The 72,089-nt window shown below is 33.1% G+C and overlaps 1 protein-coding gene and 2 long non-coding RNA genes across 4 annotated transcripts; 1 reads left to right on the forward strand and 2 right to left on the reverse strand.

Annotated features, from left to right (window-relative positions):
• Positions 1–21,675: 21,675 nt before the first annotated feature.
• On the reverse strand, positions 21,676–22,980 carry LOC150038549 (uncharacterized). The gene is made up of 2 exons (XR_016531331.1): positions 22,131–22,980; positions 21,676–22,042 (listed from the first exon to the last, which is right to left on the reverse strand). It is a non-coding gene; the product is annotated as an uncharacterized LOC150038549 (long non-coding RNA).
• Positions 22,981–27,268: 4,288 nt separating this feature from the next.
• On the forward strand, positions 27,269–43,159 carry SCPL25 (serine carboxypeptidase-like 25). Its single transcript, XM_039045535.2, has 8 exons — positions 27,269–27,708; positions 32,945–33,148; positions 41,292–41,467; positions 41,692–41,976; positions 42,095–42,225; positions 42,362–42,457; positions 42,769–42,874; positions 43,016–43,159. Exons 1-8 carry the CDS (start codon positions 27,453–27,455, stop codon positions 43,157–43,159), a joined length of 1,398 nt encoding a protein of 465 aa, XP_038901463.1. The 5' UTR covers positions 27,269–27,452.
• LOC120088327 (uncharacterized) lies at positions 40,658–43,189 on the reverse strand. 2 transcript variants are annotated; one of them, XR_005484894.2, is made up of 4 exons: positions 43,051–43,189; positions 41,903–42,013; positions 41,746–41,798; positions 40,658–41,547 (listed from the first exon to the last, which is right to left on the reverse strand). It is a non-coding gene; the product is annotated as an uncharacterized LOC120088327 (long non-coding RNA). The 2 variants fall into 2 exon arrangements; XR_016527415.1 differs by having other exon boundaries at positions 41,746–42,013.
• Positions 43,190–72,089: the final 28,900 nt, after the last annotated feature.

The following is a 72,089-nucleotide window of genomic DNA, read 5'->3' on the forward strand; positions in this document are numbered from 1 at the left end:
CTGATCCTTACAGGATACACCGACTCTGGCTTTCAGACCGATCGAGATTCTCGCAAATCGACATCGGGGTTAGTGTTTACTCTGAATAGAGGGGTTGTTTGGAAAAACATCAAGCAAGGATGAATCACGAACTCCACTATGGAAGCTGAATACATAGCGGCTTATGAAGTAACTAAGAAGGCTGTTTGGCTGAAGAAGTTCCTTTCTGATTTGGAAGTTGTTCCCATATGGATTTGCCGATCACACTGTATTGTGATAACAGTGGGGCTGTGAAAAATTCGAAGGAACCTCAGAGTCATCATCGAGGTAAGCACATAGAACGAAAATATCACCTAATCAGGGAGATTGCGCATCGCTGTGATGTGATAGTCACAAAGATCGCATCGGATCACAACGTTGTTGATCCCTTTACAAAGGCCCTCATGGTTAAAGTGTTTGAGGGTCACCAGAGAGTCTGAGTCTGCGGGGCATGCGGCATCTTGTCTAGGGCAAGTGGGAGATGATACTGGGGTATGCCCTAGTTTATTGTATATTGTACATTTTATATTGTATTGTACATTAGTCTCCTGATTCATTAGGACAAGTGGGAGATTGTTGGGATTGGTGTCCTAATTCTCCCGAAGTCTTATTTTTTTGTAAAGATACACATTGTTTAATGAATAAAATAAGTGTTATTTAATTCTGGCATTTACTCATATCCAATAAACAAAGCTCCTTGGTTATCTTATGTGAACTTAAGCATGTTTATATGATATACAAGTGGATCATGCCTTAAGTGATAATCTAAATAGGTCTGTAGTATAAGGATTAAGGTGGGATACTTGATTCTGGTGACACTACGGATACGGATCGCTTTGTAGAGGTTTCCAAGTGTTGTAAACTCCTACAGATGGTAGATTCTGACCATTCATTTGGAAACGTGTGAGCAGGAGTGTCCTATACAAAGAGTTCATATAAGACTTGGATCACGAGATGACTATACTCTGTATATAACGCCATTGATACTAGAGAATTACATCTCACCTAAACAACCATAGGTGACACGACATCAATCCCAAGTGTTTTGGGAGCTCCTACCTTTGAGGGCGGTCCTTTGATTAGTATGGGTGAGAGTGGCTAGATTGTCAACTCAACATGCCTACCTTTTTGGGGACTTGTCTAATCTGTGTGCTGGGAACTCAATCCACAAAATCGAATCGCTCCTTTCCCAAAGTAGAGATAAGTAGAGAGATTTATCTCTTAAGGGCTGATTCTGGGGCTTGAACATAATGGCCACAGCTTCTCTTTGGAATAGAGGACTTAGTCATATTAGGACTATGACTTATGTTCATTAGAGGGATCAGTGGTACTTAAGTAGTTGGATATAATTAAAGAGGCATAACAGTTATTGGCCCAACTGAACTTACGAGCGATCTGTGAAGGGTTGTTGCACTGCTCATCGGTTAAGATGGACATATAATATATCTTTGGTAAGGAGAGTTCAGCTGTCGGTCTTTAGTGGAGTGCCTGGCAGTTAACGGATGGTGGATCCCGTGAGTAAAGAGTTTTGTCAGTTATTCACGTACCGTTGGAGCTTCGAGCTACAGGTCCATGAGATCCCTTTGGTAGGTCAATTGATTCAGTTGAGGATCAGTTCTTGGTGTTGATTTGAAATATTCAAATTGACAAGAGGTATTTTTATTATATATTATATAATCGGTATGATGTATGAGATACATCTAATGGAGGATTGATGTAAATGAGATTTACATTAAATACCATGGAATAGAAAAAGAACTATGGTTTAAGATAAAATATTAATACTATAGGTTATAAATATAGTATGATAAGTTAATTATCATTTATATTTATAATAATATTAATTATTGGATAATTAATTCTTTTTATTTAATAACCAAGTGAGTGGGTGGTTATTGGATTCATGGTAACCGTAAGTTTAAAAGGAAAGTAGTTTTCCTATTTTAAAAAGGAGTTTTACAAAAGGTTGATAAAAGTTTTTGAGATTTCTCTCGGTGAAAAAGGGATCTCACGGTAGTCACCAAGTAAATACGAATTTACTAAACGACAGCTGGACGAGCTAAACGATCGTGTAATGGCGAGCTAAATGATCATGCAGTATTTACTAAACAATCGCATAGCTTTGCTAGACGATCGGTTGCCTAAAGTAAACGATTGTGTAGAGTCTATAGGCGACAGACCGAGCTAAATGATGAGCTAAACGATCGCATAGCTTTATCTAAACGATTGGGCATCGACCTATATGATAGGTCTCCGCCATCTCCTACTTGTCCAATCGTGTACGCGATCGGTGTTTCCTTCTTCGTCTGCCTCATACAAGTCCGAATAGAGCCCACCCTTTGGATTCTCACTCTAAAAATACCAAGGTAGCCTTGGTGGTGGTGTCAGACTCAACTCGACACCGTCGAGGTTTTCTAGAGGTCGTTCGTGGTGCTGTGGAGGCTGTTCGTGTTGCTGAGGAGTTCGCGGCCGAGGCGATCTTTGAGGACGAGTGCGAAGAGTTCATGCTGTGTTTCGGTCGTGTAGATCGAGTGTTCGGGGTTGCTGATTGTTTGAGCGATCACGCAACGGAGCGTGGAGACGCTTCTACCAATGTTTGTACAGTTTTTTGCTTGTTCATTTGTTGTTCATGCTGTAATTTCTGCATATGAATTGTATAACCATTTGTTTGAAGTCGACTGTAAATGTGATGTTCATTCATGATTGTGATTTGGAATTATCATTCTTCCACTGCTCATGGAAGTCGTGAATTGGATTTCCTTCAGATAGATCATGGGATTTCATCCTAAGTCTCGGCCCTAGGTACACCTCAACAAAATGGTGTATCTGAAAGGAGAAACAAAACCTTGTTGGACATGGTTCGGTCTATGATTAGTTATGCTCATCTTCCAGACTCGTTTTGGGGTTTTGCAGTGGAGACTGCATGTTATATCCTGAACAACGTTCCCTCAAAAAGTTTTTCTGAAACACGTTTTGAGTTATGGAGAGGGCATAAAGGTAGTTTACACCACTTCAGGATTTGGGGTTGTCCGGCACATGTGCTAGTGATGAACCCAAAGAAGTTGAAACCGCGTTTGAAGGTTTGCTTCTTTGGTTGCTACCCCAAGGAAATGAGAGGTGGATACTTCTATGATCCGAGTGAGAACAAAGTATCTGTTTCCACAAATGCTATCTTCTTGGAAGAAGACCACATAAGGGATCATAAGCCACAGAGTAAGCTCGTTTTACGTGAGATCTCTAGTGAGACTGAGACTGCTGAGGGTTCAACAAGAGTTGTTGAATAGGTCGATTGATCAACAAGCATTGTTGCGGTTAGTACATCTAGTCAACCAGTTCAAGAGTTGAGACTGCCTCGACGTAGTGGGAGGGTTATAAACCCACGGGATCGCTACATGGGTTTGACTGAAGCCCAAAACATCATTAAGAATGATGGGGTCGCAGATCCGTTGTCTTTTAAGAAAGCAATGGATGATGTTGACAAAGATGAATGGGTTAAGGCCATGAACCAGGAAATGGAGTCTCTGTACTTCAATAACGTCTGAGAGCTTGTTGATCTACCTGATGGGATAAGACCTATTGGGTGTAAGTGGATCTATAAGCGAAAGAGAGGTGTAGATGGAAAGGTGCAAACCGTCAATGGAAAGGTGCAAACCGTTAAGGCTAGAATCGTGGCAAAGAGTTATACCCAGGTTGAGGGAGTTAACTATGAGGAAACTTTCTCACCTGTTGTCATGCTCAAGTCTATCAGGATTCTCCTGTCCATAGCCACATTTTATGATTATGAATATGGCAAATGGACGTCAAGACTTCCTTTCTTACTGGTAATCTTGAGGAGGCCATCTATATGACTCAACCAGAGGGGTTCATAGTTTCAGATCAAGAACAAAGAGTTTGCAAGCTTAATAGGTCCATTTATGGGCTGAAACAAGCATCTAGATCATGGAACATTAGATTTAACATTGTTGTCAAGTCGTTTGGCTTTGATTAGAACGTTAATGAGCCTTGTGTTTAAAAGAAGATCATCAACAGCTCAGTAGTTTTCCTGGTACTGTATGTGGATGGTATCCTACTCATTGGGAATGATGTAAGGTATCTGACTGACATTAAGAATTGGCTAGTTGCCCAGTTCCAAATGATAGATTTGGTGAGGCACGGTATGTTCTCAAGATCCAGATCATTCGAGATCGTAAGAACAAATGGATAGTTCTATGTCAGGCATCGTACATTGGTCAAATGTTGTTCAGGTACAGGATGCAAGATTCCAAGAGGGGTTTATTACCCTTCAGGCATGGAAACGTTTTGTCTAAGGATCAATGTCCTAAGACACCTCAAGAGGTTGAGGAGATGAGACGGATTCTCTATGCTTCTGTTGTAGGAAGATTAATGTATGCAATGTTGTGTACTAGACCCGAAATTTGCTATGCAATAGGGATTGTCAGTCAGTATCAGTCTAATCCAGGATTTGATCACTGGATGACAGTCAAGACGATCCTCAAGTATCTTCAGAGAACGAAGGACTACATGCTCGTGTATGGAGATAAGAATCTGATCCTTACAGGATACACAGACTCTGACGTTCAGATCAATAGAGATTCTCGAAAATCGACATCGAGGTCAGTGTTTACTCTGAATGGAGGGGTTGTAGTCTGGTGAAGCTTCAAGCAAGGATGCATCGCAGACTCCACTATGGAAGCCGAATACATAGTCGCTTGTGAAGCAGCTAAGGAGGCTGTTTGGCCGAGGAAATTCCTTTCAGATTTGGAAGTTGTTCCAAATATGGATTTTCCTACTACTCTTCATTGTAATTACAGCGGGGCTGTGGCGAATTCGAAGGAGTTGTGGCCAATCCCAGTCCAATAATTATTTTATTAATTATGCATTTCATGTATGATTTTTATTTATATATATATATATATATATATATATATATATCATATTGTATGTCATATTGTATTGAACCACACCATAGGTTGTACATTTAATTTCATGCATCATTTATATTATAAATGTTATAATATATGGTTGCATGGATTTATTTTTATAGGTTGCATATAAATGATGCATCATATAATATAAGTGTTATAATATATGTTTGTATGCATTAATAACATTGTCATGCATCATTTATATTATAAATGTTATAATATATAGTTGCGAGTATGTATGGATGAATATTATTAATTATTTCATTACATTACTATATAATTATTATATATTGTTAGTAATGAAATGGAATTACATGAAGCGTGACATTACCTTAAGGTAATTTATAATTGTTATAATTTACTAAGTATATCAATGAATGTAATTGTTAGGTTAAAATCATCTTTTAAAATAGTTTTAAAATATAATTCACATAGACCTAAGATCACTTGTCTAATGAGATTAGAAATTAAGTTTAATCATTTAATCAGTTTAATAGGATCAAACTGATTCTTAATTAAAAGATTAACTTTGTAATAAATGTATCTATAAGGGACATTTTTTCTAAGGTTTGTTCTGTCTAGGCTGGGGTATTTAAGTTGATGGAAACATAACACCCTTACCTGGGAATTTACCTAGAAAGATGAATTCGATACGTTTGTTACAAGCATACAATGTTTGATTAAAGTTTATTAAAATGTTTAATAAACATTAATCAAAGTTGTTTAACTATCCAAAGTAAGTGTTATTTTTTGGCAAATTAAACAAAATACTTAGTTAAAAATTAGTAGCCAGATTTTTCTAAATTAAATAACAATATGTATAACACTCAGTGAGGGGGTATATGATACTTCATTTTACCTTTCCACATTCCTCCCAAAAAATTCACACTGTGAGATCTATACTCAGCCTCAAGACACCTTTGCTTGTATTCCCCCTACGGATGGTGATAAATTAATAACAAGGTGAATGGAGAGAGTGTTTATAGTAAGTGGGAGCAGGATGTGTGTCAACATAACCCACGGTCTCTCTCATTAGTTGGTAGTAAAGTTTCATGCTCGACATCGAGCCACCTTTGCTTGCATCCCCCTATGGATGCCATTTGCATGATTCCTTACCTCTAACTCCAATAATGGATACAATTACTTCAGTTTTTGTCCCAATCGATTTTTCCCTACGGTTGGCTCATTAGAGCGGAACTCTATAATCTAAAATGAGGATTACACTTAGAAGAAATGTTAAGTGAGTTTAATAATTTCTAGACTAAACGATGGTGACTGATAGTTACATTACCAAGGAGTTGTTTTATCTATTGGTTGAGATAGTCTCATTTCAGTGAAGGGGCACTTGATCACCCTATGGTGGCTTTTGTCTTGACTCACTGAAATATCATTGCAAAATAGATATCAATAAGGGTGCATTAGATTATTTTGTTAAATTTGTTTGGTTTTTTCAAAATGGGTTAACGCATATATTACTAATATAAATAATTTGTATGGTTTCAATGATTTATTAATTATGACCTCTACAATAGTTAATTTGCTCACTGCCGACAAACTAACGGGCAAAAATTATACAGCATGAAAAAACACACTCAACACGATTTTAATCATCGATTACCTCTGTTTTGTCCTTATGGTGAATTGTCCTCCTATTCCTACTCCAAATGTCAATCAAAATGTTCGAGAGTGTTGGAAGGTACCAATGTACAGCAGAAGAAACCAGGATTCATAAGCACTCTAGTTCATTAATTTTGGCAGAAAAGAAAACATGTTTCAACAGGAAAAAATGGGTTTCATGACATACCTTTGAAGAACTTCCTCTAAGCTCCGATTCAGCTGCAAATCTCCACAGGATCTTGTTGTAGACCACCCCAAGATCTTCCCTATTATCCTCTTGAAGCTCAAGATTAAGTAGTGAAACTCAAAATAAGCTGGAATTAAGGGAATTTGGAGAAGCTCACAGCAGCAACCATGTAGAAGAACACCCTTCCCTCAAATTCTTCTCAAAATTTTTGTTTAGTTGCTCTCCCTTCAAAACACTCCAAAATATTCTATATATTGCAGACATTCATGCAAAGAAGTTTGCTGCATGAGATGCACCTCATGCTTGGAGTTAATGAAGAGTTAAAGTGGGTTGTTGGTGAGTTAGTTCATGAAGTAAATGGAAAATCAATTTTTCCAACTTTTTGTTTTTCTTTTCTTTTCCAATTTTATCAAAATTGATTTCAAAAATCAATTTTATTTAATAAAACTGAAAATATTATTAATTTTACAAAATTAATTTCATAAATTAATTTTCTTTAATAAAATTAATAAATAAATATTTAAACAATTTAAATAATTCTAATTAATTTAATATCAAATATTAAATTAATTTTTAACAATAAACAATAAACATGCATACTATATATTATAACATTTTATAACATACTAAATATTGTCTAATGGCTTACAAAATTTTAGACACGCTAAAACATCCATGATAAACAATAAAGGCATTCAATATCTAATATAACTATTATATTAAATAAAAGAAACCCTAACATGCATACTATATATTATAACATTTTATAACATACTTTTAATGCATGTAGCATGCTTCCTATGGTGGGATTTTAAATCTACATGGCATACTGTATGCACATACAAGATTTATTTAATTATAACATGCATCACATGCATAAATAATTAAACACTAACTGATATGGCTTTAATTTTGGCAAAAAACAAGCAAACAAAACCTAATTATTACAAAAATAACTTCTGACGCTCCCAGACCGCTCGAATCGCTCCAAAAAAACTCAAGTAGCTTGAACCAGACCCGAACCATCTGAATCGAACCAGCCAAGAACCATTCGCAGCTGAACCGGCCAGACCACAAGAGAACCGGTCGAACCGACAACCTTCACTCATGTTCAACATCTCGCTAAGTCTCATCGTTTAGCAATGACGACCATCGTCTTGCACTTTGCCTGATCATTTAGTAAATGCTTGATCGTTTAGCAAAGCTACACGATCATGTAGTATTTTCCACCTATCACATAGTGTCATCGTCTAATGTCGAAGGAAGCTACACGATCGTTTAGTGTCTCATACTATTGCACAGCTTCATCGTTTAGCACGGACAATTTACTACACGATCGTTTAGCTCCATTGTCTAACACATGAAGCCGATCGTTTAGCACGCATAAAAGGTAAACAATTGCTAAATGTCATCGCATAGCATTCAATGCATCGCCCAGCTACTGCACATAGGTAAGCGATCGCATAGTGCTATCGCTTAACATCTTGACGCATCACTTAGCTGCCACATAGAGGTAGATGATCGCAGAATGCTATCGCTTAGCAACTCAACGCATCATTTAGCTCCCGATCAAAGGTAAACGATCGTGGTAAACGATTGCTCAGGGCTATTGTATAGCTCTTCATTGCATCGCTTAGCTCCTACCCGAAGCTACACAATCATGTAGTGCCATCGTATAGCAATACAACGCATCGCTTAGCTCCAGTAGGTACATGATCGTCTAGTGCATAATACCTCAACGATCAACGCCCAAAGCTACACAATCACTCAGCTTTTCTTCACATTATCTAATGCATGAAGCTAAACGATCGTTTATCTACTGAAGCTCAACGACGATAAGAACAGAGGCTGATTTTCTGGAACTGCATCTCGGCCTCTTCGCTTGTTTCTTTAACTTACAGCTTAATTTCAACTCTAATGATTCCAAATAAATTACAAACTCTTGAGAACACATTAAAGCTCATCAAGCAAGAGCCAATTACAAATTTAAATGGAAAATCAAAGCGAAATTAAAAGCCAAAACTGAAAGAACCATATCAGTACAACAGTTTCATAATTCTCATATAAAACACCCACAAAACCAAAATTAAATTGAATTGAATGCTTATTGATGCTCTGATACCAGTTGTTGGAAGGTACCAATGTGCAGCGGAAGAAACGAGGATCCATAAGCACTCTAATTCATTAATTTTGGTAGAAAAGAAAACATGCTTCAATAGGAAAAAAAAATGGGTTTCATGACATACCTTTAAAGAACTTCCTCTAAGCTTCGATTCAGCTGCAAATCTCCACAGGATCTTGTTGTAGACCACCCCAAGATCTTTCCTACTATCCTCTTAAAGCTCAAGATTGAGTAGTGGGACTCAAAATAAGCTGGAATTAAGGGAATTTGGAGAATCTCACAACAGCAAACATGTAGAAGAACACCCTTCTTCTCTCAAATTTTTCTCAAAATTTTTGTTCGGTTGTTCTCCCTTCAAAACACTCCAAAATCTTCTATATATTGCAGACATTCATGCAAAGAAGTTTGCTGCATGAGATGCACCTCATGCTTGGAGTTAATGAAGAGTTAAAGTGGGTTGTTGGTGAGCTAGTTCATGAAGTAAATGGAAAATCAATTTTTCCAACTTTGTGTTTTTCTTTTCTTTTTCAATTTTATCAAAATTGATTTCAAAAATAAATTTTATTTAATAAAACTGAAAATATTATTAATTTTACAAAATTAATTTCATAAATTAATTTTCTTTAATAAAATTAATAAATAATTATTTGAACAATTTAAATAATTCTAATTAATTTAATATCAAATATTAAATTAATTTTTAACACAATTCCATCTTCAAATATTTAAATCATATTTAAATATTATTTTTCCAAATTCATTTAATTCTAATTTGAACACGTCAAATTAACTTATCACGCTATTCTAGAGCTTATCCATTTACGAGCTAGTAGGGGACCTCGCGGACCTACAGATCATAGGCTCCAACGATCCGTGATTAATCGGCTAAACTCATTAGACCGATCTAACCCTCATTCGTTCACTAATGGGTGATTCCAATAAAGCCCATAGCTGAACTCCCCTCATTGTAGATATATTATGTCCACTCGATATAACCATGATTACTAAGTTAACCCTTCACAGGTTGCTCGTAATAATGGCTAGGTCAAATCTCTGTTTAACTCCCAAAATTACCTCTTGTTCCTTAAGTTCCACTGATCCCCTAATGAACAATTAATTTGTGTTCCAACCAACAAATTGAATCCCTCTCAGGCCAATGAGAGGGTGAGGCCTTTTGTTCAAGACCCAGAATCAGCACTTGAAGGGAACAACCTCTCTACTAACCCTAATCGGGTAGGAGTGAATTCTCTCTAGCACCCTATGTTCCCAGCTATTTATCTGGTCTTATCCCCAAAATGGTAAGTTTATTGAGCAGAGGAAATTGGTCTACTCTCATTGTTTGCAGATCAAAGGATAATTCCGAAAAACCAAGAGTTCATAGTTAGCTCAGGATTAAGGTTAAGTTACCTAGGTCATCGCTTTGAAATATTTAGTCTTAAATAGTAAACAGTGTTATAAAGTAAGAGCGACAAGTTTCGTGGATCGATCTTGCACAAAACTCGTTTGCACAAGACACTACCACTCCTCATGTCTCAACATGCACGAATTAGGATCACTTCGTATATAGCACTTTACAACTCTTTGTAACAACTACAGAGTAGGTCGCATCCAATAGTATTACCAGAATAAGGTACCCAACCTTATTCATATACTATAGATCATTTTGACTATTTACTCAAACCTGATCCACTTATATGTCTCCACATAAAGTTCAAGTACACATATAATAGTCCAGGGACTTAGGTTTATTGGATTTCTAAAAAAAATATTTTCAATAAAAAATTTATTCAATTCTTAGAATAAGTTCTAATGTTTACAAAACCACGAGTTTTAGGACATAAAATCCAACAAAGAGGCATACGAATGCTGGACACCGATAAATAAGAAGGCTCGAGCGTATATCTTGGCAAGCCTTTTAGAAGTCTTGGCCAAAATGCATGAGCCATGATCACTATCCATGAGATCATGGAGTCCCTGCGGGGGATTTTCAGACAATCGTCCACACACCTCAGGCACGACGCTCTTAAAAAAATCTTCGATGACCGTATGTAAGAAGGGACATCTGTTAGAGAACATTTTCTTAACATGATGGTCCACTTCAACGTGGCGGAGATGAATGGATCTGTGATTGATGAAGCCAGTCAGATTAGCTTCATTTTGGAATTTTTACCAGAAAGTTTCCTACAGTTCCGTAGCAATGTTGTTATGAATAGGATCGACTACAACCTAACCACTTTGCTCAATGAGCTTCTAACTTTTCAGTTCTTAATGAAAAGCAAGGAACAAAAGGGAGAGGCAAAAATTACCTCATCCTCAAAGAAGTTTTATAGAGGATCGTCATCTGGAACTAAGTCTGTGTCTTTTTCTTTCGGCACCAAAAAGTTGAAGAAGAAGAAAGGTGAAAAGGGGAAAGCTAACCCACCAGTTGCTACTTAGAAGGGCACAACGATAAGGCTGCAAAGAGAATCTGTTTCTATTGCAACCACAAGGGACATTGGAAGATGAACTATCCCAAATACTTGGCAGAAAAGAAGAAGGCCAAGCAAGGTAAATATAGTTTACTTGTATTAGAGACCTGTTTATTGGAGAGTGATGATTCTGCCTTGATAATTGATTCATGCATCACTAATCATGTTTGTTCTTCATTTCAGCGAACTAGTTCCTAGTGGTAATTGGAAGTTGGGGAGATGACGATGGGTGTTGGAACTGGGTACATCGTCTCAACTATGGCAATGGGAGGGCTCAGACTCTACTTACAGAAATCCTATATTTTATTAGATAATGTATATGTGGTTCCAGGTTTGAATAACCTGATTTCTGTAAAATGTCTTCATGAACAATAGTACTCTCTTAACTTTCAAGTGAATAAAGTATTTACAAGAATGGAGTTTTAATATTTTGTACTAATCTTGAAAAAAATTTATATGTTCTAAGGACGTTAGTAACTAAAGTCATCCTTAACACTAAAATTTTTAAAACTGCAGTAACTCAAAATAAAAGACTAAAAAATTCTCCTAAAGAAAATACCCATCTTTGGTACCTAAGATTTGGATACATCAATCTCAATAGCATTGAGAGATTGGTCAAGAATGGACTTCTAAACGAGTTAGAAGAAAGTTCTTACTTGTGTGTGAGTCATGCCTTGAAGGCAAAATGACTAAAAGATCTTTTACTGGAAAAGGTCATAGGGCCAAAGAATCCTTAGAACTTGTACATTCAGATATTTGCGATCCGATAAATGTTAAAGCAAGAGAAGGGTTTGAACATTTCATCACTTTTACTTATGATTATTCAAGATATGAGTATGTTTATTTAATGCAACAAAATTCTGAAGCTTTTGAAAAGTTCAAAGAGTTTAAGGCTGAAGTTAGAAATGCATTAAATAAAACAATTAAAACATTTCGATCTAATCGAGGTGAAGGATTTTTGGATCTTACATTCCATAACTATTTGATAGAACATAAAATTTTATCCCAACTCTCAGAACCTGGTACACCTCAGCAGAATGGTGTATCGAAAAAGAGAAGTCAAACCTTGTTAGACATGGTTTGGTTTATGATGAGTTATGCATCCCTACTGAACTCGTTTTGGGGTTATGTAGTACAGACTGCAACATGTATTTTGAACTGTGTTCCATTCAAAAGTGTTACTATAATATCTTTGAAATTATGGAATGGTCGTAAAGGCAGTTTACGCCATTTCAGGATCTAAGGTTGCCCAACATATGTGTTTGAGGCAAATCCTAAGAAATTAGAACATCATTCAAAATTGTGCCTATTTGTAGGCTACCCTAAAGGAATGAGAGGTGGTTATTTTTATGATCCTAAAGAAAATGAAGTGTTCGTGTCGACAAACACTACATCTCTAGAGGGGGACAACATTAGGGAGCATAAATCCCATAGTAAGATCATGTTGAATGAAATTTCCAAAGAAACTACTGACCCTTCAATATAAGTTGTTGAAGAACCCAACACCTCAACAAGAGTTGTTGAAGTTGGATCATCTAGTAGGTCAAATCCACCTCAAATGTTGAGGAAGCCTCGACGTAGTGGGAGGGTTGTGAACCTGCCCCTATCCGTTATACGGATTTAACAAAAATTCTAACTATGGTAGCTGACGAGATGTTGATGATGTATTATCTTACAAGAAGGCAATGGAGGATGTTGACAAAGATGAGTGGATCAAAGTTATGGATCTCGAAATGGAGTTTGTGCACTTCAATTCAGTCTGGGATCTTGTAGATCAACCTTAAGTGTAAAACCTATAGGTTGCAAATGGATCTATAAGAGTACTGATGGGAAGGTGTAAACCTTCTGTGGCAAAGGGTTATATCCAGGTTGAAAGAGTTGACTATGAGGAGACTTTCTCACATGTTGCCATGTTAAAGTCTATCCGAATTCTCCTATCAATTGCCTCATATTATGACTATGAGATCTGGCAAATGGATGTCAAGACTGCCTTTCTGAATGGGAATCTTGAGAAGACCATTTATATGCGGCAACCTGAGGGATTCATCATCAAGAGTAAAAGGTTTGCAGGCTTAATCGGTCCATCTATGGATTGAAGTAAGCTTCTCGATCTTGAGATATAAGATTTGATACTATGATCAAATCTTATGGCTTCGATCAGAATGTTGATGAGCTTTGTGTATACAAGAGGATCATCCACAGTTCAGTAGCTTTTCTAGTGTTGTATGTAGACGACCCAATTCCAAATGAAAATTTTGGGAGAGGCGCAATTTGTTATGGGCATTTAGATCTTTAGAGATCAAAAGAACAAAACGTTAGCCCTGTTTCAAGCATCGTATATTGACAAAATACTTGTCAAATTTTTTATGCATAATTCCAAAAGAGGTTTACTACCTTGCAGAACTCCAAGGTGGGACTATAAAGAATCTTCAATAATTGATAGCAAAAAGGACGTTTGTGCCCCTTGTTTGGATTGGTGTTCTAATTCTCTTGTACTCTCGTAGTTTGTAAACATTGTATAGATAAGTTGTTATTAATAAAATAATTGTTATTTTATGAGCATACACTCAATCCAATAAACTAAATATCCTAGGTTATTTTATGTAATTTAAACAAGTATGTAGAGACATACGAGTGGATTTTGTTTAAATAATAACCTAAACGGTCTGTAGTAAATGGATAAGGCTGGGTACTTTATCCTGGTGACACTACGGATACAACCCACTTTGTAGGTGTTACAAGTGTTGTAAAGTGCTACAAATGATTTGATCCTGGTCATTCATGTAGAGACATATAAGCGGGGTATCCTATACAAAGAGTTTGTGTAAGACCGGACACAAAATGATTAGTCTCATTATATAATGTCGTTAATAATAGAGACTTACATTTCACTAGGATGACCATAGGTGACATGACCTAAATCCTGAGTGAATTGTGAACTCCTACTCATGAAGGCGATCCTTTGATTTGTATGGGTGAGAGTGGCTAGATTGCCAAATAAATAAGCCTACTATTTTGGGGATTCATTTGACTGGGGAGCTAGGAACACAACTATATAAGATGAAATTCAATCATTTCTCGATGTTAGCATAAGTAGATAAATTACTCTCTTAAGGCTGATTTTAAGACTTGAACATACTGGTCACACCCTCTTCTGGCTCGAGAGGGACTTGGTCATAATTGTACTATGACTTATTGTTCATTAGAGAAATCAGTGGTACTTAAGGAGTTAGATGTAACTACAGGGGCAAAGTGGTAATTTTTATCCAACTGTACTTCACCACACTGTTGAGAAATTTATCTGTAGTTCGAAGAGTGCAGCTATCGATCTTTAATGAAATGACCAACAGTTAATGGATGTTGGGTAATTTAATTAAAGAGTTTAATTAATTATCCAAGTATCGTTGGAGCTTTAATCTACAGGTCCATTATGTGCCCTCTGTATCTCAATAGGGATTTAGTTTAGAATTAGTTTTAGATTAATTTGAAGTGTTCAAATTAATTGAGAGAATTAATTATATATGTTATAATTAGTTAAATTAATTATATATGTGATATAATTAATATGGTGTATTTGATACATTATAATATAAGACAATATGAGAGGAATTTAAATATGATTCAAATACTAATTATATAAATGAGATTCATGTAATTAAATTTAATATAAATATGATTTATATTAAGTACCATAAATAAGTTGAGAAGAATTAAATATTTGAATATGATTCAAATATTAATTATATGAGATTCATATAAGTGAATTTAATATAAATGTGATTTATATTAAATTCCATGTAGTGTTGAGAGAAAATAAAACTATAAGTTATGTTGTATTTGATGCAATAAAAACTATAGATTGTATGTTATATTTGTTATAAAATATAGTATGTATAAATATAATAAAGTAGTTATTATATATTATTATATATTATTATTATTATTATTATTAGTTTAATTTAAATTAATTAAAACTCCTTCCCCCCATTCTCTCAGTCAATAACGTAAGTTGTGGAAGAATGAATGGTGTTGATTCATCTCTTTCACAATTCTCTCCATGAGTTGTGTACTCTGGAAAAAGTTTACAGAGAAGAAAATTCCTCTCTTCCTCTCCATGTCCTTCCCTCTTCCAAAACCCTAAGGTAGAGCCCACACCTTCTACCATTCTCAAACCTTAAGGAGAATACAGGAGGCTCCATTTGGTGGGTCCCTTTTGGAAGAAGAGATCTGTTCGAGAGCGTTCTTGAAGAAAGTGTTCTTGAAAGGTAATTTTTTTTCTTCTCCTTTCCCTTTATTAGCATGTTGTAATTTTCTTCTTGAATGCATAATCTTTCTTCTTAATTCTGTAATTCTTGGGAATTCTGTGAAAAATAAAAATTGGGATCGATCCCTGCCTTCCGCTGCGAAAACCTTCAATTGGTATCCGACCAAGGTTTTGGATCCCAATTTTTGTCAACTTCTAGAATTTTAATTACAGAATTATGGTGGGTATCATTCTTTATTCATGTGATGAGTTTCTGTAAAAGAATGGTTTGTAAATTGGATGTTTTCAGGATTGGTCTCTTAGGTTTTTATAACTTTGTTTACAAAATTGGTTTGTAAAAGGCCCATTTTTTGGGAATAATTGCTATAGAATTTGTATATTTTATGTCTTGTGTTGTTCCTGTTGTTCCCGACGAAGTTCTAGCGAAAAATGGGCTCAATTCGGATGAGAAACGATGAAGTTCGCAATCTGTTCGCTGCAGTCTGTGATACAACGTTACAACGTTGTGCCCTAGCATTGCAACGCTGCACAAAGGCGAAACGGAAATTTTTTCCATAGTGTTGCAACACTAAGACAGACAAAAATTTCTGGTTCGCGGGCGGTTCAGTTCTTAGCTTGTTTGGTTCACCTCTAGTTCGTTTGGTTTGAGTGGTTTGGGTCCAGTTCGGTTCATGCGGTTCAAGACCCGATTCACTTGTTTCGAACTGTTTGTACTATTTATTAATGTAATATGTACTTTAGATCAATTAACTTAATATAAATGTTATATTAATTTAATTAATGGTTTTAGGAGTTCAATCCTAGTCCAATATTGTTGTTTATATTATGCATATGATGTATGATTTATTTATTTTATATATACCATAAAGGATGTCATATAGTAAAATCCCACAATAGGTTATGCATTATTCATGCATCATTTATATATAAAAGTTATAATATATAGTTGCATATTTTTAATTTTATAGCATGCTCATGCATCATATAATATAAGTGTTATACTATATGCTTGCATGCATAGTCATGCATCATTTATATTATAATAGTTATAATATATAGTTTGAATGTATGCATGTGTTGTATGTTATTTAATTTCATTACATAGTGTTGTGTATATGAAATAAAATGGGAATTGCATGATGCATGACATTACTTTAGTTAATCTTATAAATGTTATAGTTTTATAAAGTATGTCATATGATGCAATATATGTTTTAATTTGTTTCATTTATTTTATAATAGTTATAAATAAATGAAATTAGAAATTAAAATTTATAATTCAGAATTGCATGCAAACTTAGGTAAAATCATTTTTAAAATAGTTTTAAATTTTGGTTTACATAGACCTAAGATCACAATTTTCTAATGAGATTAGAAATTAGTTTAATCTTTTAATCAGTTTAATATGACTAAATTGGTTTCAATAAAAGATTAAATTTGTAGCAAACGTATCTATAAGGAACCTTTTGTCTTAGGCTAGTTATGTCTAGGCTGGGGTATTTAAGCTTACGGAAACGGAACACTCCTATCTGGGAACTGACCTGGAAAAGTGAATTAGATAGATTTGCTACAAGCATGCAATTATTGATTAGAATTTGTTAAAGCATTTAACAAACAATAATAATAAAAAAAAAAAATGTTTAACTTTTTAAAGTGTTACTTTTGGGCAAACCTTAAACAATCACTTAGTAAAAATAATTAGCCATATTTTTCCTAAGTTAATTAAACCCCAAGTTATTAAAATGCTCAGTGGGAGGAAAAAGATGTATATGATACATCAATTTTTCACTCACGTTTCTCCCTTAATATTCACACCGTGAGACTCATGCTTGGCCTTGAGGCGCCCTAGGAGTGTCCCCTTTCAGATGGTGTTTACATGGGTCAATATCAAGGTGAATGAAAGAGTATTCATAGAAAGTTGGAAAGGGATGTGTGTCAACATATCCTACGGTCTCCTTCATTGGTTTGCACCGTGAGACCTTTTTACACTGCCTCGAGGTACCCTGGGAGTGTCTCCCTTCAGATGGTTTGTGCAATAGGTCAATATCAAGGCGAACTCCAGATATAGATAAGATCGCTTTAGTTTTTGCCCCAATCGATTTTTCCCTTCGATTGGCTCATTGAGGTAGAACTTTAGGGTCTAAAATGGAGGGTCACGGGTCTAAAATGGAAGGCCACACTTACAAAAAATTATTAAGGAAATTAACAATTTCTTGACCAAATAAATGATAACTGATTGTTATAGGAATAAGAGTTATTCTGGTGTAATGATTAGTTGAGAGTGTCTCAATTCAGTGAAGGGACAACTGACTACCCTTCGATGGCTTTTGTCCTAAATTACTGGAGCGTCATTGCAAAATTAGATGTAATTGGGGTTCATTTAGATTTTGCTAAACCTGATTGAATGACAATTGTGCTAAAATCTATGTAGATCAATTTGTTTATTTTCAGCAAAAATACCAAACAGTAGTTTTCTGTTAGTTGCCTTTTCTAGTTTGACTGTTTTTACTTACATGACGTTGAAAGAATCACTTAAAATATATTTCGTGGTAAACGACCTCGAAATTGTCATAATTGAGGATTGTCCTCAAGTCCCAACCCCTGATGCAACACGAAATGTTTATAATACATACGAAATGTGGACAAAGACTAATTCTAAGGCTCGAGTTCACATTTTGGCAAGTTTTGAGAGCATGGTCACTGCACGTGAGATCATGCAATCAATATAAGAATTGTTGGGCCGAAAGTTCTCACAATTCAAGCAAATCGGGTTGATGACAATGACACCAGTAATGTCAGCTCCTAAGATAAACTCCAGTCCATATTGAATGTCAAGGGACAAATAGAGAAAGCAATAGTTGTTAACTTTGATAAAGTTAATCAACGAGAATTGTCTTCTGAGATGAAACTTGGAGTTTATGATTTGGGTTGTGGAGCTGATCCCACTACTCTGTAGAGGAAGAACTCCAAAGAAAATAAATCTGATTTATTTGTCTTGGAGACATGCTTAGTAGAGAATGATGATTCTGCTTGGATAGTTGATTCAGGAGCTACTAACTACGTATGTTCTTCCCATCAAGAATATAATTCTTGGAAACAATTAGCAGCTGGAGAGATGACTCTCAGAGTTGGTACTAATGAGACCGTTTCAGTTGTTGCTGTAGGCAGACTTAAGTTATTTTTAGATAAGAAATAATAAATGTTATTAGATGACGTATATGTAGTTCCTCACATCAAGAGGAACTTAATTTCTGTTTTCTGTCTAATTGAACAAAAGTATTCTTTATCCTTCACTGAAAATAAAGTTTTTATTTTTAAGAATGGAATGGAACTAGCATATGCCTCTTTTTTTATGCTTTTTTCTATTTTTTTTAAATAATTTCAACTAATTTGCTTTCCTTTATTTATTTATTTATTTATTATTCACAGTGGGCTCTATTTTATACTTGTCTAGTTTTGCTCTAAAACAAGCATAGATACTCCTATGTCAAAGGTGGACCTTTCGGGGTGACAACAGAAGTACAAACTAGATAACCCAATTCTAAGCATGCAAGACTTTAATTTCGCAAAACAATGACTTTAGGATGCATGAGAGACAAGAAATTTTTTTAAAAAAGGGCTAAAATCATGATCATGTTGTCCTAACGTTCTTTCATGCAAGTTTTATTACAAGAAAAGTGTGCCATAAACTATCACGATAACAACAAAGCAAATAACAAACAAAGCAATCAAGCATACAACATACTACCCGATGGGTACAACTTAAAATGATACATTGTCCCCAATGTATTTCAAGTATAGCTCAAAAAGAATAAAAACAAGGGAATAGAAAACCTCTCCTGATAACAATGTCACACACGGGATGGTGGTGGTAGTAGGCTCGCCTTTCAAAAAGATGCTCTCCTCTCTTCTAGGTCGTCCCTACAAAACAAAAATAAAAAGAAACCTAATCTAGAAAACAAATAAAGAAAGCAATAAATTTCTTCACTTGGCTCCCTCCAGGAAAGGCAAATTTTTAACGTCGGTTGCTCGACGTAACTTGTCCCCTGTCAAGATACAAAAAAATTCTCGTATTTCTCTAGTCCCTTCATGGATGAGCCAGTATAGCCTAGTAAGGCTATAAGGGTTCTCATATTTTGAAAATAACTAGACAGGTCGAATTTTTAATTTTTAATTTTTGTAAAAGAAAATAAAAGAAAAGACTCTGGGACTGACTCAACTGCAAATAAAGACTCTGACTCAACTGATTTGACTGACTCGTGAGGTGAAGGTGAGCAAAATTAAAAAATAACAGGAATACTAGTACAAAGAACAGGACGAGGCTTGGGAGCCTCTAACTCTTTTACCTGAAATTCTTCCAAATTAAGCCTATACTCATACTTAACCTCACAAACTTGTTCTTGGGATGGTAGAGGATAAAAATCGTCATCTGAATCGGTCCATGCGTATCCCCTAACAAGGTCGGCCTCAGTGCCACAGATGTAGGACGGCTCTGAATGATTTTCTGCACACTCAAAAAAATCATTAGTATGTTCATACATTAAGAAATCCAATTTCTTACCTTCGTCGAAAATTCGAGGGACCACCTGCTCGATAGAATCATTGATGCAAGTATCTCCACTACTCACCTCGGCATCCTCAGAAGATGATTCCCAAGTCTTCTTCAGTCTCCTAATTGATTCAGTGATCTAAGCAATGTGGTTACTCAGACTCTGAAACTCAGCTCTAACCTCACATTCGAAAAAGAGGTCATCTTGCTGGAAACTGATGGGATCTTCATAATCGTAGGGGCACTCCTGCACAAACTCACCAAAGCAATTAGAAAGTTCCCTAACTATATCCTTTAAAGAAATACCTGTGTGGGTAGATGAATATGGCATCAACAATGGCATTTGGCTAGGCCACTCCCAAGGAGGATAATATTCGCACTCAAGACCATGTGAATTCTGAATCTGCATACTAGCCATAATGAACAATAGAGGTTAGTTCAAAAATTTGATCTCTAAGCCCATGAATCTCTCTTACCTCTGGTGTTTCCCGTTATTTCGTGTAGTTCGCTTGAAGTGCATAAATGTTTATATTTTCCCCCATTGAAAAACTAGACACGAAAGAAAGAAAATATTTTTGGTTTTTAAAGTTTAATAGTCAATTCTAACTAAAAGATATTAATTAGCTTGCTTTCCCAGCAATGGCATGGCCTGAAACTTACGTCATTAATAAGCCTCGGACTTGATCAAAAGAAAATTTGTAAATTCAACGAACTACTCCTATTACTACTAAAACGTAGCAACAGTGGTAAGTGCGGGATCAAACCACAGAGAAGCGAAGAATTAATTTCTTTTGGGTTAGATTTGACCATGGAAAAACAGTAAAAACTGGGTTTTGGTTTATGATTTTGAAATTGAAAACATGCAAGAAAAGGAAATTGCAAGGGATATACGGAACGGTTATGTATTTATCTAGTTCTCGGATCAAGTAGCCATTCAATGTAAATTAAATCATCATTTTCATCTAACATATCATGTATTTGAATTATGCATGCATAGCTACCTAATCGATGCGAATTAAGTAATCTCTACCCAATCGACAATCAATTAATTCGAACCAATCGAGTGTCCTAATTCGTAATTAAGGCTAGAAAGATTGTGCCCTAACTAACCTACATGCTCCTAGATGCAATTGGGTTCTTAGCGGCCATAAAGAACTAGAAACACACGCATTGAGAACAAGGATTCAACTTTGTTGATTAAGTGTCATGAAAGCCTTTTTCAAATAATAGATTATTCTTTAAAATCTGGATTAAACATACGATGCCAAGATTAAACATCAACCTATACACCTAAGCATATTCATCTAATCTATTCTACAAGGGTAAATTCAAGCATGGACGATTGCAAGGATACTGCGAGCTTGAATTTAACTAGTTAAGGAATGCGATCATGATAGGGGCGACAATCCAACACACGAAAGCAAAACTAAATCACGCGATATTCAAAGAAAAACATAATTCTAATTTAAAGCACAAAGTTGAACAAAAAAACTCATCAAAATACAAGAACACTTGATCCAAGGACTAAACGAAAGATTACCTCATCAATTCATAGACAAACTAATGGGATACAATCCAAAATACGTCCATAATCCGCAAATAAAATAAAAACTAACCTAAAGATACTGAAAACATAAAGGAAAAGGAAGAAGTCGAGGTCTGTCCTCGGCCTCCATTGAAGAACAATACAATTTTCAACATATTTTGACCTAAAACCGAAGAGATGTATTTATAGAAACCTTTGCAGCATTGCAACGCTAGAAACAGCGTTGCAATGCTTGGTAGGAAAGGCCACGAGCGTTGGAGTGAAGCGTCAGGCTACATTGCAACGGTGCGAAGTTGAACATACGGAGCATTGGAATGCTAGGAGTCTCGTTGCAACGTTGAGCATTCTGTCAAAAACTCGATGCTCGATTACTTGATACTCGACGCTCGTTTACTCGGTAGCATTTTATTCGATAATACTCGACAGCCCTTTACCTGATGATAGTCGATGGCTGATTATACTCAATGGAACTCGATGGCGTTTTAGTAATTTCAACTCCTTTGAAGCCCGGATACTCATATCAACTCCAAATTACTTCAAAATAACTCCGTTCTTCACCAAATGATTAATTCTACCTCTTGATTGCTCGATACCTACAAAATAGGGAAACAAACACGTAAAATTTAATAACGAGCCCAAATTAAGTTAGGAATAATAGCTCTTTTTGAGAGTTAACACAAAGATAGCAGCGACAGCAAGCTCAACGACGACTCAAGGCTTTTGTTTTAAACGACACAGCTTCGACGGAGACAAGAGGTGCGTTGTTGGCAGATCTAGGTTGAGATGCGTGGTCGACAAGGCTCGAAGGCTTCGCGCGGCTGGGTGGTCATGATGGCTGGCGCGACTGGCGGTACGGAGGCGTGACAAGGCTTAGGTTCAGGTGTCGGCGCGGGAAATCAAATCTGTGGTGTCAAACAGTACGAACGGAACCCACGAATCGGCGTCGACGATCAACGACGACTGGGACAAGCATTGACCGTCGAACGATGGCTGGGCGGCTGGGATCTCGCACGGCGACCGGCGGCTAAAGTTTCCTCGTGCAGAAGAAGACGCTCTTGGGAGGGGGGTCTACTATACACGTTCGAGAGAGGGGCAGAACTTTCTAATTTATTTTTCCTTTTTCTTTTTAATCTCAATATACAAACAATCCCCTTTTCTTTTTCCTTTTCAAATTCCAAACGCAAATCCCTTTTAGATTTTAAATTCCCAAATCCTCTTGGGAAAATAATTTCAAATCCATTTTCTCAATGAATTGATTTAAATTTTGATTATCTTCTCTAAATTATAAAAATAAGCCCAAACTCCTAGTTTTAGTTTAATTTTCCAAATCAAATTAAAATGGAAGTAAATCTCAAATTCTCCTTAAAATCTTTTAAATTCCAAAATCCTTCACTAAGATAAAAATTTAAAATTAAATTATTTTTTTTACAATAATTCAATTTAATCTCAAAAATTCAAAATAACTCTCAAATATTACAAAATAGCTGAAATTAAATTACATAAAAAAATTTGGGATTTATAGTCTCTATACTTTCAATTTTCTAACAACATAAACATTGAACTTTAGTGTAATAATTGAGTTCATATACTTTAAAATTTTATATAACGAAATAGTTTCTATAGTGAAAATTGTTGTTAAGATTTATAAGTCACTAATCTCATTACATGGTAGAAACTAACACTTAATTGTTACCAAGCTTAAATTATATAGGAACTAAATTGTTACATATGTGAGTTTAGAGAATATGTATTGTTACGAACTTAAAAACATAAGGACTAAATTGACACAACATAAATTTCAGGAACAATTAAATTGTTTCTTTGTTTCTTTTACTTCGTATGGATACAAAAATGTTTTTTTTAGTCAAACTACTTATAAGAAGAGGAGTTCGAAACTTGTATTCATTAAAATAAAGATTAACGTTGTTCGACAATTTGAACTATACTTAAGTCAACTTCTTACGAACATTTTAAAGATAGGTCTAAATATGAGGATTAAAAAAAAAAAGTGATGAAAATGTATAGTTTTAGTACACTATTCCATAGCACCACAACAAGCAAGAGAAGCATTTAAAGTGGGGGCAAATTTCTCCCCCAAAAAGAAATTTCCAAAGAAATTAAAAATCATCCCCAAGAATCCATCTAAGGCTTTATATTTCTAATAAAATCAAAACAACCCTCAATAATTTCCTTTGTTCTTATTATGTTTTTATCTTTGAAATTAAATGATATACAAATAATACAATATATTCTTTTATATCTTATTGGTATTTGTTTTTTAGTACCTTGATCAGTCCCTTCTTTGAACACCCAATTATTGCCTCAAGGGATGAATTTTTTTTTTAAAAAAAAAAAAAAATCTCCACACATATGACAAATTATTATTATTATTGGAAAGAAAAATAGAAATAGAAATAGTTGTACATTGATAATTCAGACAAGACACAACTGATGAGAAGAAGGGGAAAGAAAAATAAAAAAGGAAAATAGAAAGGGAAAGGAACAGAAAGTGGAGGAAAAAAAGGCACTCAAACAAAACATGGTCAAACTTATTTTGTGGAAATTAATGGAAGATTAGAAGAGGACAACTTCACATCAAACTAACTTCCAAATGGATTAAACAGAAATAAAAGTTTGCATCAAAGAATCAATTACATGTTTAAGGTCCGCTTGGATTGATGAAAGAAAAATATATTTTTTTAAAAAAATATTTTTATTTAAACTATTTTGATAAAAAAAATTTAAAAACTTTGAAATTATTGTAGAGGTTGTTTTGACATTTTATTTTTTTAAAAAAAAATGACTTATTTTCAAAATTAAATACTAGAAAAGATATAAAGAATAACATTAAAGAGGAAAAAAAAACTTAAGAGTGAGCAACACATACAAAATTTCAGGAGCAAATGGTAGAGAAAGAAGTAAAAAAAAGAAAAAGAAAAAAAACCTAGAGAGAAAAGTTTAGGAGAGAAAAAACTAGAGAGTTAAAAACCACTCGAGAGAGAAAATTTGATAAAAATGATATATCACTTTTTTCATCATTGCCAAAATCGCAATTCTAGAAGAAAAATGATTTTAGGCATATCAAAAGTGATTTTGAGTGGTCATTTCACTCACAAACATGCTCTAAAAGAGATAGATGATGTAGATAATGTATGTAGGTTAAATTGCAACGTTACTCCTTGAATTTTTAATGTTTCTGTCTATTAGGATTTCGTTTAGGATTGTTGTAGCTTTTAAAATAATTGCTAGCAGTTGTGCTTTTAAAAAAAAAAAGCAACTATGAAAAGAAGTCAAATATTGTTTGGTAAATTTCATTTTAAATTGAAGAAATAGGTTAGAGTGTTTGGTAAATAAATGCAAAAATATCTTATTTTAGATATAAAAACTAAAATAGACTTTTAATTAACTTAATTTTTCTTTGTAATTTAAAATTTTAAATAATTTGTTAATATGATAGGTTTTATTTGTTATAAATTAATTTTGGGAATTTTTTACAGATAAAAAAATGTCAAACTATTTACAGAAATAGCAAAAAAAAAATACTAATAGATACTGATAAACTTCTATCAACTTCTATTAGTGTCTATCAGTAATAGACTTCTATCAATTTCTATCACTGATAGAAACTGATAGATTTCTATCCGTCTCTGTAAAAAAGATTAAAATTTTACTATTTTATGTAAATAGTTTCTCTTCTTTTTCTATTTTTGAAAAATTTTCATTAATTTTTAAATATTAAGGGAAGTAGCTTTATTTTTTAAAAAACCAATGTAGTATACCTTTTTCTAGAAAAAAAAAATTGATGCATTTAACTCATAAAAAATAAAAATAAAAATAGATTTGATCATGTGAGAAATAGATAAATATATAAAATAAATCTTCCTTTTAAAGTATACATTTGAAAACTAAATATTAATTAAAGATTTTACCTGGTTTTAGAAGAATCTAAAAGCTAGTAGGATAATAGACGTGAAACTAACGAGTTTTTAAAAGTGATTTTAACCGATATAATTTAAATTTATTTTACCAAACGCAAAAATGATTTAGATTTTTTTCAAATAGTTTTTGACACAACTAACACAATGCCAAATGTAGCCTAAGTCCCTAACTTTTAAATTGTATTTACTTGGTCCCAGAATATTAAAATTATCAAATAGGTACTTATGCTTTTAATTTTGTATCTAATAAAGTCTCTGACTCGTTCAACATTGTTTTAGTTTCAATGAATCTATTAGACATAAAATTGAAGTTTATGTCTAATAAGACATTAAATTTTCAATATTGTATCTAACAAGTTCAAAATTTTTTTAAATAAAAATTGGATTGTTCAAGGACTAATTAGATACAAAATGAAAACTTAAGAATTTATTAGACAAATTCGAAAGTTTAAGGATTTATTAGAAGTATGTTAGACACAAAATTAAAAGTTTAAAAACCTATTAATTGATTACATTTTAGACTGCATTTATCTTTTGTAGCTTACTCAACAATAACAATAAAAAATATAAAGTATTAATAAAATAAAAGGAAAGAAAAAATTGTCTCTTGAAAAATTATGATTAAATAATGATTAAAACAAATTACATTCTATCAATATAGAACCCTAACACTAATTCTCATATACTATTAGAATATCATCACTTAAACCTTTGTGTCAATATATTTGGAGGAAAAAAAAAACTCAATAAATAATTTTCATGTCAAATTCGAACCATTCCATGTGTAAGTCAAACACTCACTAGTACCCAACACCCTTGTCAAGTGTTTCATGAGGAAATGCACTTAATTAGTGTTTTTTTTTCCCCACACACACATATTAAATAATTAAAAAAAGAATCACTAAGAAAACATTATAATATATTTTTTAATTTAAATGTCAATCTCCAATGTCATTTAAAAAATATCGTGTAATAACTTTTGATCTTTTATAAACGTTTTAAAACTATCATTGAAGTATAAATTTGAATGATCACACATTCTTAGATTACCAATATCCCATTTCAAGTTTGACTTTAAATCCGAAATTCTAAAGAATTTTAGTTATATAAAACATTATTAATGGTTATAATTTAGCTCCAATTTAATTTAAGCATCCCCTTCCAATTCTTAAAAAGAAAACAAACAATCTGGATTTCTAATTTTTAATCACCACTATATAACAAAGGTTTAAAATATCGATGTCAGCGAAAATATCGAGATACTAATTTTACCAGAATTTCAATAGAAATATCGATAAAATGTTGATTTCGATGAATATTTCTAGAAAAATTATAAAAACATAAAATTCAAGAAAATAAATTTTAAACTATTTTAGACAAGTGTTATATTATTTATATCAATTTTATATTAATGATATTTTGTTATTTATTTCTTATGTTTTGTAATTTTTTCTATGATACGAGAGAAATTATGATTCATCCTTCGTGGCGATCAATGTTGAATCTATAGAAACCTAAAATGTCAACATGTGGGAGAAAATTATGTAACTCATGCATTGTGGTCATCCAATAAAACTACCCTAATTTCAACCGTCCACTCAAAAAAAAAAAAAAAAAAGACAACTATTTATCCAACTTTATAATTGTTGCCCAAATCTCTCTCTCCTTCTCTCTCCCTCTATTTAATCCAAACTGAAAAACAGTCTTCCCCATCAAACTCACTACAAAGCCAAACACAAAAAAAAAGCCCAATAAATTAAAATTAAAATTAAAAATTTCCTTTCCTCCGCCGTCCTCACACGGTGGCCGCCCGTCGCCATGGCAAACTCTCAGATCTACTTCACACTCACCACCCTTGTCCTCCTTGTAGCCATCATTTTTCCCACTCACGCCCACGAAGACGCCGCCGCAGGCGATAGAATCTCCGCCCTTCCCGGGCAGCCGGAGGTGTCTTTCGAGCAGTTCTCCGGCTACGTCACCGTGAACCGGGCCGCCGGTCGAGCCCTCTTCTATTGGCTCACTGAAGCCTCTCTTCAACCCCTCTCCAAGCCCCTCGTCGTTTGGCTCAACGGAGGTCTGTCTCACTCTCACTCACAAATTCCTTTTTAATTTAATTTCCCTCCTACTATTATTTTCATTTTTATCTAATTATTACTAAATTTTCTAATATTTTACCTCCATTCCCGTATAACTCAATTCATTTCGATATATATCTTCTATTAAAACTTTCAAATTTTTATTAATATGATCGAACTATTTGAACTTGTATTATTAACTTCAAAATCCGACATACAATCTCTCACTCCATATATGATCAAAAAAAGAAAAAACAATTAAATGAAAGTCGTCAAGTTACTACAAAATATCACTCATTAAAGCATCGTTTAAGTCTAAAACATTTCTTGCATCTCTAAATTTCTTGCTTTATTATTGTTTTTAAAAAAAACAAGTCAAATTTTGGAAAGAAAAGATAACAAAATTTAACTAAAAATTTAATTATGACAAACACGATAAGAAAATGAGATTAAAACGATTTAATTTTAAAAAATGAAAAACCAAAATTATTATTAAATATTTTAACAACTTTGCATACATATATACTCACATACATGCATAAGTTTCATAAAAGACTGAAATGAAAAATTTGTACCAATTAATTGCCAGTAAAATTGATTTTCTTTAAAAGTAGAACAAACACTTGACAATTACCATTTTTTTCGACAATTTTTTTTTTCATTGAAACGTTTGTACTGTACAATGGCTTTGTTTCTTCTCTCTCCTCCCTATCTTTTAATTGTATATATAAAAAGATTTTATTTTTTTTAAAAAAAATGGGATTTTAATTTGAATGGAGGGCTAAGAGTGAGGAGAAATTAAAAAAAAAAAAAAAAAAAAAAGAGGTGGCACTGTTACATCGGCTGGTTTTGAGTAACATGATTTTCAATTGTCTTTTTCCTCAAACAACTATTACCATTTTATCCATTTTTATTGTTTCTTTAATATATATATATATTTATATATTTTAAGGTTGAAAAGTTAATATTTACTTCTATATTTTTTGTGTACCCAAAATGAATCGTTTATAATTTTTCTTGAAGGTTAGATTGCAAGTAGTTTAATTTCTCAACTTTAGTATTTTTGTATATATTTGATTTTAGAATTTTTAAAAGTATCTAATAAATCTTCAAATTTTTTATTTTGTATCTAGTGTCTCCTTAAATTAAAATTTTTTTAAAGTTGATTGATCTATTAACTACAAGTATAAATTTTATATCTAATGAGATTTTAAACTTTCAAATTTTTGTCTAGTAAATCAATCAACTTTCTTTTTAAAAAATTTTAAGTTAAAAAAAAATAAAACCCTGTTTGGTAACCATTTTATTTTTTGTTTTTTTTTTTTTTAAATTTGCATCTTCTTAAATACAATGGTTGAATTTTAACCAAATTCCAAAAAAAAAAAAAGTTTTTAAAAGCTATTTTTTAAAGTTTTTTAAATAATTAATAAAAAGTAGATAACAAAGAAATAAATTTGTAAATTAGAAATAGTATATATAAACTTAATTTTCAAAAACTAAATCGCTACCAGACGAGTCCTAAATGGGTAGTTTTGTAAGTTCAAGGATCAAAAAGATAAATTTCATTTAATATAAAGGGTAGAAACTAGATAGATCGTATTTTTTGTTTTTTAAAAGAATTTAAATCCAATTAAGAAATTATAATAAATTTAAAAGTTTAAAAACTAAATTGACAGTATAATATTTATTTTTCTCTGTTTCAATAAACCCCATTAATTAACAATTCTAAAAAGAAGGGGAAAAGAAAAGAATGCATTAATTAACATTGGCTTGCTCCAACTTGTGAATTTAATTTTGGGTTGCCGACATCATATATAATAATATTGATGAGAGGGGAAGAAAAAAAAAGAAGAAGAAGAAATTCTTGGAACTGTGTAAAAACTTTAATGGGTTGCCTTGAAAATGAGAGGATTTTATTAAAGATTTTTTTGTAGGTATAGTTATTTTTATTCACAGCGTTTTGCAGTGAAAGGACAAGCCACAGTCAATAACTCCCCCATGGTTTTATTTATGACCAATAATAATAATAATAATAATAATAATAATAATAATAATAATAAAAAATAGAGGGAGAAGGGGCCCTTAAAAAAAAAAACCAAAGAGATATCAAACACTTCACTGCCCTACTGTCTGCCTTGGAATGATGATCCAACCACTAATAGGCTGTACAAGGCAAGGCAATACCAAATACAAATATCACACCTACAATATAAAATAATATTACTTTTTTTTTTCTTTTAAATAATATCTTTTGACCACCTTAAATACTATAAATTTTTTTCTAAATTGACTTACTATTTATTTAAGGTGGTACAAATAATTAAAAAAATGTTTGAGAAAATGAGTTCTAATTATCGTGGTTTTCTATTTAGGGGGGTTTAGGACATTACATTAGTTATTATAGTTAATAGTTGTTATAATATGTGAGTTCTAATAGTTTGCGGTTGAGATGTAAACTATTTTAGTCTAGGTTTGATAATCTGTGTTGGATAGAAAATGATAATAAAATAAAAAAGAAAGGATGAGTAGTAAATTGTAAATAATGTAACAAAGAGTGATTTGAAATAGTAATATTATTGTTAGTTGTATGTTATAATAGTTAAAAATACCAACTATTATAACTGGAGTCTTTAACATGGAGTGAGCTATACTCCATCCACTTGAAGTCGGGGTCCAGACGACTCTTTATAGTTTAATATCTTACTAGTTTTTTTTTACGATGAAATGTTGTAAAGTCATACGATTGTCCTATTAAATTAGTAGAGTCGGATAAATTGATTTTTAAATTTTATTAATACTCTTATGGCTGTTAAACTTGCTTAATTGTTAGTTTAAAACTATAATATTTTGTTATATTTTTTTTCAATTTAACAATATGTGAGATGAATATGGTTAACTTTTAACTCTTTTATTAAGAATATTAATCAAGTCTATGTTGAAATTATGTAGTTATAGTATTAAACACAAACACATGTTGCTCCGATGGATACAAAATGCATGAAGATGCAACAAGAAACACAAAGTAAAAAGAACCTTCCAAAAAGAAGGAAAAAAAACATACATTGAGAAAAAAAAAAAAAAAAAAGACAAAAGTGACTTAACATAAAATGGTAAAAAAGGTAAAAACTTCTCGTCAGTTAAAATCGTTTAAAAAAATTTAACAAAATATATTCGAAACAACTATTTTCAAAAGTCGTCACAAATTCACTTTAAAACAGAAATAATAGCGATGAATATAGAAAACATTTTTTTTTCTTTCATCTATATATGAATCTCTCTCTGTGAGACGTGTGTGAGAAAAAGAGTGTTAGCGAAGTGAAACTTTTTTTAAGACTACGAGAAAGTTGATACTTCTTCTCGTGCTTCAACATTTATAAACAACGACATAAGATTAGTAGATATGATGTGAATATTAAGAGATGTTTTTAGTACAAAGAGGGTGAAGGAGGGCCTCCTAATAATGAATATAAAAGGACAGAGGCAGCTGCCAATTTAATTTATATTGTGTTAGGTCATATTGTCAGCTATGTATTGGGAGCAAACCATCAATGCCATTGTCTATACCCTATAATATCTTTGCTTCTTTCTCATTAACTTTCAAACTTTTTTTTTTTTTTTTTTTTAATGTGATCCTTTTTAACTTTTAAATAAATTTTATTTTGATTTATATAATTTTAAAATAAAAGTAATTATTTCGATCTTTATATTTATTTTATTTTAAATAAATTAATGATATAATTTAAGTATATGTACTAAACATGTTAATATGACCATGATTTCCAAGTCATATAGATCAGAGACTTACATTTGACCATTAAATATTAGATGGAAAGATATTATATTAATGACCAAAATGATTTCTTTTTTAAGTTTAGGGACTAAAATAGACATTTTGAAAGTTTATGGACTAAAATGGAACAAACTTAGAAGTTTATAGACCGAAATGAAATAAATTTTAAAGCATTGGGATCAAAGTGGTATTTAAACTTTTTTTTTATGTATATTTAACTCTCTTTTTATACCATCACTCCATTCTATTCTTCTTTTATTTCTTCTATATAATTAGATAGATTTTTTAGAGTTCCACAATACATATGATGAGAGATTCAAACTTCAAAATTGATAGTTGATTAGATAGATTATGGATATAATTTTTTTTTTTTTTTTTTTTTTTTTTTTAAATTTGAGGGAGAGGAATCCAACTTATATTAATCCTATGATGTTTTTGACAATACTAAACTCACATTTTCATATGAAAGGTATTTTTTTTTTCTTCTTTTGAATAAATAATATATTTGGAATGAAATAGTTTTGAATAAGAATGAAAACTTCAAATCAACTCATTTCATTCATTACTAATTACATAACTAGAACAATATGAAAATGACTTTTCATTGTTCTCTCCCTTTCTAACCAACTAAAAAATGATTTTTTTTTTTTTTAAAAGGTAACTTTTTTTTAATGCAAGGGAAAACAATGAATCCATAGAGTAGTAAAGAGCAAAAGTTAATATTTGCTTCATTATGCAACATGGTCTTGATATTGTGTGAAGCAAGATTTTAATGATGAGCCAATTTTTGAAAAGAAGCACAATTTCCCATTTTAAAAATATATTTTTCGTCCCTATATTTTGTATTTTTTATTCTGTCCTTCGAATATTAAAATATTACAAATTTAGTTCTTAAATTTTGAGTTTAGTTTCAATTTAATCTCTAAGTTTAAAAATGTTTCAATTTTATCCTTGAGATTTGAGTTTTATTTCAATTTGGTCTCTAACTTTTGAGATTTTACAATTTTAACTTCAATTTTTCATTAAATGTTCACTCCCAATCATTAATGCCAATATCTCTTAATTAATTTAAAATAACCATGAAGTAAAATTTTAAATGTGATAAAAAATAGTGAAACTTAATTAATTATAATTATGTTAATTATTTAAAATTTATTAACATAACTTATCACATAAAGGTAGAAAATTAATATTTAATGAAAAATCGAAGTTAAAAGTGAAAATCTTGAAATCTAGGAACCAAATTCAAACAAAACTTAAATGTCAAGGTAAAATTATAAAATTTTAAAATTTAGAGAATAAATTAAAACCAAACTCAAAATTTAAAAACTAAATGTATAACATTTTGAAATTTAGAAATCAAATAGAAACTAGATCCAAAAAATAGAGACATATATTTTTCCGAATTATTATTGTTATGTATTTGATTGAATTTAATTTGTTAGGTCCCGGTTGCTCCTCCATAGCTTATGGAGCTTCGGAAGAGATTGGTCCCTTTAGAATCAACAAGACGGCCTCCGGCTTAGTACCCAACAAGTTTTCTTGGAACTCCCTCGCCAACCTCCTCTTCCTCGAAACTCCTGCCGGCGTCGGGTTCTCGTACACCAATTGCTCCTCCGACCTACTCGACACCGGTGACCGTCGTACTGGTATCCTACTTTTCTCTTCTCCTTACTTTTCGTGTGTAAATTTGTTGAATGTGGTCATAACCAAGATTTTAAAATTTCTATTTACCTTAACGAGATTGAATCGGTATTTCCATTATATCATATAAAAATTATAAAAATATGATAAAATATCTCATACTTATCGATATTTTCATTTATATCAACATTTCAGACTTTGTTTATAAACTTTTGAATATAATATCTTGTGAAACTAATTGATCATTGCATAATTTTAAATACAAAAATTAATGTGGATTTTATTTAATTTTATATAAATTTATGATTGTCTAATATATATATTTTGATCTGTGCAAAACTTTGAATTAAGAATGCATAATTGAATTAGGTTTATCTTGGCATAATTAACTAATATATTGATTCACTATAATCAACTATATATGTATTAGTTTAGAAAAAAAAAAAAAACATTTTTTTGGCTGTATAATATATTTTTATCTTAATAATCGGTTTTTTTCCTGAAAATTTAATAATATTACTACTTACTAATGTTCAAGTAAAAATAGATATGTTTTTTTCCTTAACTTACCAGTTTAATCTTGAATTTGAATTTATATTAGGTTTTTTAACTTAAAAGTGTTTAATATATCTTTAGTTTTTCAATTTTGAGATGTAAATGATCTTATTAAATATAAATATGATTTTATGTATACAAATCATGAATTAAAAAATCTAAAAATTAAAACCCTGTTTCATAATCATTAATCATTTGATTTTTGAAAATTAAACTTATTTTTAAGAACTGAAGATAAAAATCTAAATGGTTATCAAATAGAGCCTACATTAATACTCTTTGAAAAATTCAAAGACCATAGTAACAACATTCAAAATTTAAAATCTAAATTTGTAAAAAAAAAAAAAAAAGAAAAAGAAAAAAGAAAAAAAATTCATAAACGAGTTTAAGTAATAAGCAAGAAGATCTAAATCATAATGAACTTAAATCAGATCTTTAGTCTTTTAAGTACCATTGTCCTAGGTCAATTCTATAACAAAGATAAATAGTTTCTACATAATATAGACGTTTGATAACATTTTTGAAACTCATATGATAATCCATCTACAGGTTTGAAAATTTAGGTGCAGGTTAAATTGCACAAAGCTAATTACCCAATAAAAGAGTAAAATTGTCATGTGACAACACTTTTTCAAAAGATAGAATATTAAATTATTATTATTATTATTACTTACTATCTTATACAAAGGGATGTATGATATAAGTGTAGCATAATAATTGTCCATTTCTTTAAGTCTCAAAAAAGGATTATTTTTTATTATTATTGTTTGTTGTTGTTAAAAGGGGAATTTGTAATTATATATTATTTTATAACCAAAATCTTAACCGAATTGAACCAATTTTATTTCTGAAATGAAATGATTTATTATTTTTGTTTTATTTTTTTAAAAAGAAGTTAAATGATTCAATTGTTACTTCACCTTAAATTTCATAAAAAACAGAAACATTAGCTCCTGTTTGGTAATTATTAATTTTTTTATTTTTATTTTTAAAAATTAAATTTACATCATCCATATTTTTTACCATGATTTATATCATTGTTAAGTACAATGGTTGAATTGTTAACCAAATTTCAAAATAAAAACAATTTTTAAAGTTCTCAAAATTTAGCTTTATTTTTTAAATCTAATAAATAACAAAAGAAAAATTTTGAAGGAACATAATATCTATAAACTTAATTTTTAAAAATAAAAATAAAAAATAAAATGGTTATAAATGATTATTATATTTTCAAATAGTTGACCACCTTTTCGATAATTCCGTGTGAGCGTTAGTCGTGACAGTCACGATCACCCTTGACAAAGTGGAATCATTTTGAAAGAATAAAAGTAGTCAAAGATAATTTACAACTAGGATTGAGCGGGTGCATCACAATAAAATGTGCTCAACCGCAGTAGATTATGGCCTTGATTATGCAATTGTACACAGGTGGTTTTGATGGTTCCTTGTCCAATCAACTACTGCCCCTTTGTACCTTTATTTCATAACATTTTCTTTGAATTTCATTTTGTTATTCTAGGGTTAATCGGAGAAATAAGGATGTTTTAGAAGTTAATTGAGTAAAAATGATTATTTTGGAACTATTTAGGAAAATGAGGATATTTTTTTGTCCTTATTTGAATATGTGTCTTGAAGAGACACATTCAACATTATTTTATTAATTTTTTGTTGAATGTGTCTATTCAAGAAAAACGTGTCTCTTCAAGAGATGCATTCAATAATTAAATAAAAAGAAAAGAAAAAAAAAAGATGAATGCATCTCCTCAATAGACGCATTCAATAAAATGTGTCTGTTCAACGGACGCATTTAATAATATTTAGTCAAAGTGCATGGATGCATTTAATAATATTTGGTCAAAGTGCATTTTTTTATTTGAATAAAAATTTTGATTATGAGTACAGTTTTCTTTATTCATGATCATAATACGATCCTCTATTACGCCTAGATCGATTATGTTGACTCACATAGTGTCCACGATTGCCACGACCTCTTACACTTGATGGTTGGCCCTCATCTGTAAAGTGTATACCCTCACCATGATGTCGGTATGTCATATATTGATCATGGACATCTGGACGGACACGTGAAGTTTTCCTTTCTTCCATACTAAGTGTACTAAGGGTTGTTGGAAAAATTCAAATTTAAGGGAGATGACATCATGAAACTACGTGTAAGATGATCGAATGGGTTTGTTGGATATTCATTCTGAAAATTAGGTCGAATAGGAATATCCTGATGTCTTGCTGGATCACCTTGTTCTTCCATCGGATCATCGACGGCACTTGATATATAGAGGTGAGTCTACGCAAGGCCCTTATATCAGATAATGTCATATTTGGTAAACCGGCCTGAAAAAGAATTGAATAACAAGTTAATGACTTTAAAAATTGTTTTGGTATGCAATTATACAATAAAAGACGAAATCCAATAACTAAATCGCATCACAAGCCCGATTGGGACAATTCTGTCTATTATGTCCTTCTTGTCTGCAAATTGTACAATGTGTCTTATAACGTTCCCTCCAATCCATCTTGTTTTGCATGGGAGAAGTACACGGTCTACCAACTTTTCTAACTCGTGATTCGTCTGGATAAATAGTGGGGAAGTTAGGATCAGACCAATGTTTTTTTTATCGGGATGGGCTCAAATTGAGGTGAATAACAGGCCAGATAAATTGGAATTTTGTAATAATCTTTAATGTATACCCTTCATAAAGTGTATATCCTCACCATGATGTCGATATGTCACATACTGATTATGGACATCTAGACAGACATGTGAAGTTTGCCCTTCTTCCATACCTAGTGTACTAAGGGTTGTTGAAAAAAATTCAAATGTTGAAGGAGATGACATCATGGAACTACGTGTAAAATGATCGAATGAGGTTGCTAGATATTCATTTTGAACATTAGGTCGAATAGGATTATCCTGATGTCTTGTTGGATCACCTTGTTCTTCCATTGGAACATCACCATCGAAATATCACACTCGATATATAGAGGTGAGTCTACATAAGGCCCTTATAGCAGATAATGTCATATTTGGTAAATTGGCTTGAAAAAGAATTGAATAACAAGATAATGACTTTAAAAATTGTTTTGGTATGCAATTAAACAATAAAAGACGAAATCCAATGACTAAATTGCATCGCAAGCCCGATTGGGACAATTCTGTCTCTTATGTCCTTCTTGTCTGCAAATTGTACAATGTGTCTTCTAACGTTCCCTCCAATCCATCTTGTTTTGCATGCGAGAAGTACACGATCTGCCAACTTTTCTAACTCGTGATCCGTTTGGATAAATAGTGGGGAAGTTAGGATCAGGCCAACATTTTTTATTGGGATGGGCTCAAACTAAGGTGAATAACAAGCCACGTAAGTGAGAATTTTATAATAATCTTTAATGTAGTACAAGGAGTCTAACCTAATGGTCTTACATGCAGCCATAGCGTGAGAACATGAGATTCCATAATTTGGCCACTTATTACATGTGTATGTTCTTTCATTTAACTTATTCAGTGTGTGGTTCCACCCTTCAGTGTTATTTGATTGATTGATGTGGTGACATCACACAACCCTGTTCGATTGTCAAATATGTTAACTGTATATTTAGTGGCACATTGTTCCCAATGAGTTAATTTCTTAGCTGCATACCTATGCATATACGACAATTACTTAGAATACCTCCATAGTTAGTATGAATATGTGGGATAACTAAGATGTGAATAATTTACCTTGTGAAACACTCTATAGATTCAAGAGTAGTCTCTATTTTTACATGACGGGCATTGAAATAAGCGATAGTTCCGTAGAATGTTGCTTGGACTAGTGCTGTAGTGAGTAGTTTTCTAGCTCCTTTCAGAACAACATTTGTACTTTCGATTATGTTCGTGATTAGACATCCATAACGATGACCACCATCATGTGACTATGTCCACTGCTTAGGATCTATGGAAGTAAAAAATCATAAGCAATTAGGATTTGTTGTTTGAAGTTCGGCCATACAGTCATTAAACTTTCAACCTTGAAATTTCGATCCTGCATTAGATACCAAGCTTTGCAATATACTATTCTTATATTTGTCGTTAAAATTACTCGCCACATGTCACAAGTAAAATCTATGGTTTACTCCTGCCCAGTTGTTGTTAAGGTTTCTCACGATAGATATAATGTCTTTGTGTCTATCTGAAATTAGACACATTCCTTCCCTTCCATGCACCACATGATCCCATAAATTTTTAAAAAACCAACCCCATGAGTCTGCACTTTCCTTCGGTACAATAGCGTATGCAATTGGATAGACGTAACCATTTGCATCGACTGAGGTAGCTATCAATAATGTTCCTTCATACTTTTCGTACAAATGGGTTTCATCAATTTGAAGAAGCGGTTTGCAGTACTTGAAACTCTCAATAACAGGTCTAGATGACCAAATCATGCTATTGAACATGACAATCCTATCATCACAATCCACCTCATTTAGCCTCCGATGGATAATTGTATCGGGATTTGTGATTTATAAAATATTCATCCATTTAGGCAGCAAATTATAAGATTTGATTCAATCTCCAAATATCTTAATGTTTTCCTTCTTCTGTCCCTCACTTTCCAATAACTAACAGAATAGCCATATTTTTTCAAGATAATATCTTGTAATGTTTTGACATCAACAAACGGATTTTTTAAAATACGATGCTTACCTCAGTCGCAATTAGATTTGAGTCCAATTGATTGTGATCCCGACTTAGTCTTACATACACACAGGAATGAAAGCCATTATACTAGGTAATTTCAAATTTGTCGTGTCTTTTACGGCAGACAACACGAAGTCTCCACGTGCAATAGTTGTCATATCCTTTACACCTAACATCCCATACTATTTTCTTCGACTCAATAACTTCAAAATTTTGATGTCAAATGATTAAATAACTCTACGCTGCATTTCTTTAAATCCAATTTCGAATTGAATACCATCCCCTTAAGCAAGGAATCAGAATCTATATTATTGTCTCCCTCCGTTGTTGGATCGGGTACAATGTTCACGTCGTTCAGGTCTATTTTAGTAAATGTTTCAGAAACTTCGTGAATACCATAAAATTCACCAGGTACTTGATCTAGATAGATATCATCATTGTCTATTTCAACTTCTTTGTCGTTTATGGCAATAGTTGGATCATAAGGCTCATCCTTTACATTATGCCTTTCCAACTCAATGGTAGTTTCAATTTCTCTCGTTGAAGTTGGACTTGGGACATTGGGTTGGGATATACACAGTTCAACTGTATTTGGAGGGTATGGAGCATTGCTCAACATAAACCATACATCAACTTCACTTCATAATGAGATAGGAATATAGAAAGTAGATCTCACTACATAACTGCCATATCTAAATATTACCTCTACCCCATCATCTCTATCTACGGATATTGCATTACGTAATCCGTCGATTAATGTGTTGATGTCAACTTGACGATACATGTTTATACGAAGAGATGGTTGCTTATTATATTGTAGACCGTTTGGTCCATTAACAATGTTTCCATGCATATAACATAGAAACCCCACAATGTCCATTGTAGTTTGACCAATGCAATCTGATATTTATCATAGACTATGTAAGTATATATTAAGAAGAAAAATATCCAAATTTAATATTCAGTCTATGTTAGAATGTCCAAATTTAGTATCTTCATGCTTAATATATCATTATAAACTAGATATAGAATTTTTATGGAATGAAGACTTATTTAGGTTTATAGTTAAAATTGATGAACTAAAAAAACTTATGATTTAAACTAATATATCATAATAAACAACTTATGGTTTAAATTAATATATCGTAATAAATCCAAGATTTTATTATACTCCAAATGAAATTTTAATTTGAACATTTAAAACATTTAATAGTTTTTATTTGAATGTTTAATTAGGTCAATTATATTAAAAAAAAACATTTAACTTTTTTTGTTGTATTCATTTCAAACATTTAAACCTAAATTCACAATCAATTCATTTGTTAAAAAAATGTTCGAACAATGGGTTGAAAATGGAAAGTTTGTGTTATTAAATTATTGTTCAATTCTTAACAAAAAAAAAAAAAAAAATTTGCTTAATTAACATATTTGGACACCGATTTGATGATATTCTCCTTTCTTATTTTTGGTTGTGGGTTTCCTATTTTTATAAAAGAACATTTTTTTAAAATAATATCCACCTTAATAATAATAAAAAAATGAGTACAAAATCATGGAAAACCTGAATTTTCTATTAAATAACGAAAATATATTAATATGAAAGAGAGTAAATTAAAATTACTTTTTAAGCGAATCATGTTTCATGTATCATAAAATTTTCTTATATGGACATGCATTCTCATTTTGGAAATCAATTATAAACATTATCTTATATAGAGATAATAATAACGATAATGACTAAATAAACTAATGATTAAATAAATCGTAAACATAATAATAATAACAACAATAACATTCAAACATTCGATATTCAATACATCATTTTAAATAAAAGTAAATAACTATATACATAACCTTCGAATGATCGATTGTAGAATTTTTCTATAATATCCACAGTAGACAAAATTAAAAAAATAATATAAAATTATGAGAAACTTAATTTTCTATTAAATGACCAAAATATGACTTACTAAAAGACAAACGTTGTACCTTACAAGAAAAAAGCCTTTGAATGATCTTTTGTAGAATTTTTCTCCGAAACAATATCTATTGTAAACAAAATAATAATAAAAAGAATCAATACAAAGTCATGAGAAACTAAATATTTCATTAAATAACAAAAATATATCTACTTACCAAAAAATGTTGCACTAAAATAAAATAATAATATGAACATGTGAGGAAGATGGTAGAAATTGAGATGACTATCAAATTTGGAGGAGGAATATGAAAAAGATGTTAAAAGGAGGAAGGTGAAAGAAGGTTGTTTGTGGACAAATTCGTTACAGTCAATGAGATTCCGATGCATTTGCATGCATCTTTTGAACATACGCATTCAGACGGATTTGATATTCCATCTTTTTTTTTTTTTAATTTAATTATTTGAATGCATCTCTTCAAATAATTAAAATAATGTTGAAAGCGTCTCTTCAAGATACACATCCAAATAAGGACAAAAAATTACTCCATTTTCCTTAAATAGTTTCAAAACAACCCCTTTTACCAACTACTTCATCCCTTTTTTTTTTTTTTAATTTCCATAACATCCCTACTTCTCCAATTAACCCATTATTCTATCACCAAAAATTACAACCTCCCATTTTTAATATATTTTCTAACTTAAATATAAATTATATTTTGATTGGATAGAGTATAATTTACTACTTGTGGTCTTCAGATTTTGAAAACACTCATAAAAATTAATGACAAACCATAGACTATTTTCTTGTGCTTATATTCACAGTTTTTTGAAAACTGCCATTGCACTGTGGGAAGCACTCAGTATACTTTCCTTTGGAAGCTAAAGTAATCACTCTGCTTTTTGCTCCAAACTGACTTGTTGAATTATATGTACCTGGATGGATGGACGGACTTGTGACTGATCATAAACACTGTTTCAGCGAAGGACTCTTTGGAATTCCTTGTTCGATGGCTCGACCGTTTCCCCCGGTATAAAACCCGTGATGTTTTTCTAACAGGAGAAAGCTATGCTGGTCACTATGTTCCCCAGCTTGCCAGAGAAATCTTGGCCTACAATGCAAAGTCCTCCCACCCCATCCATCTCAAGGGAATCATGGTAACTTTCTCTCCTTGCCTTTTGTGTTGTTGTCCTTTCCTCTTGTCTTGTTGCTTCAATCATCATTCACTTTGTATCCGCTACAATGTAAAGACGTCCACATGTGCATCATTGTATAACTCGGTTAAAAGCGGAGAGAATCTTAACTTGACATAGAAGATTTATACTAATTAGGCGTCATGAATGCTATTGGATTTTGAATGGGGTAAGTGAATGAAATGTAGGTGGGCAACGCAGTAACAGACAACTACTATGATAACTTAGGGACGGTAACTTACTGGTGGAGCCACGCCATGATCTCGGATAAGACGTACCATGAGCTTATTAACACCTGTGATTTTAGTCGACAAAAGGAATCGAATGAATGTGAGTCCTTGTACACCTATGCTATGGATAAAGAGTTTGGTAATATTGATCAGTACAACATTTATGCACCTCCTTGCAACAACTCGGATGGTAGCCTTGCAACCCGCCAGAGTACTATGCGACTGCCTCACCGTCCTCACCGGGTATTTTTCTTTGTTTATATTGTAAAACAAAAATCATCTAGCAATGACAGAAAGATGGTGTTCATGAGAGCTATGAAAAAGAGATCAAGTCATTAATGTTGCTTTCATAAACTACCAGGCATTCAGGCAAATGGCGGGCTACGATCCTTGTACCGAGAAATATGCAGAAATATACTACAATCGACCAGATGTACAAAAAGCTCTTCATGCCAACATAACAAAAATTCCATACAGATGGACTGCTTGCAGGTAAATCCATGTTGCATCGTCAACTTCTTCCTTTAAAACTAAAGAGTGTATTATGGAGAGAAAGAAAGGTGACAGTTTATATATGCCCATGAGTATCTTTCTTGACATAAAAGAACAACATTTTCCTTTCATGCAGCGAACTTTTGAACCGAAATTGGAACGACACCGATGTATCAATACTTCCAATTTACAGGGAGTTGATATCAAGTGGCATGAGAGTTTGGGTTTTCAGGTCAGTAGTCACTTTCTACATGTTTGTGCCCATCTTTCTTTGATACTAAAGATTCGGGTCAATTTATGCACTTGGCTAATCTCACATAATAACAGTCTTATCCCATAATATTTAGTTTCCAGAAAGCTTGTAAGATTTCAATATTCTAGATAGAAGATACTATGTGTTCGAACCAGCACCCATAAAGTTTTATGTTAAATGATTGATACCCATCAATAAATCATGGTAATAAAGCCAAAAAAGTATCTTCCATTTCTTTGGGGCATTTTATCAAACACCTGACGATCAACATTGTGGGAAATGATTTTCAGTGGAGATGTGGACTCAGTGGTGCCTGTAACAGCAACAAGATATTCCATTTCACAGCTAAAATTAACAACAAAAGTTCCATGGTATCCATGGTATGTCAAAAACCAGGTCAGTTTCATGATTTCATCTCATTGCATGGAACTTCAATATGAAGAACAAAATACCCAAATTCAGAATCAAAATCTCTATGATAATGAGCAACTAATTTGAATGGAAAATAATGTGGAATGTATTTTGGTTTTGATGAAGGTGGGAGGTTGGACAGAGGTATATGAAGGGCTTACCTTTGCAACAGTGAGAGGAGCAGGGCATGAAGTTCCATTGTTCAAACCAAGAGCTGCTCTTCAGCTTTTCAAATCATTCCTCAAAGGGGAACCCTTACCAAAATCTTGAAACCCCATTTTCAATTTTTCTATTTAGAACAAAGAAATTGCTTTATTCTTTGAAACTGTTAGCAAGTTTGGGGATTGGGGGGGGGGGGGGGGGGGGGGGGGGGGGGGGGGAAGGATAGGAGAAATTTAAGTGAATAGTAGAAAAGAGGCATAGTTGAATGAAAGAAGGGATTATTATGTAATTGTGCATTTCTTTTACGCCATTATTCTAAATGTGACAAATGGCCATTGGGTAAGCTTAACACTTGAATCTGTGAATGCGTGTGTTTTTTTTCTCTCAGCTAAAAACTTTGTATTTGTGTAAAAATATCTTGAAAAATTATTTCAAATGATAATACTGTTGAAAATATTTACAAGATATAGTAAAATTTTAGAACTATCAATAATAAACGTTGATAGACATTGATACTTCTAAAATTTTGTTATATTTTATAAATATTTTGGTTTATTTTTCTATATTTAAAAACAGCCAAAATATATTTCAAACTTTAAAAGTTTTTTTAAGAATATTCTTAAACTTTTAAAAATAGTTTAAAAGTATATTTTGAAGTTAATTTTGGATTGAAACTGTTAGTGTATTTTAAAAATACTCTTCAACTTTAAAAATTTTTGAAAATGCCCAAAAGTAAAAAAAAAAAAAAAAATCCTTTAGGTTAATATATGAATAAAAATGGTTAATATTTCGTTATAAAAATAAACTTTTAAATGTTGTATCTTACTTAAAAAAAAATGGTTAAAAATTATAATATTTGTCATTTGTTTATCTCATTAAAAAGAAAAGGAAAAAAAAGAAGTTGCCCCTTTCAGTAGATTATAACAAAAAGAAAAATAATAATAGAAGTATCAAGGGGACTTTAAAACTTAAATGTTTTAACTAGGTTGTATGTTAGTAATTGAGTACGTTAATAGCCAAATACGTCTTTTTTGTATTTGACTATTTATAATTTTGGTAAGTTTTAAGAGAGATTTTGATTGACATTTTATGAGATTTTATGTTAACTTGAAGTTTTGGTTTATATTTTATTGTGAGAAAATTAGTGTATGAATTAGAGAAATGGGAGAAAAATGAGAGCATCTATGAAAAAAAAAATGATATCTATAAAATTTATTTTAAATTGATTTTTTTTAACAAAAAAAAAAGCTTCAAATAAATTGATCACCATACTAACGATAGAACATTTAATTTTTTTTTTTTTTTTTTTTTTTTTTGCAAGGCTAAGAGTATTAATACAACCTTTTAAAGTTTCATGATATTTTTCAAAAGAATATTAACAATTTGTGTTCATATACTAACAATAAATATATTTCTTTTAAGTTTAAAGGATTTTTGAAACTTTTGAAAATTTAGAGATATTTTTGGTTTTTAGTTTTTAGTCTTTGATAATTGTGCTTGTTTCACACAATATCTTCATCATAGTTTTCATCTTTTCTATAAAATTATAGAATTTCGTTGGAATAAATGGTATGTGACCATTCATCAAGGGTTGCATCATTTCAATATCATAAGTTGTGTTCGTTCATTGAGGGATGCATCTTTTCAATAAATAACCAAATTGAAGAAAAGACTTATTATAATTTTGAGATATGACAAATGGACGTCAAGACTGCCTTTCTGAATGGAAATCTTGAGAAGACCATTTATATGGTGCAATCCGAGGGATTCATAGCCCAAGGTCAAGAGCAAAAGGTTTGCAAACTAAATTGGTCCATTTATGGGCTAAAACAGGCGCCTCGATCTTGGAACATTCGGTTTGATACTGCAATCAAATCGTATGGCTTTGACCAAAATGTTGATGAGCCTTATGTCTACAGAAAATTATCAACAATTCAGTAGTTTTCCTAGTGTTTTATGTAGACGATATCCTACTCATTGCGAATGATGTAAGAATACTGACTACAGTTAAGAATTGGCTAGCGAACTAATTCCAAATGAAATATTTGGGAGAGGCTAAGTTTGTTCTTGCTAAACAGATCTTTTGGGATCGGAATAACAAAGTGCTAGCGTTATCTTAGGCATTGTACATTAATAAGATGTTTCTCAAGTACTCGATGTAGAACTCCAAAATGGGCCTACTGCCTTTCAAGCATAGAGTTACACTGTTTAAGGAAATATGTCCTAAGATGCCTCAAGAGGTTGAGGAGATGAAATGGGTCCCAAATGCATCTACTGTTGGCAGTTTGATGTATGTGATGCTCTGTACTAGACTAGACATCTGCTATGCTGTAGGAATAGTTAGTAGGTATCAGTCTAATTCAGGATAGGGTCACTGGATCGCAGTCAAGAACATCCTCAAGTATCTTCGGAGAACGAGGGACTACATGCTCGTGTATGGAACTAGGGATTTGATCCTTACTGGATACACGAATTCTGACTTTCAAACTGATAAGGATTCTCGAAAATCCACTTCAGGACCAGTTTTTACTCTTAATAGAGGAGCAGTAGTGTGGTGAAGCATTAAGAGGGGTGCATCGTCGACTCTACAATGGAGACCGAGTATGTAGTGGCTTGTGAAGCTGCTAAGAAGGCCGTTTGGCTCAATAAGTTCCTCCTGACTGATCTTGAAGTTGTTAAAGACATGTATAGGCCCATCACCCTCTATTGTGAAAATAATGGTGCTGTGGCGAACTCCAGGGAGCCCAGAAGTCACAAACGCGGTAAACATATAGAGCGGAAGTATCATCTCATCTGCGAGATATTGCATCGAGGGGATGTGATAGTCACGAAGATCGCTTCGGAGCACAACGTTCTTGACCCGTTTATGAAGGCTCTTACGGCTACAGTTTTTTAGGGTGACCTTTAGAACATGGGTCTACAAGACCGCACACGGCTGGACTAGGGCAAGTGGGAGATTTATTTACTGGGCCTAGTGCCCTAGTTTATTGTTTTGTACTAGTTGTTTGTACACCCTACTTAGTTTAGAACAAGTGGGAGATTTTTAGGGTTGATGCCCTAAACTCTTGTTGGGTTCTGTAGTTTGTAAACGTTGTATTGAACAAATGCTTGTGATGTAATAATATATGATATTTTCTTCATTGTTGTTTATGAAACATTGGATGTTTTAATTGCTTTACCACAAACCAATAAACTAAGATCCCTGATTATCGTTGTAACTTAAGCATGTATGTGGAGACATATAGGTGGATCATGTCTTAAGTAATAACCAAAATGGTCTGTAGTATATGGATATAGGAGGGAAACCTTATCCTGGTAACGCTACGGATGCGGCCCACTTTTTAGATTAGTTACAAGTTTTGTGACTTGCTACAGATGGTCTGATCCTGATCATTCATATAGAGACATGCAAGCGGGGGTGTCTTATACAAAGGAGTTTGTATAAGACTGGACCATGAAGTGTTATAGTCTCGTTATATAACACCTTTCATGATAGAGACTTTACTTCACTAGGATGATATAGGTAATATGACCTTAATCCTGAGTGAGTTGGGAACTCCTGCCTTTGAGGACGGTCCTTTGATTTTCATGGATGCGAGTGGCCAGATTGTCGACTCAAACCTACCATTTTGGGGATTCGTCTGACTAAGGAGTTGGGAACTCAGCTAAACAAGATGGAATTCACTTCTTCCCCAAAGTGGGGGTAAGTAGATAGACTACTCCCTTAAGGACTAATTCCGATGTGGCGCTACACACCTTCTCGTGGCCCGAGAAGTGTCCACACATAGTAGGACTATGTTGTATTGTTCATTAGAGGGATCAATGGTACTTAAGAAGTTAGATGTAACTACAGGGGTAAAACGGTAAATTGGCCCAGCTGTACTTATGAGCATCTGTGAAGGGTTATCGTACTATATATTGGTTAAATTCGATGGACAGATAAATATATCTGTGGTGAGAAGAGTGCAGCTATCGATCTTTAATGGAATGTCTGGCAGTTAACGGATGATGGATCTTATGGCTAAAGAGTTTAATTAGTTATTCACGTACCGTTGAAGCTTCGAGTCATAGGTCCATAAGGTCCCCTTGGTAGCTCAATGGATTCAAGTTGATAATAAGTTTTTTCAGGTCAGTTTGAAGTATTCAAATTGATAAGAGGGAGTTCGATTATATATGATATGATTGAACTGGTCAATTACATATGATATGGTTGACATGATTTATGAGATACATTAATTGGAGAAAAAAGATATAAATATGATTTATATCTAGTGGAGGAGAAAAGAACTATGGTTTATATGTTGCATATGATGTGATATTAAATTATAGGTTATAAATATAATATGATTATATTTATTTCTAATCAAACAATTATAAGATAATTGCTGGTGGTTTTTTCTCCGTAATCAAATGAGATAGTGGGAGGTTGCAATTTATTTTCATAACTGAAGGATAAAATGAAAATGGTTTTAATTTTGCAAAGAGATAAGATATTCGCTCCTCGATTTAGTACACTACCCATCGTCTAGTAAACGAGAGCCTACACGATAGCTTAAGTTGTCCTAAACGATTGTGTATACGTGCGAATTACCTAAATGATCACGTAGACTTTTCTAAACAATCGCGTGCCCGAGCAATTTTACTAAACGATTGTCTAAACGATCATGCCCTTTTCACTAAACGATCGTGCACCTTTTGCTAAACGATCAAGCACTCTTGTATACGATAGACTTCAGATATCTCTCACTTGCTTGGTCATGGTAAACGATCGTTCCTTCCTCTTTCCCTCTACCAAATGCAACAGAGCCCACACCTCCTGGATTCTCACTTCGAGATTACAGAGGTTTTCGAGTGGTTGTGTCCTTCTTGCTGCCTGCTCGTGAGAAGTCTATTCGTTGGTAGACGATAGAAAAATTTGGTGGACGATAGACTTGACAATCCCAGCGACAGCGAAAGTTGCTGACTTGACGAGAGCGAGATTTAAATTGAAGAAGAGTTCTTCAACTGGTATGTCTCTCGTTCCCTTGCATTTAAGTTTGAAAAGCTTGTCGTAATGTATTGTTAAATGCATAACTTGTTTGTTGGATTGTGAATGCGATATTTCTGTCACAATGAATTTTGAACGATCTTGCTTCCGCTCATAGAGACTCTTTGATAAGAGTTCCTTCATCTAAAACCCTTTCATTAGCATGTTTAATTTATAAATAAATGCATATCTTGTTTTTTGTTTACTGTAAAATTTATATTCTATGAAAAATGGATTTTGGTCGATCCGCTTCCGCTCAAGGTTCTCTTCTCATAGAGTTCTAATTCCAAAATCCATTCTTTTACTGAATTGTCTTTACAGTAATGGTGGGTTTTATTTTCTTTATTTTGTTTTATGTGATGAATGTTTGTGAATGTGACTTTGTTGATGGATGTTTTCGGGATAGAACTATCTATTTTAAGACTTTCTTTGTTTACAAATTTGGTTTGTAAAGGCCCTTGCATTTTTGGGCATTAATCTTGCGATAGAGTCTATAATTCGTAAGTTTGAGTCACTTGTGCTATTCCGGGAAGCTTAAAAGAAGGGTTGTAGAGCACTGTTTCGATGGAGAAGACGAAGCAGTTATACGAGATCGTGTAGCTCTTGCTACACGATTATGTAGCGTTTGCTAAATGATCATGTAGACTTTGCTACACAATCGAGTAGCTTTTGCTACAAGATCGTGTAGACTTTGCTACGCGATCATGTAGCTTTTGTTACACAATCACACAATCAATTGCTACACGATCACTGCAAGATGGTTCGTTGAAGAGCGGTTCGGTTTGGGTGGTTCAAGGCCCGGTTCACCTATTTCGAACCGAATGACTAAAGATTATGTAATAGATAACCTTTTATTTTTTTTTTCTTTTAAAGGTCCTATCCTAGTCCATCAACTATTATGTAAATATACATGTGATGTATGTTTTATATTATATGTCATAATGTATGTCATATAGTTTTAAAACCCACCATAGGTTATGCATTTATTTTTATGCATCATTTTATATTATAAATATTATAATATAGGAATATGCATGATTTAAATTACACATAGCATGCTTGCATCATATAGTATAAATGTTATAGTATATGTATGCATGCATTATAGCATATTCATGCATCATTTATATTATAATTGTTATAATATATGGTTGAATGAATGTATGGAAAGTATGTTATAGCATTATTATTCATTACTTAGTTATATAATTGTTATATATTAGTAATGAATGGAGATTTCATGAAGCATGACATTATCTTAGGTTAATTTATAAATATAATAATTAACTGAAGTATGTCAAAAATGCAATAGTTGTTTTTAATTATTTCATTTATTTATAATGGTTATAACTAAATGAAATTAGAATTAAAATCAATAATTAAGAGTTTCATGCAAACCTTAGGCTATAATCATTTTTATTTTTTATTTTTTAAATATGATTGAGATAGACCCAAGATCACATTTCTAATATGATTGGAAATTTAAGTTTAATTTTTTAATCGATTTAATTGGATTAAATTGATTCTTAATAAAATATTAAATATGTAACAAATGTATCTATAAGGGACCTTTTGGCTAAGGTAGGTTCTGGCTAGGCTGGGGTACTTAAGTTGATAGAAACTTGCACTCCTACCTGGGAACCTACCTGGAAAGGTGAATTGGATAGATTTGTTACATGCATGCAAATTTGATTAAAGTTTATTAAAGAGTTTAGTGAGACTTCAATCAAAATTGTTTAATCATCAAAGACAAGAGTTGTTTTTTAGCAGATTAAACAAACGCTTAGATAAAATCAGTAGCCTAATTTTTCCTAAGTAAATTAACCTTAGGTAGAACACTCAATGGGAGGAAAAAAGGGTATGTGATACTTCATTTTAGCCTCTATACGTTTCACCGTATAAGTTCACACCGTGATATCTACACTCGACCTCGAGGCACCATGGGTGTCCCCCTAAGGTGGAATTTGGGTAGGTCAATAACAAGGTGAATAAAGAAAGTGTTTATAGTAATAGGAGTGGGACGTGTGACAACACATCCCTCGATCTCCCTTATTAGGTTAAATAAAGTTTCATGTATCGTCTCATGGCATCGTGGGTGTCCCACTAAAGGATGGATGTATTACATGATGCTTTATTCGATCTCCAGAAATGGACAGGGTTGCTTTAGTTTCATGTCCCAATCGGTTTTTCCCTATGGTTGGCTCATTAGGGCGGAACTCTAGAACCTAAAATGAGGGGTTACACTTATACAGATCTGTTAAGGATGTTAACAAATTCTGAACCAAACAATGGTGACTGTTAGTTATAGTGACAAGATGTTGTTTCTGTCTAATGATTGAGAATGTCTCATTTCAATGAAGGGGTACTGCCTCACTGAAACATCATTGCAAAATAGATGTAACTTAGGGTACGTTAGACTATTTTGCTAAAAACTGATTGGTTTTCTTAAGTGGTTCAATGCAAGTAGACTAAAATAGTTCTTTTTCAGCAAATTCTTTAAATGTCTATCGTTACTTTAAGTTTACTCGTCGTAGATAAGTTAATGGGAGAGAATTACGATAGTTGGAAAAACACAATCAATACTATATTAATCATTGATGATCTTTGATTTGTCCTGATGGAGGATCGCCCTCCCGTTCTAGCTGTCAACGCTCCTTGAAATGTTCGGCTAGCATATGGATGTTGAACACGAGCAAACAAAAAGGACCGAGCATACATATTGGCAAGTCTTAATGAAGTCTTGGCCAAGAAGCATGAGCCCATGCTCACAGCTTGTGAGATCATGGAGTCCCTAAGGGGAATGTTCGGACAACCGTTTGCACAGCTCAGGCATGATGCTCTAAAACACATCTTCAATGCCCGTATGCAAGAAGGGGCATCTGTTTGAGAACATGTTCTCAACATGATGGTCCACTTCAACGTGGCAGAGATGAATGGGTTGAGAATTGATGAAGCAAGTCAGGTTAGCATAGTACTGGAATCTTTACCTGAAAGTTTCCTGCATTTCCGTAGCAATGTTGTTTTGAGCAGGATTGACTACAACCTGACCACTCTGCTCAATGAGCTACAGACCTTCCAATCCTTGTTGAAAAGCAAGGAGAAAAAGGGTGAAGCAAATGTTGCTTCATCTTCTAAAATGTTCCATAAATGTTTAACCTTTAGAACTAAGTCTGTACCTTTTTCCTCTAGCACTAAAAAGTGGAAGAAGAAGAAGGGTGAAAAGGGGAAGGCTAACCCCTTAGTTGCTACTCATAGGGGTAGAAAACCCATCAAGGCTGAAAAAGGAAAAGGCTTCCATTGTAACCAAGATGGTCATTGGAAAAGGAACTGCCCCAAATATTTGGCAGAAAAGAAGAAGGTCAAACAAAGTAAATATGATTTGCTTGTATTGGAAACTTATCTAGTGGAGAATGATGATTCTGCTTGGATTATTGACTTTGGGGCCACTAACCATATTTTTTGTTCATTTCAGGAAATTAGTTCCTGGTGGCAACTAGATGTTAGAGAGATGACGATGCAGGTTGGAATTGGGCACGTCGTCTTGGCTGTGGTACTGGAAGGTCTCTGGTTGACTTTACATAAATTTTTTTTTAAAATGATGTATATGTAGATCTTGATTTAAAATGGAACTTAGTTTCTATAAAGTGTTTACTTGAACAATGTTATAATATCAACTTTCTTTCTAATAAAGCATTTATTTCTAAGAATGGTGCTAGTATTTGTTCTGCAAAACTAGAAAATAATCTTTATGTGCTAAGATTGTTAGCAACTAATGCCCTCCATAACACTGAGTTGTTTAAACCTGCAGTAACTCAACATAAAAGACTTAAAATTTCTCCTAAAGAAAATGCACAACTTTGGCATCTAAGACTAGGACACATCAATCTCAATTGGATTGAGAGGTTGGTGAAGAATGGACTTCTAAGCGAGTTAGAAGAAATTCTTTATTTGTGTGTGAGTCATGCCTTGAAGGCAAAATGACTAAGAGACCTTTTACTAAAAAAGGTCACAGGGCCAAAGATTCTTTAGAACTAATACACTCAAACCTCTGTAGTTCGATGAATGTAAAAGCTAGGGGAGGTTATATTTCATCACTTTTACTAATCATTATTCAAGATATGGGTACGTTTATTTAATGCAACATAAGTCTGAATCTTTTGAAATGTTCAAAGAATTCAAAGCTGAAGTTGAAAATGCATTAAACAGAATGATTAAAATATTTCAATCTGATTGAAGTTGAGAGTTTATGGACTTAACATTACAGATACATAATAGATCATGGAATTGTATCCAACTCTTAGCATCTGGTACACCTCAGCAAAATGGTGTATCAGAAAGGAGAAATTGAACCCTGTTAGACATGGTTCGATCTATGATGAGTTACGTTTCCTTACTTGACTCATTTTGGGCTTATGCAATAAAGACTACAACATACATCCTGAACTGCGTTCCTTCCAAGAGTGTTACCAGAACACATTTGAAGTTATGGAATGATCGTAAAGCTAGTTTACGTCATTTTAGAATCTAGGGTTCCCCAGCATATGTGCTTGAGGCTAATTCTAAGAAAGTGGAACCACGTTCAAGATTGTGCCTATTTGTCGGCTACCCAAAAGGAATGAGAGGTGGTTTCTTCTTTGATTCGAAAGCAAACAAAGTATTTATATCGACAAATGCTACTTTTCATGAAGAAGACCACATAAGGGACACAAGCCCCGATTGAAGATTGTGTTTAATGAGATTTCCAAAGAAACTACTGAATCTTCAACAACAGTTATTGAAGAACTTAATACCTCAACAAGAGTTGTTGAAGTAGGATCATCTAATAGGTAAAATCCACCTCAAGTATTGAGGGAACTTCGACTATAGTAGGAGAGTTGTGAACCCACCTATTCGCTGTATGGGTTTAACTGAAATCTTGGCTATGGTAGTTGATGGCGAAGTTAAGGATCCATTGTTTACAAGAAGGCAATGGAGGATATTGACAAAGATGAATGGATCAAAGCGATGGATCTCGATATGGAGTCTATGTACTTCAATTCTGTATTTGATCTTGTAGATGAACTTGATGGGGTTAAACCTATAGGTTGTAAATGGATCTACAAAAGGAAACGGGGTGCTGATGGGAAGGTGCAAACCTTCAAGGCTAGACTGGTGGCAAAGAGTTATCCCTAGGTAGAGGGAGTTGACTATGAGGAGACTTTCTCGCCTGTTGCCATGCTTAAGTATATCCGGATCCTCATATCCATTTCCTTATGACTATAAGATTTGGCAAATGGATGTCAAGACTACTTTTCTGAATGGCAATCTTGAGGAGACCATTTACATGGTGCAATCCGAGAGATTCATAACCCAAGGTCAAGAGCAAAAGATTTGCAAGCTTAATCGGTCCATTTATAGGCTGAAGCAAGTTTCTCGATCTTGGAATATAAGGTTTGATACTACGATCAAATCTTATGGCTTTAATCAAAACGTTGATAAACCTTGTGTCTACAAGAAGATCATCACAATTCAGTAGTTTTTCTAGTATTATATGTAGATGATATCATACTCATTGAGAATGATGTAGGTTTACTGAATATAATTAAGAACTAGCTAGCGACCCAATTCCAAATGAAAGATTTGTGGGAGGCTCAGTTTGTTCTGGGTATTAAGATCTTTAGAGATCGAAAGAACAAAATGCTAGATTTGTCTCAGGCATCGTATATTGACAAGATGCTTGTCAAATATTCGATGCAGAACTCCAAGAGGGGCTTATTGCCTTTCAGGCACAGAGTTACATTGTCTAAAGAACAGTGTCCTATGACACCTCAAAAGGTTGAGGAGATGAGACGGATCCCCTAGGCATCTGTTGTGGGCAGCTTAATGTATGTGATGTTATGTACTAGCCCTGACATCTGTTATGCAGTGGGGATAGTCATTAGACAGCAATCTGATCCAGGATTAGATCCCTAGATCGCCATAAAAAACATTCTCAAGTATCTACAGAGAACGAGGGATTACATGTTTGTGTATGGTTCTAAGGATTTGATCCTTATACGATACACAGACTTTAATTTTTAGACTGATAAAGATTCTAGGAAATCCACATCAGGGTCAGCGTTCACTCTTAACGGAGGGACAGTAGTATGGCGAAGCACCAAGTATGGGTGCATCGCTGACTTTACCATGGAGGTTGAGTATGTAGCAGCTTGTGAAGCTACTAAGGAAGCCATTTGGCTCTGAAAATTCTTGATTGATCTGGAAGTTGTTCTAGACATGTCAAAGCCCATCAAACTTTATTGTGATAATAGTGGTGCTATGGTTAATTCCTGAGAGCCTAGAATTCATAAGCACAGCAAGCGTATAGAGCAAAATTATCATCTCATTCGAGAGATTGTGCATCAAGGGGACGTGATTGTCACGCAGATAGCTTCAGAGCCCAATGTTGCTAATCCGTTTACAAAGGCCCTCACGGCTACGGTGTTTGAGGGTTACCTGTAGAGTATGGGTCTATAGGACAAGCCACGCCTAGACTAGGGCAAGTAGGAGATTTGTACTAGGCGCGTGTTATGCCCTAGTTTATTATTTGTGTACTTTGTATTTTGACTATATTGTACACTCCACTAGTTTTAGGTCAAGTGGGAGATTGTTGGGGCTGATGCTCTAAATCTCGTAGGGTCTTATAGTTTGTAAAAATTATTAAACAAACTCATTGTGTATTTAATAAAATATTTGATATTTTATTCATTGTCTATAAAATATATGATATTTTAGTTGCATTAACCACAAACCAATAAACTAACATCCAAGGTTATCTTTTGTAACTTAAACATGTATGTAGAGACATGCGGTTGGATCATGTTTAACTGATAACCAAAATGGTCTGTAGTAGATGGATAAGGTTGGGTACGTTATCCTGGTGATACTACGAGTATGGCCCACTTTGTAGGTGTTACAATCGTTGTAAAGTCCTACAAATGATCTGATCCTGATCATTCATGTATAGACATGTGAGCGAGGATATTCTATACAAAGGAGTTTGTATAAGACCGAACCATGAAATATTTAGTCTCATTATATAAAGTCATTCATAATCGAGACTTACATTTCACAAGGATGACCATAGGTAACATGACCTGAATCCTGAGTGAGTTGTGAACTCCTACCTATGAAGGTGGTCCTTTGATTTGTGTGGGTGAGAGTGGCCAGATCGTCGACTCAACCAGTCTACCATTTTGGGGATTTGTTTGATTGGGGAGCTTGAAACACAGCTACACAAGATAGAATTCACTCCTTCCCCGAGGCGGGGGTAAGTAGATAAATTGCTCCCTTAAGGGCTAATTTCGGGTCGTGAACAATGTGGTGTCACACCCTATCCTGGCTCGATAAAGGTCTAGCCATAGTTGGACTATGATATATAGTTCATTAGAGGGATCAGTGGTACTTAAGGAGTTAGATGTAACTATAGGGGCAAAACGGTAATTTGGCCTAGTTGTACTTACGAATAATTTGTGAAGGGTCATCGTACTGTTGGTTGGTTGTATCTAATAGACATAAAAATATATATGTAGTGCAAAGAGTGCAGTTGTCGGTCTTTAGTGAAGTGCCCGACAATTAACGGATGGTGGATAATTTAATTAAAGAGTTTAATTAATTATTCATGTACCGTTGGAACTTCAAGTTACAGGTTCATGAGGTCCCCTCGGTAGCTCAATAGGATTAATTGAGAATCAGTTTTGGATTAATTTGAATTGTTCAATTAATATAGGGAGTTAATTATATATAGGGATTTAATTATATATGATATAATTAAGTTGTTCCAATTATATGTGGTATAATTATTATAATGTATTTGATACTTTATAACTTAAAGAGAGGAAATAAATATTTGAATGAGATTCAAATATAGTTTCAATGAATTGGATTCATAGTTGTTAAATTTAATATAAATATGATTTATATTAAATGTCATATAAGAGAGAAAATAAATTATAGTTTATATTTCACGTGATACAATATTAAAACTATAGGTTATATGTTATATTGATATAACATATAATTTTATATATAGATATAATATGATAAATTAGTTATCATATTTATATTTATATTAATTATTATTTTAATAATAAAGGAGGGAGTTACAACTCACTTCTTCTTCTTTTCTCTCCACCCACGTAAGTGGGTGGTGGTTATATTTGGCATGTAGAAAAGAAAAGGTTTCTTTTTCTTCTTGGCCAAATGATATTTTTTGTGATACAAAGAAAAAAGACAGAACCTTTCTATGAGTGTGAATTGAATTTTGTTTGTGAACATTTTTCAATTCCCTCTTCCTCTCCACAAAATTCCTTCAAATCAAATAGCCAGAGGCCACCACTCCTTGATTCTCATCCTGAGAATATTGAGGAAACCTTCGTGGTCGTGTTCGAACTTGTTCGAGTTATCTTTTTTGGAAGAAAGTCTTCAAGTGGTTCGTGTTCTGTTCAAGGGAATTCTTGAAGAAAAGTCTTCAAAGGTGAGGTTTCTAAAACCCTTTCATTAGCATGTTACAATTTATAAATAAATGCATATCTTGTTTCTTGTTTATTGTAAAATTTATATTCAATGAAAAATGAATTTTGGTCGATCTGCTTCCACTCAAAGTTCTCTTCTCATAGAGTTCCTTCACCTGATCTGAGTATCATATTGTAAAAGTTTGTTCCGATTGTTGAAAATTTACTTTAACTATGATTAAAAACTTTTTTTGAAACAATGGGAGTGAATTTTGCAATAATATAATCCAAAATTTATTTATGTTCAAGGGAGTGCTTCATCGAAAGTTGTATCCTCATACCCCTGAACAAAATGGTGTTGTAGAATGCGAACACAGGCATATTGTCGAAACTGCCATGTCTCTCATTTTCCATTCGTCTGTATCTCTTGAATTCTTACCGTATTCCATGTCCACTGCAATATATTTTATTGACTGTATGCCAATCCCATCCCAAAATATGATGTCACACTCTTGATTTACTACATTGAAATTTTTTTGGATGTGTTTTCTATTCTTTATTAAAATCTTATAATAAAAATAAACTTGAACCTAAAACTTCTTGCATGTTTTTCTTGGTTATACACTTGACTTTAAATAGGGATGCACGAGTTATGGTTTCAAATAGCCAACTAAGCAGTTGCAACAGTAAATAGAGAGAACTGTATATAGAATAGAGAATCATAAATGTGGAAAATAAAAGCAAATGGGTAAAGTAACTTAGGATTGGAGATTCTAGTCCTAGGAGGAAGAAAGGATTCTGATGCAATTCCGATCATTGGATTCTCTTGACTAATATCCATTAAATTTACGCATGCACAGGACTTGCTCGGCATAATCAACTCATTGATGCTACAAGTAGCCAACTCATTGAATTAAACCTAGTAAGTGCCCTAATTATTAATTAAAGCCTAAGCCCTAATTTATCTAAATGCTTTAGTCATATTGGATTTGAAAGTGGCCATCTAGAACTAACATATTTGCATTAAGATTAAGGGTCCCATTGTGTGATTAAATCAATTGGCTAGCCTAATTGATTAACCAAGTTATCCTTGAACCTGAAAAAATTGAATTCCCAATGCGAGAACGATTGATAACCTTTATGTCAGTAATTTATTTTTGGAATGAATTAAATCAGAGAATCATAGAATACAGAGAGTGTAAACATGAATCTAAGAATGCTTTCTAATTAACAGAGAGGAAAGGGAAGATTAACACATACCTTTGAAGAAACGCTTCTTCACATATTCCTCTCCTGGTGATCACGAACAGAGAACGTCTACTCCTCACGAACACAGCAAGAACATAGAGACTCTTGGACACCACCACAAGTGATTTCCTTACTGTTCTCAATGTGAGAATCAAAAAGGAACTGTGGGCTTTTCTGGTTAATTTTGGTGAGGGAGAAGGGAGAACCTTTTTAGAGAAATATCATTGATAGGAAGAAGAAGCAGAGAGATTTTAATTTGAGATTTTAATTTCTATTTGTTTCACGTTTTCTATAAAATTGAATAATCACTACTAATCTGTGATGCTTGTACATGAGAGAGATGGGGGGAATTATTTTCATAACTCCTTTCATCATGTAAAATAAATTCTAAGGGATTTATCTTTCTTTTAATTATATTAAATTAATAAGACAAAACCAACCTTATATATCTTATATAATGTAGTCTATAGTTTATATTATATCATATATAATATAAACTAACCTTATATTCTCTCATATAACCTATAGTTTTAATATGAATCATATTCATATTAATTTTAACTTATAGTTTTTATATAAGTCTCATTCATCTAATTAATATTTAAATCATATTCAAATATTTATCTCTCTCATTAAATTTTAAATTATAGTGTATCCATATACATTATATTAATTGTATCTCATACAATTAATTCCTTTAATTAATTTGAACAATTCAAATTAATCAAAAATTAATTGACTCTCATTAAACCCTTTTGAGCTAGCAAAGGGACCTTATGAACATACAGATTAGAAGCTCTAATGCTACGAGATTAATTAATTTAATCTTTAGTTATGTTAATTAACATACATTAACTTACGGTCACTGCACTAAAAACCGAAAGCTGCAATCCTTGCCACTGTAGATATATTTTTGTGTCCATTAAATATAACCATTTGGCAGTAAATTGACCCTTCACAAATTGCTCGTAACTATAGTTGGGTCAAAATTACTATTTTACCCCTATAGTTACATCTAACTCCTTAAGTACCACTAATCTCTCTAATGAACAATTAGTTATAGTCCAACTATAAACTAGACCCCTCTCTGGCCAGTGAAACGGCTGAGCGTCATTATTCAAGACCTGAAATCAACCTTAAGGAAGAAATTTATCTACTTATCTAATTACAGGAAGGAGTGAATTTCATCTTGTGTAGTAGTGTTCCCAGCTCCCCACTCGGACGAATCTCCAAAATGGTAGGCATATTGAGTTGGTGAATTTGGCAACTCTCACCCATACAGATTTAAGAACCGTCCTCGTGAGTAGGAGTTTACAACTTACTCAGGATTAAGATCAAGTCACCTATAATCATCCTAGTGAAATGTTTCTTCAAGTAATGGTGTTATAACGAGAGACTAATCATTTCGTGATCAGGTCTTATACAAACTCTTTGTACAGGATACCTCCACTCACATGTCTTCACATGAACGATCAGGATTAGATCATTTGTAATACTTTACAACAATTGTAACAATTACAAAGTGCATCATATCCATAGTGTTGCAAGGATAAAGTTTCCTTCTTCATCCATATACTATAGATCATTTAGGTTATTACTTGAACATGATCTACTTGTATGTCTACCACATAATATTCAAGTTACATAAAATAACCTTGGACCTTAGTTTATTGGATTGAGTTAATGCATAAAATAAAATAACTTTTATTTTATTAATAACAATTTGTTTGTATAAGTTTACAAACTACGAGTACAAAGAGATTTAGGACACCAATCCCAACAATCTTCCATTTATCTTAAAACTAGTGAAGTGTACAATAAAAATAAAGTACACAATATAATAAACTAAGGCATGCACTATTCCCAGTAACATCTCCCACTTGCTCTAGACAATGTGGCACCTATCTCATAGACCTAGACTTTCTAGATGACCCAGGAACACTTTAGTCATGAGAGCCTTCATAAACGGATAAAAAATGTTGTGCTCTGAAACTATATTCGTGACTATCACATCACTTCATAGCACAATCTCTCGAATCAAGTGATATTTTCTTTCAATATGTTTGCCTCTTTTATGACTTCTAGGTTCCTTTGAATTTTCACAGCACTACTGTTATCACAATAAATTGTGATGGGTAAAGACATATTTGGAATGACTTCCAAATTATTAAGAAACTTTCTTAGCCAAACAGCTTCACAAGTAGCTATGGTTCAACTTCCATTATGGAATCTGCGATACATCCTTATTTAATGATTTGGAAATTATAGCTCCTCTGTTAATAGTGAACATTGATCATCGTGTGGATTTCCTAGAATCTTTATTTGTCATAAAATCAAGGTCTGTGTATCTTGTAAGGATCAAATTCTTAGCTCCATACACAAGCATATAGTCCCTTGTTCTCCATAGATACTTGAGGATTTTTTTTACCACTATCTAGTGATCTAATCTTGGATTGGATTGATGTCTATTGACAATTCCTACTGTGTAGCATCAGATCTAGTACATAAGATTACATACATAAGGCTGCCAACAGTCGATGGATAGAGAATTCGTCTCATTTCCTCAACCACTTGGGGAGTCTTAGGACACTGTTCATTAGATGATACAATTTCATTCCTGAAAGGTAATAACCCCTATTGGAATTGTGCATCTAGTATCTGACAATCATTTTGTCAATATATGACGCCTGAGACAAGGTCAGCCCTTTATCCTTACTATCCCTGATGATTTAAATCCCTTGAACAAACTGCGCCTCGCCCAAATCTTTCATTTGGAACTGGGCGGCTAGCCATTTCTTTACATCTGTCAGTAAACATACATAATTCCTAATGAGTAGGATATCATCCACATAAGACACTAGGAAAGCTATGAACTGTTGATTATCTTCTTGTAGACATAAAGTTCATCAACATTCTGGTCAAAGCCATAAAACTTGATTGCAGTATCAAATCTTATATTCCAAGATCAAGATGCTTGTTTCAATTTATATATGAACCTATTAAGCTGCAAACCTTTTGTGTTTGACCTTGTTCAATGAATCCCTCTAGTTGATTCATGTAGATGATCTCTTCAAGATTACAATTCAAAAAGGCAATGTTGATGTCCATTTTTCACATCTCATAGTCATAATATATGTCAATGGATAAGAGAATCCATATAGACTTCAACATGACAACAAGTGAGAAAGTTTCTTCAAAGTCCACTCTCTCAACTTGGGAATAACCCTTTGCCACCAGTTTAGTCTTAAAGGTTTGTACCTTTCCATCTACACCCCTTTTTCTCTTGTAGATCCATTTGCAATCTATAGGTTTTACCCTATCAGGTTGATCTACAAGTTCCCAAACATAATTGAAGTACATAGACTCTATTTCTAGATTCATAGCTTCAGTCCATTCATTCTTGTCAACATCTTCCATTGCTTGCTTATAACACAATGGATCCTTAACTCAATCATTATATATGATGTCTCGGGCTTCTATTAAACCCATGTAACGAACACGTGGATTCAAAACCCTCCCACTTGTTGGAATACAAAAACAAGCAGCGGAAGAAACCAGGATCATTAAGCATTCTAATTCCTTAATTTTAACATTAAAATAAGCATGCTCAAAGGGCAATAAGATGGTTTCAAGAAACACATACCTTTGAAGAATTCCTCTCCGGTCCAAGCTACTCCTCACGAATTCTCAGCTCAAAAAATTCAGTGAACCACAAAGAGATCTTCTCTACTATTCTCAGCCTTGGATTTGAGTGGTGGAACTTAGAATTGAGCTGAATTTGTGATGGGAAAGGGATGAATTTCAGGTGAAGGAGAACAACTCAGCAGGAACTTTTTCCTCTAGTTCTTCAATCATCCTCTTTCCAAATTCTCACAAATTGGAGTGTTTTTATTCTTCAACTACATGCAGGCATCAATGAATTCAATCAAAGATACCTCAAACTTCAAGATTGAGTGGGATAGATATGTGAATTGTAGAGTTCCACCTACTAATTGGTGAAACTTTGGAATTTTCCACTAAAATTCAAAATTTTAAATACAAATTAAATTTTAATTTCAATAAATTCAAAATAATTTAAATTAAAATTTCAGAATTCAATTTCTCAAGTTGAATTAAATTTGAAAAAAAAAATGATTTTAATTAATTAAATAACAATTTAATATCAAATATTATACTAATCACATACCTAATTTTAAACATGAACCCTATTCATATAATTAATATTAAATCAATATTTAAATATTATAAACTCTCTAATTTCGTTTAATTTCAATAAATTAAATGTTATATAATTATACAAACTTTAATTTGAATTTGAACTATTCAAATTCAAACCCTAAATTCAATTTGAACATTTCAAATTGAAACTCAATTTGAACACTTCAAATTGAAACTCAATTTGAACACTTCAAATCGATATCATTCCAAATTCATTCAATTTACTAGTTCAAGGTGTTCATGTTTTACGAGCTAGTAGAGGGACCTTATGGACCTACAGATCATGAGCTCCAATGATTTGAGCTTAATTGGCAAAAACTCTTTAGATCGAATTAATCAATATTCATTAATTATTGAGTCATACCACTATAGCTTGATAGTTGCACTCTTCTCTCTGTAGATATATTTGGGTCCACTTAATTTAACCATAATCAGTAAGTCGACCCTTCATAGGTTGTTCATAATAACGGTTGGGTCAAATGCTGTTTTACCCCTAAAATTACGTCTTGCATCTTAAATTCCATTGATCCTCTAATGAACAATTGGTTTGTAATCCAGTCACTGAACCGGATTCCTCTTGGGCCAATGAGAGGGTGGGGCCCCTTGTTCAAGACCCAGATTTAGCACTTAAGAGAACAACCTTTCTCCTATCCTTCAATTGGATAGGCGTGAATTTTGTCTTGTAACCTATGTCCCCAGCTATCTACCCGGTCTTACCCTTAAAATGGGAGGCTTATTAAGGCGATGCTATTGAGCCAACCCTTATCTATACAAATCTAAGGATAATCCCGAAAAAACAAAAGTTCATAGTTAGCTTAGGATTAAACAATAAATAGTTATAAAGTAAGAGTGACTAATTTATTTGTACGATCTTACAAAAACTCATTGCATAGGGCACCCCCACTTCTCATGTTAATACATGAATGAATTAGGATCACTTTGTTTGTAGCACCTTACAACAAATTGTAACAACTACATTGGACCGCATCTGATAGTGTTACTAGAATAAGGCACCCAACCTTATTCGTATACTATAGATTATTTTGACTATTTACTTGAACCTAATTCACTTTTATGTCTCCACATAAAGTTCAAGTATTCATTTTATAGCCATGGATCTTGGTTTATTGGATTTAGTCTTTATAAATGAAATTTACAAATTCAATAACAACTTTATTGAAGAAATGTTGAATAACATCTTGATTGATAATAGAAAATGTTTAACTCTACAAACTTCGAGTTTTAGGACATACAACCCAACAAACTCCCACTTGGACTAAAAATCCAGTGGATAAATATATACAATGTTGAGTTCAATGAGAGAAGAAAAAAAATAAATACAATAAACTAGGGCATCAGATACCCATTATTTCTCCCACTTTCCCTAGTAGAAAGTATCTCGTAGTCCTAGTTCCATTAGGTGACCCTCGAACACTTTAGCTGAGAGGGCCTTTGTAAATGGATCAACTAAGTTGTCTTTTGAGGCTATCTGCGTGACAATCACATCTCCTCTGTATACAATCTTCCTGATGAAATGGTACTTTCGTTCGATGTGCTTTCCACGTTTATGGCTTCTAGGTTCCTTTGAGTTTGCAACGACAGGTGCATATTTGGAACCACTCCCAAATAAGTTAGGAACTTTCTGAGCCATACTGCTTCTTTTGTTGCTTCACTTGAAGCTATATACTCAGCTTCCATTGTGGAGTCAGTAATACAACTTTGCTTGATACTCCTTCACACTACTGCTTATTCATTCAAAGTGAATACTGAACTCGAAGTTGATTTCCTTTAATCAATATCGGTCTGGAAGACAGAATCAATATATCCAGCAAGGATCAGATCCTTAGCACCATACACGAGCATATAATTCCTTGTTCTCCGAAGATACTTGAGGATGTTCTAAACGACTATCCAATGATCATATCCTGGATTGGACTGAAATCTGCTGACCATTCCGCCTGCATAACATGTGTCTAAATGAGTACACAACATGGCATACATTAAGCTCCTTACTACTGATGCATATGGAATTCGTTTCATAACCTTAACATCTTGAGGTGCCTTAGGACTTGGTTCCTTAGACAGATGAATTCCATGTCTGAAAGGCAACACTCCTTTTTTGGAATTTTGTATTTTATATCTAGACAATATCTTGACTATATAAGATTCTTGAGATAATGCTAAAGTTCTGTTCTTTCGATTCTGAACTATTTGGATCCCAAGAACATACTGCGCTTCACCCAAATCTTTCATTTGGAATTGCATAGGAAGTCATCTCTTGACATCAGCCATAAATTCTATTTCATTTCCTATAAGTAGAATATCATCAACAAATTGAACCAGAAAAACGACAGTTTTGTTAACCATTTTCTTATAGTCACAAGGTTCGTCAACATTTTGGTCAAATCCATAAGATTTGATCGCAGTGTTAAATCTTATATTCTAGGATCGAGACACTTGTTTCAATCCATAAATGGATCTATTAAGCTTGCAAACCTTTTGCTCTTGACCTCGTTCAATAAATCCTTCTAGTTGAGACATATAGATACTCTCTTCAAGATAGCCATTTAGGAAGGTTGTCTTAACATCCATTTGCCAGATTTCATAATCAAAAAATGCAAATATAGACAAGAGTATTCTAATAAACTTTATCATGGCAACCAGAGAGAAGTTTTCTTTATAGTGTACCCCCTCTTTTTGGGTAAATCCTTTTACCACAAGCCTAACTTTGTAGGTCTATACCTTTCTAGGTTGGTCTTGTTTTCTCTTGTAGATCCACTTACAACCGATGGGTTTTATCCCTTCTGGTTGATCAACAAGATCTTAGACTAAATAGAAGTACATTTACTCTATTTCAAGATCCATGGCTTTAACATACTGTTCTTTATTCACAACTTCCATTGCTTGTTTGAAAGTTAATGGATCCTCTAAGCCATCATCAGGTATAATGACTTGAGTTTCAGTTAAACCAATGTACCGATCAGGCTGTTGCACAACCCTCCCACTATGTCGAGGAACTCTCAACTCTTGAGAAGGACGTGGAGTACCAGTTTCGTCAACAACTCTTGTTGATGGACCTACATGATCTACAACTCTTGTTGATGCCCTTGTCGTTTCTCTTGTCATTTCATTTATTACTAGCCTACTACGAAGTTGGTGATTTTTGATGTGGTCTTCCTGTAGGAAAGTTACATTTGTCGATAAAAAAACCTTATCTTCTTGAGGATCATAAAAGAAACCGCCTTTTGTCTCTTTAAGGTAACCTACAAATAGGCATACATTAGAACGACGTTCCAACTTCTTAGGATTATGTACCAACACATGTGTTGGGCATCCACAAATTCTGAAGTGACGTAAACTACCTTTACGTTCTCTCCATAGCTCGCAAGGTGTTTCAAAAACATTTTTTGAGGGAACCGTATTCAAAATATATACTACAATCTTAACTGCATAACTTCAAAAAGAATTTGATAACTGAGCATAACTCATCATAGAACGAACCAAGTCTAACAAGGTTCTATTTCTCCTTTCTGCCCCACCATTTTGTTGAGGTGTGCTAGGTGCTGTAAGTTATGACTGGATTCTGTGTTTTATCAAATAGTCCTAGAATTTCAAGTCCATATATTCACCACCTTGATCTAATCTCAGTGTTTTAACCTTTTACCTAATTGGTTCTCAACCTCAGCCTTATAATCCTTGAAGTTTTCAAATGTTTCGAACTTATGATGCATCAGGTAAATATGGCCATACCTCGAATAATCATCGACGAAGCTGATGAAATATTCATACCCTCCTCCAACTTTAACATTCATCGGACCACAAAGGTCTGAATGTACTAGTTCCAAGGGTTCTTTGGCTCTAAGACCATTTTCAGAAAAAGATCTTTTAGTCATTTTACCCTTAAGTCAAGATTCACATGGTGGTAATGAATTGTCTTCTAACTAATTTAGATAATCGTTCTTCACCAATCTCTCAATCCTGTTGAGATATATGTGACCACATATCAAGTGCCAAAGATAGGTATTTGGAGAAACTTTCCTTTTCTTATTTTGAGTCTCCGCTATTTTAAACATCTCTATGTTCAAAATGGCTTTTACCTCAGTCGGTTTTAACATGTACAAGTTATTTTCTAATTTTGCAGAACAAATATTAATATCTTTCGAAGAAATGAACACTTCATTATTTTCAAAAAAAAAAAACTTTGTAATTTCATTTTAGCAAACATGAGATGGATATTAAATACTTTTTCATAGAATATAATAAACATTTTCAAGTAAATTGTACCTATCTCCTATAAATAACTTCATATCTCCCACTGCTTTAGCTGAAACAATCTCCCTGATCCCTACCTTAAAGGTTACTTCGTCTTCTGTAAGTTGTCTCCAGGAACTAGTTTTCTGAGAGAAAATACAGATTGATTAGCGGCACCTGAATTTATTATCTAGGTCTTTTATCATTTTCCACTAAGCATGTTTCGATGACTAGTAAATCACATTTACTTTGTCATTCGAATTTTTCATTCTCATCTACATTGTTCAAAACTTTAGATGAGTTGGGAGATAGAGGAAAATCCTCTGTTAAAACTTGTTTTGAATCGTCATTTGCTAGTAATTTGCATGTTGAATTGTTATTACTGTTAATTAAAGCGGAAGCGAGTATTTTAAAAGAATTTGACATGCTGAAATTTTAAACATATTCTTAGTATTAAATTACAACTAAGTCCAAATCAAGTTTTTAAGCAAAAAATAATAATGTACCCATAATCATTATTTATTTGCAACGATAATATAGTGAGTCAGAATAAGTGCTACCGAGGGGCAGTCAAATACTCCTTCACTAAAGCAAGATTCTTGACTAAATACTATCTCCAAAATAACTCATATTCTAATAGTCATTTAGCTACTGTTTTTTGTCAGAACTTACTAACACCTTAGTAATTCCGTAAGTGTAACCCTCCATTTTCAGATGTCAGAAGTCGGCCCCAATGATGCTACTGAATTGGAAAGTCAAGGTTAGAAAATGACCTAAGAAATCCTTTTCATTTCTAGAGTATGAGTTGTTCCGAATCCCATGTTACAATCTTTCGAGGGGATAGCCGTTGTTAAACGACTAGCAAGGTCGACTTAAAGACGACAAGCATGTGCAACATGGAATCTCATGGTCCAAACAAACGGAAGAGACCGCAGGATGTGTTGACACATATCCTTCACCCATTTACTATAAACTACTTCCCCTATTCAACTTGATCTTGATTCCATGCAAACACTTTCTGAATGGAGCAGTCAAGGTTCATAATCGACATGAAGTATTGCACGGATCTCACGATGTGAACTTTCTAGGAACGTGAGAGTTGAAATTAATATATCATATATTTTATTTTACATTGAACAACTTCCCTTTATTCACCTTGATCTTGATCCTATGTAAACACTTTCTGGATGGAGCAGTCGAGGTTCATAATCGACATGAAGCGTTGCACGGATCTCACAGAGTGAACATCTTAGGACGTGAGATTTAAAATCAAAACATCACTTTTGATTTTACTGTGAACCCTTATTCACCTGATCTTGATTCATGTCAACACTTTTCAAATGGAGCAGTCGAGGTATAATCGACACGAAGCGAAGCATGAATCTTGATATGAAACTCTTAGGGATGCGAGAGCTAAAAATAACATATCATATACGTTATTAATCTCTCACTAAAGCATTCTAATAAATTCCCACTGAAGTGTTCTAAGAATATATCATATATGTTATTGAACTCCCACTGAAGTGTCCTAACATTTGTTTGGGTATATTCTTTACTGAAGTTTATTCTAGCTAATTAAACAACCTAAGTTTAGGTGTTTATCCAAGTATAACATTTATATTTGGATTTAATCTACGATGTCTAGGTGATAAATCAGTTTTAAAACCTCACATCGCTCACTTATTGCTCATAAAACTGGTTAACAATGCTCAATTATTCGGCCATAATCCCCAGGTAGAAGGTGTTCCAGAAATCGTCAACTTAAGAACCCCCAGCCTTAGATAGGATTATATACTGATTGAGTTTGTGACCATATTTTACAAGATATCTACCAATTTTAATTATTAAAACAAGTGGTTAACCTACGTGAGCATGCAACTTATTTTTGTTATGGATTTTAAATGTCTAACCCAATTTTGTAACAACTTATAAAATTTTAGACATGCTAAGCATCCATAACATACATAAAAGGCATTCAACATTAATATAACATATATATTAAAATATTTGAAACCCTATACATGTATACTATATATTTTACACTTTATAACATACCTTTAATACATGTAACATGCTTCCTATGGTGGGATTTTAAATCTACAGGGCATGTTTTATGCACATACAAGATTTATTTTATTATAACATACATCACATGCATAAATAATTAAACACAAACTAATATGATTTTCGTTTTTGGCATTTTCAAGCAAACAAAGGCCTAATTATTACAAAATTCAACAAAAACTGATTCCAAAACACTTCTGGATTGCTTGAACCACCTCGAACTGGACCAGAACCTCTCGAATCAGACCTCCAATGCTCAAAATTGGATTGAACCAGGCAAAAACCATTGAGTACCATCAAGCATCGAGTATGGCATCAAGCATCGAGCATGCCATCGTGCATCGAGTATTTCACTAAATACCTTCGAGGATGACATCGAGTACCATCGATTATGGCATCGTGCATCGAGTATTTCACAAAATATCATCGAGTATGATATCGAGTACCATCGAGTATGGCAACGTGCATTGAGTATTTCACAAAATATCATCGAGTATGGACCATGGAGCATCGGGTATTGGGCAGTGGCTGAAAATCCAATTTTTGCTGCTCGACCTTCTTCACTTCTTTCTTCAGTTACATCCTAATTGTAACTCTAATGATTCCAATCGAATTACAGACACTTAATCACACATTAAGACCCATCAATCAACAGCCAATTACAAGAATTACAACATATTTGAAGAGAAAACAATGCCAAAACTCAGAAAAAACCATATCAATTCATCATTTTCATACAACTTATGAACAACACCCACCAAACAAAAATTAAACCGAATTGAATGCTTAAATGATGCTCTGATACTAGTTGTTGGAATACAGAAACAAATAGCGAAAGAAACAAGGATCATTAAGTATTCTAATTCCTTAATTTTGACATTAAAATAAGCATGTTCAAAGGGTAATAAGATGGTTTCAAGAAAAACATACCTTTGAAGAATTCCTCTCCAGTCCAAGCTGCTTCTCACAAATTCTCACCTCCAAAACTTCAGTGAACCACCAAGAGATCTTCTCTACTCTGCTTAGCCTTGAATTTAAGTGGTGGAACTCATAATTGAGCTAAATTTGTGAAGGGAAAGGGATGAGTTTTCAAGTGAAGGAGAAGAACTCAGCAGGAACTTTTTCCTCTAGTTCTTCAATCATCCTCTTTCCGAATTCTCACAAATTAGAGTGTTTTTATTCTTCAACTACATGCAGACATCAGTGAATTCAATCAAAGACACCTCAAATTTGAAAATTGAGTGGGATATATGTGTGAATTATAGAGTTCCACCTACTAGTTAGTGAAACTTCAAAATTTTCCCACTAAAATTCCAAATTTCAAATACAAATTGAATTTAAATTTAAATTAATTCAAAATTAATTTAAATCAAAATTTCATAATTCAATTTCTTAAATTGAATTTAAGTTTGAAAAATAATTTTATTTGAATTAATTAAACATATTTAATTAATTAAATAAAAATTTAATATCAAATATTAAATTAATCACAATCCTAATTTTAAAAATAAACTCTATTCATGTAATTGATATTTAAATAAATATTTAAATATTATAAACTCTCCAATTTTGTTTAATTTTAATAAATTAAACATTATAGAATTATACAGTCCTTAAATTAAGTTTGAACTATTCAAATTCAAACCCTAAATTCAATTTGAACATTTCAAATTGATATCATTCCAATTCATTCAATTTACTAATTTAAGGTGTTCATGTTTTACGAGCTAATAGAGGGACCTTATGGACCTACAGATCATGAGCTCCAATGATTTGAGATTAATAGTTAAAACTCTTTAGATTGAATTAATCAATATTCGTTAACTACCGAGTCACACCACTATAGCTTGATAGTTGCACTCTTCTCACTGTCCATATATTTGTGTCCACTTGATTTAACCATAATTAGTAAGTCAACCCTTCACAGATTGTTCGTAATAACGGTTGGGTCAAATGTTGTTTTACCCCCAAAATTACGTCTTGCTTCTTAAGTTTCATTGATCCTCTAATGAACAATTGGTTTATGATCCAATCACTAAACCGGGTTCCTCTCGAGCCAATGAGAGGGTGGGGTCCCTTGTTTAAGACTCGGATTTAGCACTTAAGAGAACAACCTTTCTCCTATCCTTCAATTGGATAGGCGTGAATTCCGTGTTGCACCCTATGTCCCCAACTATTTACCCGGTCTTACCCCTGAAATGGAAGGCTTATTTAGCTGGTGATATTAAACCAACTCTCACTTATGCAAATCTAAGGATAATTTTGAATAAACAGGAGTTCATAATTAGCTCAGGATTAAGATCGAGTTACCTAGGTCATCTGAGCGAAATAGTCAGTCTTAAATAGTAAACAACGTTATAAAGTAATGTGACTAATTTCTTGGTCCGATCTTACACAAACTGATTGCATAGGACGCCCCCACTTCTCATGTCAATACATGAATGAATCAGGATCACTTCATTTATAGCACCTTACAGCACATTGTAACAACTACATAGTGGGTCGCATCCGATAGTGTTACCAGAATAAGACACCCAATCTTATTTGTATACTATAGATCATTTTGACTATTTACTCAAACCTAATCCACTTTTATGTCTCCACATAAAGTTCTAATATTCATATAATAGTCGTGGATCTTAGTTCATTAGATTTATTGAAGAAATGTTGAATAACATCTTTATTGATAACAGAAAATATTTAACACTACAAACTGCGAGTTTTAGGACATATAACCCAACACCACTACACGAGGAAATCTCAATTCTTGAGATGGATATGATATACTAGATGAACCGACATCAACAACTCTTATTGAAGTCTCAGCGTAGTTTTATTGAAAATTCACTTAATACTATTTTGCTTCGTGGCTTGTGGTCCTTCATGTGATCCTTCCGAAAATGTAGCATTTTTCGATGCAAATACTTTATTCTCTTTTGGATCAAAGAAGTTCCCACTTCTTGTTTCCTTGGGGTAGCCTACAAATATGCATTCTTTTGAACGAGGTTCCAACTTCTTTTGATTTGTTATTAGCACATGTAACGGACATCCCCAAATCCTAAAGTGGCATAAACTACTTTTATGACCTCTCCAAAGCTCAAAAGATGTTTCTGAAATACTCTCTGACAGAACATTGTTCAAAATAGAAACTGCAATCTCCATTGAATATCTCCAAAACGAGTCAGGATGTTGAGCATAGCTCATCATAGACCAAACCATGTTAAACAAGTTTCTATTTCTCCTTTCTGACACACCATTTTTTTTATGTGTACCAGGGACTGAGAGTTAGGACATTATTCCATGTTCTATCATATATTCCTAGAACCTTAGGTCCATATATTGTCCACCACGATCACATCAAAGTGTTTTATTCTTTTTACCTAACAAGTTTTCAACTTTAAATTTATACTCCTTGAACTTTTCAAGAACTTCAGATATATGCTGCATTAGGTAAAAATACCCATACTTGAATAAACATCAAAGAAATAGATGAAATACTCATACTCTCTTCTTGCTTTTGTTGGGATTGATGCCCTAAATCTTGTTGGTTCCTGTAGTTTGTAATTGTAATGTATAAACAATTCACTTATTTAATAAAATATGAGATGTTTTATTTGACATTTAGTAGCATTAGACCCACAAATCAATAAACTAACATCCAAGGTTATCATCTGTAGCTTAAACATGTATGTAGAGACATACAGGTGGATCATGTTTAAGTGATAGCCCAAATGGTCTATAGTAGATGGATAAGGCTAGG

Source organism: Benincasa hispida, chromosome 1 (genome assembly GCF_027475165.1).
Source record: "Benincasa hispida cultivar pf3 chromosome 1, pf3_genome.v1.1, whole genome shotgun sequence".
NCBI classification, from domain to species: Eukaryota; Viridiplantae; Streptophyta; class Magnoliopsida; order Cucurbitales; family Cucurbitaceae; genus Benincasa; species Benincasa hispida.

Bases quoted from the DNA above. Each gene is read 5' to 3' on its own strand.
- SCPL25 (XM_039045535.2), top strand. From the start codon at position 27,453: ATGGCAAACTCTCAGATCTACTTCACACTCACCACCCTTGTCCTCCTT. The intron at 27,709-32,944 runs GTCTGTCTCACT...TTAATTTGTTAG, and splicing joins CGTCGTTTGGCTCAACGGAG to GTCCCGGTTGCTCCTCCATA. The intron at 41,468-41,691 runs GTAACTTTCTCT...AATGAAATGTAG, and splicing joins TCCATCTCAAGGGAATCATG to GTGGGCAACGCAGTAACAGA.